Below are 72,089 nucleotides of genomic sequence, written 5' to 3'. Positions count from 1 at the left end.
GCGCCTGGGTGGCTCAGTTGGTTGGGCGACCGCCTTCGGCTCAGGTCATGATCCTGGAGTCCCGGGATCGAGTCCCACATCGGGCTCCCTGCTCAGCAGGGAGCCTGCTTCTCCCTCTGACCCTCTTCCCTCTCGTGCTCTCTATCTCTCAGTCTCTCTCAAATAAATAAATAAAATCTTTAAAAAAAAACACCTTAAAAACCTTGTTGGTCCCTGCCAGCTCTCTCCAACTCCTATGAAACTAGAGTTCTTAGCTTTTCAAGCAGTTGATACAATAACAAACAGCGATACTTTGGTTTCTGCAACTCTTATCTGTTCCGTGATGGCTTGCATCAGAGCAAGACCCAGGGCTTCTGGCAGAAGCCTTTTCTAGCCATTTCACTGGATGGGGAGTCCTTCTCTCCTGCCTCAAGGAGAACCGGGGATGTCCTTCCAAACTATCCCTACCCCCCCCCCCCCACACACACACACATACACCAAAGGGCTTTCCTTCAGCTTCTCCTGCTCCCTCAGGAAGACAGCCACCGCAGGCTCCCGAGTTTATACACGCTGCCTGAAGGCAAGGGTGAGCGGAAGAGCCCTACCCGCCACCCCCGCCCCCACAGGCTGCTGGAGAACCAAGACTGTGATGGAGAGGAGGCGGCTCTGTGGTCACTGCTCATAGCAGCCTTCCCCCCGGAGCAGCATCACACCTTTGGCTTTCTTAACGAAGTCTCCCGGAAGCTGGAGGCTTTGGACCTGCAAAGCACGGCACTGTATGTTCATTAAATTCCAAGACCCCAGTCACCACCCCTGGGCTAAGGAAGGCTTTCTTAAGGGTGGGACCTTCCCAGAAGGAGTTACAAGATCTTGTAGTGCCCGAGCCCGACGGACTCCTTCGCATCTGTGCCGTTCCAGCCTCCGGGGAGCCTGCAGCTGGGGTTCCGACAGGAGTTTTGTGGGGACCCACTGCCATTTGCTTTGGCTGCCTTTTTGGAGGGCTTTGCTGTGGAAGTTCTCACTCTGCATGCATGGTTGGTAAATACTCTTTTCCAGCTTCATTCCCGGGCTCAAAACCAGTGCAGAAAAGTTGACTCATGGGTGTGATTCAGCACATCTTGTTTGTGTGGGAACCCAGGCTGCTCTGTAAGCCCAGCTATATATTGCTACTACCCAGCCCCTTTCACTAGCAACTGTAAAGTAGATTGTCACCTTCCCTGGGTATTAACCGTGGACTCAGAAGCTGAAGTAACTTTGTGGGACACAGAACATCCACACCCAAAGAACTCACAAAGAGCCAAATCCAAAATTGTCGTTTTTCTATTACGTGGCCTTCAAACACAGAGGCCCACTCAGCTGTGAAGAGAGAATTGGTGATTTCTCCGAGAAGAACCACGTACACCTGCGATGGAAGGAGCTCGGAGGCTGCATCCGAGCTCGACTGTGGAGTGTGGTGATGGATTGGCAATGCCTGCCACAGACCTGGGGGAGGCTGTGGAGGCCCACGCTCTCCCTGAATTAAACACTGTAGGTCCTGGGCGCCTGGGCCGCTCAGTTGGTTAAGCGTCTGCCTTCGGAGCTCAGGTCATGATCCAAGGGTCCTGAGATCGAGCCCCACGTGAGGCTCTCTGCTCAGGCGGAAGCCTGCTTCTGCCTCTGCTTCCCCGCTTGTGCTCTCTCTTTGTCAAATAAGTAAAATCTTTAAAACAAAAACAAAAACGCACACTGTATGTCCACTTCGGAGCAAAGCAGTGTAATCAGCCTGTTATTCACAAGGGCTTCTAGGAGCTCAGATCCAGGGATGGAGCCAGCAAGTCGTAGGAGTCACTTCTGATCCACCCAGGGCACCGCAGCCGTCTAGATGCCAGGTTCCTGGAGCCATGGACACTAGTGCCCCATTCCTTTTATCTGGGGTATGCTATGTGCTTGAGTTGAGCATTTGGTATAAAACATGAAGAGGTAGCTGCATCCTTAAATGGGGCCCATTCTGCAGAGAGCGGGGGCTGAGAGTATCTGATTTCCCCTCTCTGGAACCAGGGACTCTAGAAGTATTAATTAAAAGTTTTGTAGTGGCTGCAAGCAAAGGGAAGCTGGCTGGAATTAGCTTAGGTGAAGTGGGAGACCATCCTCGAGAGACGTGGAGATATCAGGATTCCTCCAGAGAGGAAAAGGAAGCAACTAGACCTCAGTGACAACTGTCCCAGCAGGACTGTCCCACCATCTCCTGAGTCCAGTTCACTATCCTTGGCTTTAGACTCTCCCACAGGCTCTTGTAGATTAAGTAACTTGTCTCCGTCAGCCCCCGATCAGTGCTGTTCTTCCCTTCATTCCATTCAGAAAGTCCATGCAGGGTTTTTTTGTTTTTGTTTTTGTTTTTTAAGTGGGCTCCACTCCCATCATGTAGCCCAACAGGGGCCTTGAACTCACAACCATGAGATGGGGACCTGAGCCAGATCAGGAGTCCCAGAAGCTTAACCGACTGAGCCTCCCAGGCGCTCCCAGGGAGGGACTCTCCCCAGTCTGGCTTGCACAGGTAGGCCCCTCAGGGCGACAATAGTCTGATTGGCTGAACTTGGATATATAGGTGCCACATCTGGATCACTTAGCTCGGGAAAGGACAGGCCTGGGGACCCAGAGCTGTTTCCAGAGGCCCACCACTACGTATCAGGGCTCCTCTTAGAAAATGAGCAGAGGGACCACAGGTTACCCCTTCATGCAACCAGCCCCCACGAGCCAGGACTAGGCATGGGAAGGGGGAAAGCAGCGCTCAGCTTATGGCGTACATTAGAGGGCTCAGAATCACCAAAGTCCAGAGGCTTTAGGTAATGGAAGTGTGTCCAAAATATGGAGTCTGAGGCAGGAACATCAAACAAAAGAGCACTAATAATGATAATAGGAGGAGTAGTCGTAGTAAGAAAAATAATACCATTCATTGAGCATCTATGTTGTTCCAAACATATAAAAGCACTTCATATGTATTATTTCTAACTTTACAACCCTGCAAGGTGGGGCTATCAGGCCCATTTTGCAGTAAGAAAATTAAGATTCACCAGACATTAAGAGACTCTCCTATAAGAGCTAATAAGCACCAGAAATGGTTCTAAAACGAAGGGCTTGGAAAAAGCATCAAGCAGGACTGAAGCAAGTCTTTCAGGAAGTAAAGTTCCTGTGATACCCTGGGGCAAACGTGCTTACAGACAGAAAGCCTTTTGGAGGGATTATGCAAAGCCTCTGGGTGGGGAGGCTTGTTCAAGAAACAAGTCAGCTTGGAGAGAGTCTGTAAAACCTGGGAATTTTGATGGGGGGGGGGCGGGGAGGAACAGTCCTGATTCACCTGTTGTTCCAACATACCTATTACTAGCACCTCCTTTCCTTCTCAAAAGCAGTGGTGTGCTGGTAAATGTTTAAAAGCAGGTCTCAATATAGACACATATGTGGATATGTAAGATTATACACGCACACATTTGATATAAAGGATGTGTAGTATGCAGTCTACAAATAGTACTAAAATATACACTATTCTTTGTTGAAAATTCCATCTGTCCACCTGATTCTCAGAGAATGCTTTTGTTGGTTTTTGCCAAAATCTTGTATCCTTAGCCTGCCTGTTAGCTGCAGTTCAACCCTGATTTGACAAACGGAGTCACATTCTTTTCCCCAGAAATTGCTAGTAGAAAGCTGCTAATTCTTTTCCCAATAAAGTTATTGTCATTCAGTCTAATAGGTGATCTACCATTAAACTGTTTCTCTTCCTTGTACAAATTACATTCGGAAATTCTAAACAGAAACTTCCCTCAGCTTCAGGGCCACCGATTTGCAACAGCGCCAACTCTCCTCACAGAGTTGCAGGATTAAGACATCGTTTGACTCTGCATTATCTTAATAGCAGCTGTATTTGACACCTGGCTCCAAAAAGTACAGAAACGTTAAGCAACAGACTCGTGGCTCCCTGCCAGTATGAGTCAGTGTGGACACCCCACTAAGAAAGTGCCCCAATTCCAGCAGGATATCACAGAGTTGCCCTACCTTCTAGAAGAATACTTCCAACCCTCCCTCCATAAGTGTAACGTGGGTGCCGGTCACATTATGATATTAAGGACCAGCCAAGCAGAGGGAGAAAGGAAAGGGCAATGGGAGAGTCTCTGCCTCCCGACACGTGACCTGGGGTCTGGGTTATGTGGACTCTACCAACTTTTAAACTGTTCCTCACTGGGGCAAACAGCCAGGGACACTGAAGGACAATGTAGGAGACGATGCCCTTGTAAGCTAAGTGGACTCCTGTAATTTCCTGAGTGTTGCAGTTTCTCTACTTTTTTCAAACAGGGGGCAGACATTCTTACAACTTCCCTGTACCTGCAAACAATCTGACTCTGTACTTAACAAAACCAAGTTTATTTCAAATGTTTAGGGCGTCACGGTGCGGAGAAAAAGTGACTCCCAGCTTGGACACTTATGTTGAGTAAGATAGTCAATTTCTCTATAAATATCAACTCTTTTTAGCTATAAAATAGAAATAGCAAGGGCACTAATACTTAATGTACAGTCTTGTGCTTTAATTAATGTGAGATGCTTTAATTAATTAATTGAGAATTAAATGAGATAATATACTTGAGGGATTCCTTGTAAACTACCAATGTAAGATATTATCATTATACTGTTTAATTTTTTTTTTTTTAAGAGAGAGAGAGAGAGTGCGAGCACAAGCAGGGGGAGAGGCAGAGAGAGAGAGAAAGGGAGAAGCAGACCCTCCGCTGAGCAGGGAGCCCGATGCGGGACTCGATCCCAGGACCCTGGGATCATGACCTGAGCTGAAGGCAGCCGCTTAACCGACTGAGCCACCCAGGCGCCCCTGTTTAAATTTTTACTAAGATTTAAAATCAGTGGCATCAGTAAGGACAGCCAGCAAAGCTGCAGCTAAAGGTCGTATGGAAACACGGGAGCAGCAAGAACTGGGTCTTTGTTATGGTTCGAAATTTCCTGTTCGTGATTAGGGATATGAATACTTGAGGAGGTTAAAAAGAAAAAAAACTCTCCAAAATTCAAGACAAAAAGCTTCCTTTTCTCCAAGTTATTTTCTTCCAATTATTTTAGAAAAATGAATAAGAATGTAATGAATGGTGACTAACATAATAAAATAAAATAAAAGAATCAATATAAACTATTCCCATAATGTTACCCACCTTTACATTCCCAGTTCTCACTTCAACAATGTTTTATTGAGCCCATCCCATGTGTCAGACACTGTACTAGGTTCCAGGGATTCCTGCCCTTGAGAAGTTCCTACTAAGTCACTTTCTAAAAACTATGATACGTAGGTATACGTAGGTTTTTATGTAAAGCGCGACTCACTACCAGCATGTAATTTCTGAGTGCACAGATGTAAAGACATTCTCCTGCCAGTTCTAAAATGAGGGGGAAATGCTCCATCAACAAGGTGACACTCGGGATGCGAGGGAAGGAGAAATGGCCCCGGAGCAGAGCCTGCACTCTGCTCCAAGTATATCCAAGCAACAGGAGAGGCAAGCTTCTGAGAATGAGCAGTCAGAAAACAGAGCAGCTCAGAGGGCATTTTGTGAAGCAAAAGACTGTCTTCAGTGAGTGTGGGGGGTTGTTGGTTTGCTTGCTTGCTTTTGCCTTTATTCTCTGCCCAAAACTGAATGCTGTCAGTCTTTGCTTAACTGGGGCTAGTCACAGAAAACATAAAACCAGCAATTTGCTTTAACTATGTAATGTTAATGAACTATAAACTGACAAAAGCAAAAGGACTCCTTAACATTCCAGAGATTATAGCTTAATTTGAAACAAATAAAAAACATTTACATGTAAATGCATTTCATAGGCTTGTAATTATTATCTAAATAAATAGACTTATTCCCTAATGAACAGGCTACATTGTACATATACTTCTACTCCTAAATCAATTGATCACTACTAAAATAAAGGTTGCTGGGTCACTTACTTTTGGGAGGACTTTTTCCAAGTGTTGTGTCATAATCACTGATGGGAGGGAAATTTAGCCATACACTTCTTGAGGCTGGAAAACATTCAGAATCTTTGGCCCAGTAATTCCCTCTCTAGGAATCCAATTTAAAGAAAGAATGAGATACAGAAAAGATAAGATTCACATGAGAGCTAGCATAGCAAAACATTGGTTATAAAATTATGTTTTGTCAATAGAATTGAATATTACGAAACCATTAAACAGCATGTTTTCAAAATCTCGTTCTGGGAATATATAATGTTTACAAAAATAAATAGGAGGTAAAACTGTTCATAATAAAATGTGTCATATGTAAGATACATGGTATGATATATATTTAATAATACCTATATATTACATACACATACATATACCACATAGAAAAACATCTGGAAGGAAATACACTAAAAAATACTAACAGTAGTTTTCTCTAGGTGGTGGGATTTTGAGTGGCTTTTATTTTCTTAATCGTGTTTTTCTGTTTATTGAGGTTCCCAAATAAGCCAAGAAGAAAGACTATATTGGCTAGGCTGACACATAGTTCCTATGACAATTATACATACAATTCTAAAATAACAAACTGACATTATTTTTAATATCTTCACATAAATATTTAGTGGCAAAAAAAAAAAAAGACCATGATGGAAAATTTGGCAAGTATGGAAAAGTAAAAATATCGGGGAGAGAATCATCCAGAATTCCAGCAGTCAGAGGGAAATGCGATTCAGATCCCGTGACCGACTGAGTCAGTGGCTTTGAGCTATGCCACGGAGCCCTACATTTGCCGTGGAATTGCCTCAGAAGCTGTCACGGTGGAGAGAGAGCAGGGACTGACCAAGTCCTCCCATCCAGGTGGGGGACCGGAAACAGAACCCCCTTCTCCATGTCAATCAATCCATGTTGATTTTAGACGCTCACCTAATATTCCACTTAAAGAAAGGCTCCATGGCAAAACAAGTACAAATCTAACACCTGAAGGCTGCCCTATTCAACTTCTTCCCTAAAGCTAAACACTTCGGTTGTTTCCGGTTTTTCCCTAACCTAATGGAGAGTTGAGGATAATGATCATTTTTTAAAGCTCTCGATGTTGCCAAATTGCAACAAATCGTTGACACAAAGGTCAACCTGTTCACACTCCCATCAGCTTGCTCGTCTCACCAGAGCCTTGCCTGCACTGAGCAGAATTTTTAAAAAATACTCTTGGTTAATTTGATAGATTTAAATCACAATCCCTCATTGTGCTTGCCCATTTTAAAGGCTGTTTCCTCCCCTGTGGGTACTTCTTCCGAGAATCCTTCCGTCAGCAAACTCCCCTGTGAGGAAGATGTGGACACCCCTTCACTGAAGTGTCTGGAGCTGTCCCCACAGCTTATGCTTGCATTTTCTTCTAGCGAGGCCCCAGGCCAGCCGCAAGACTTGACTTCAGAGAGGGCCAAACTCGTGGAAGAAGGCCCCTATGAGAAATGGCAGGTGCCAGGTCTGCCGTCCCTCTTCCTCCTGAAGCACTCTCCAGAACCACAGATTCTCCGAACTGGATGGTGCCCTGAAGAGTAGTCTTCCTCCAGGCCTCTGGTTACACAGATGAAGGCTCGGACCCTGCAGTGGGAAACCGGCGTACCAGTTAATGATACAGCCAGGACCAAGACCTGCATGTCCTGGGGGTCTTAGCCCCGTGTTCTCCCCACCACCAGCCTCCAGCTGCCTCCATAACCATCACACGTCAGCCTAAGTGAGCCCTGACCCTTCGTCCTTCTATCTGATCACACTCTAGGAAAGGGTGTGTCACCATCATCCAGATGTAAGAATAACCCCTGACCCACGGGGTGAGTAGAAGCTGAAATCTAGCTCAAGCAGAGGGGTAGAAAATAAAAACAGAAAGAAAACAATTTGGGAGATGCTCCCCTGAACCTGGCCAAGTTCTTAGAACTCAACCTTAAAAATCAACCTATGAATGACCACTAGGCGGAGCTCTGTTTTCAAAATTAAGTCTTGATCCTTCTGTTATGAACTGGCTTTCAGCTCAAATGACCTTAGCTTGAAAGTAATCAAAAGACTTAGTGCAAGGATTTGCGCACCAAATCCACTGGCTCCCATCCAGATTTTATGCCAATGTATTGTCTATACTCTGTAGTGCCCCATGAGCTAAACCTTTCCATTTTGGTCCATAGATCATTGTCTTAAAAGTAAATATAATGTGAGGCGCCTGGGTGCCTCAGTCGTTAAGCGTCTGCCTTCAGCTCAGGTCATGTTCCCAGGGTCCTGGGATCGAGCCCCGCATCGGGCTCCCTGCTCAGCAGGAAGCCTGCTTCTCCCTCTCCCCCTCCCTCTGCTTGGGTTCCCTCTCTCGCTGTGTCTCTCTCTGTCAAATAAATAAATAAAATCTTTAAAAAAAAAAAAGTAAATATATGTATATGCCTCTGTGTGTGGTTGTGTGTGTAAAATAAAACCGAAGCAGAGAAGTTACAAAACATGTATTTATCTAGGCAACAGAAAATTTTAAATATATATTTAAAATGTATTCTAACATAAAATATGTATTTTATATTATGTAAATAAAATGTAAAATATACTCAATATATATTTGTGTAATTATATTCATTATAATTTAAATGTATTTTAATATATAAAAGATACACTTATTGCATTTTATATATTATGTATTTAAAATTCTTTCTGCTGTTAAGTGACAAATAAATGCTTTGTAACCCCAATTATATATAAAAGATCTGTTAAATATATCCTATATTACTTTTATATGTAATATACTAAATATCTATTTTACATAAAAAATATTTTTAAATATACATTTAAATTATGATGCTGAGTGATAAATATACGCCTTGTAACTCCTCTGACTCTCTTTTCCCCATAATAATCACCAAAACCCTTCAAAACACTGAATAGCTTTTTTATTGACCCATTCAAGGTACTCAATTCTATGTTTCTCTAACCCACATCTGTTCACATATAGTTGAAAATAGAAAAGAAAGAGAGGGATTAAATTTAAAGAGAAATAGTCATTTGCTGTTGTTCCTCGCTAAATCAGGACAGAAAGCACAGAGGAAAACAAGAGTCTATTGTAGCTAAGAGGAAGAAAGGCTTTAAATAGTCCCAACCAAATACAAAAATATAACAGTCCGCTTCTAGTTTCCTTTAGTGCTAGTTTTAACATACAGATTGGCGGGGGGGAAGCATGTATTTAGTAGTCATTATTTACGCTGCTTTGAGGAAAATCATCTGTGTTGAACATGAAAAATAATAAATTGGGAGGTTTTAATGAGATCAATCAGCAACTTTTCTCAGTGAACATCTGCCAGGAACTAGGAACACGAACTTATTTGTCCATCTGGCCTCTGGCTAGTCCTCTGAGAACAAGACTGCACACAGGTAGATGTGACCACAGCCAATCAGCTTGCCCCATCTCTTAACAAATATTACCTCTATACAGAGGCCATCTCATTCAAGGATGAGTAAATAAGGGGGGGGGGCGGGCGACCTTAGGAGGCGGAGCTAACTGTAAAACCTACAGAAAACATGAAAGGGAATTCAGCCTCCCAGGGAAAAACAAACATAAAAACTCCCACCATCACCAAAACCAGGCTTGTTAGACAACCTCATGCAAGATACAGACAGAATCCATTAACAACACGGCAGAGGGAACTGGGCAGAAAAAACACCTACGAACAAGCCTCTCGTCAAGGCATATATATATCCAAGGTTTCACTTCAGGAACCTGAGACCACTCGAAAAGTTTGGAAGACACTTCGTACATCCCTTTGTACATTCCGGATCCGAGCTCTGAAACAACCAGAAAAGCACACAGGTGTTATTCTTGGTGATACCTCGTTCCTCTCGGTCATTCCACTTCCCCTCCATTCCTCTTTTAATCTAGATTCATTCAGACATGGGAACTGAGAAAAACCCAAACTGTAAACTGTGCAGAAAGGAGAAGGAACAGGGGCGGGGGTAGCTCATCACATTGGAGGGAACACTGTCCCCACAAGTAAAGTTCCGTAAGTAATAGAAGAGTGGGAAAGAAACCCGTTTAGCGGGATAGAGTAACCTAAGGTCTTCAGGCACTTCTTGGACTCAGAATACAGTATCAGAGAACCAATCAGACAGGAGAAACTGGTGGGTTGGTAACACAGAGCTTCTATAGGTAAACATCTGCCAGGAACTAGGAACACGAACTTATTTGTCCATCTGGCCTCTGGCTAGTCCTCTGAGAACAAGACTGCACACAGGTAGATGTGACCACAGCCAATCTGCTTGCCCCATCTCTTAACAAATATTACCTCTATACAGATGCCATCTCATTCAAGGATGAGTAAATAAGGGGGGGGGGGGCGGGCGACCTTAGGAGGCGGAGCTAACTCTAAAACCTACAGAAACCACGAAAGGGAATTCATCTTGATGATTCAGTAGAGTAAGATCTCTAAAAATAATTAACAGCCTAGAGTAGGATCCAGAAGATTCAAAAAATTGGCATCCTCTGTAGGATATAAAAAGATACTGCCTCTATTTAGCAAAAACAAAACAAAAAACCATAAAGAAAGAATAAGTGAAGATGAAAATTGAGGGATACGGGATAAACTAATGCTTTCCACAGATAACGAAGAAACTGTCATGAGCCAAGCAAGGTGTTAGAAGAGGAGAACCCAGAGCTGGGTGAAACACACGAGGCCACTTTTGAGGCCGCTTATACTTTGGTGAGATTTGCAGACAATAAAGTAATAAATAAATAACTTAAAATGTGGTAACTGCTATCAAGAAGATGAACGGGGTGCTGATTTAGGGAATAACAGGAGGGGCACCTACTTAGCTAAAGGCATCAGGGAAGGCTTCTGTAATGGGGTGGGATTTACTCTGAGCCAGCTCTGAAAAGAGCAAGGAAAGAGCATGACTGGCAGAGAAAACAGCTTGTCTTAAGGTTAAAAAAAGAGTTCTGCATGCTTGAGGAACTGAAAAAAGAGCAGTGTGCCTGGTAACAGTAGAAGATGAATTTGGAAACATAAGCAGTGGTCAGCCACATAGGACCTTTATGGGCAGGAAGAGCACTTTGGACTTTAAGTATGAAAGACAGTTACTGAGTGTGAATATTTATGTATATGTATGTGTGTGTATTTGTATATATTTATATGTATTTATTTGCGTATATACATACATGCACACATATATAAACATACTTAAATATATATATTAATTACTACTATATAGAGAATGGACTAGAAGAGACCATAGAGGAAGCAAAAAGATAAAGGGTCTCAATTCAGGGAAGAGATGACAGTACAATGGAGACAAACTGGCAATTTAAAGAAGTGGAGGATAAGCTCCCAGGATGCAGAGGAAAAGGGAGCAGAGATCAAAAACGCAAGAAAGATAACTGAGAATACAGAACTATTTTCTGGATAACTGATATTTCTAAAGGAGAAACCACAGCCATTGAGTGAAAACGATGGAGATAAAAGGACAATTTTCTGAAACAAAAAATACCTAAGTCTAAAAAAGTAAAAATTCATCCTTTGCCAAGGAAAATTAAAGTCCAGCCGCTGGATATTTCCTTGAGAAATGCCTAAATTTACAAAATAAATAATCAGATTTGTTCAAAGTTATCTGAAGAGAAAAATGTGCAATCAGCATGGCTTTGGACTTTGGCTCCGTAACAGGAATTCCCAGAAGGCGCCACGGAACGACATCTAGGGGTTTGAAACATAACAAGTATGACTCAAGAATTCTACCACAAGCCAATACTGTTATTCATGTAAGAAAACAACAAAAAGGTATTTTCACATGTGCAAGGGCTAACAAAACAGGACTCACAGAAAAATTACTCAGGTCCTGTCTAAAGAGGGGTGACTCAAGAATGGAGAAGTTATGATACAGAAGGAACGAGTAGGAATGTTTTTAATTCAATCATAGAAATAAGCCTAAAAGGTTGTGTTAAATATACTTTTAAAATAGAGAGCAAATGAGTATGTACATGGTACTTGAAAGAAAAGTTGTACGATGAAAAATATACTACTAATAAAAATTGTATCTAAAATCCCACATATCGCCAAGAATCAGGAAATGTGAGTGAAAATTCTGACAGTAAGTAAAAATATTCAGACTTGTTTTGGTGCATAATGGCTATAATTGCTATGAAAAAAATGAATAATAGGGTCACGCTTTAGACAACAGCAGGGGGACCTGCTCAGATGAAAGAGCCAGAGAAGATCTGTTTAAAGAACTACCATTTCCTCACTCTTTTGGAGATGGAGCAGGGGTGCTCTGAAAGGAAAGAACCTTTATATGTTGGCCCCACAGTATTGAATTCGGTCCAGAACTGACCCAGTTGGAATGATAGAACACAATCAGAACTCATAACCAACAGAGAAGTGGAAATTAAAAGCACTTTATTCCTGAATCAGCTAAATAGAGCAGGCAGCTTATCCATCTTACAATTAAAAGAGGGTAATGTTTAGTGAATATGTACAATACTATAAGCATGTCATTCACGTTAAATGGATATTTATTCTGCAACTTGTCATCGGAAAGTTGAACTGAGTATTTGTTTATGAAGAAGGGGAAAGAGCTTTTCTGTAATAGTGAAGAGCTTGTTTTTGTAGTTTCAAGGGCAACTGGCTTGTAACCATTACACCGTGAATATTTATTAGAGGAAACTCCATTGATTTAAATTATTTGATTCTAGAACATTGCTTGTTCTCTTAAAATTATAAACAATGGTGATTCGAGATCCGCTTAGATCAGAGGTGGTCAAACTTTTCCTGCAAAGGGCCAGGTAGTAAATATTTTTGTCCAAGCAGCCGTATAAAAGACATGAACGAATGGGCATGTCTGTGTTCCAATAAAGCTTTATTTTTAAAAATGGGTAGCAGGGGGCGCCTGGGTGGCTCAGTCGTTGGGGGTCTGCCTTCGGCTCGGGTCATGGTCCCAGGGCCCTGGGATCGAGCCCCGCATTGGGGGCTCCCTGCTCCGCGGGAAGCCTGCTTCTCCCTCTGCCACTCCCCCTGCTTGTGTTCCCTCTCTCGCTGTGTCTCTCTCTGTCCAATAAATAAAATCTTTAAAAAATAAAAAGGATGCAAACCATGTTTTAAAAAAAAAAATGGGTAGCAGGCTGGATTTGGTCAGGGGCCATAGTTTGCCAACCAATGATTAAGATGATTCTTCCAAACCAATCCACTCAGTTCATGGAACTTATTTCTCTAATGATCATCCTCCCTGCCATGCCTCAGCCACTTCCGTGATCACACCCTGAGCCACAAGCACAGCATTACTAATAACTGACACCTTTCCATAACTTCAATCCATGTGCCCCACTCAAGGACCACCACTCCTATCTTCCCTACTTAGAAAAGAACTGTGACTCATATAATGCTTTGACCCCATCAGGTCCTTCAACCCACTGGTCCTGCCCTCTCCATACTGTCCTTCAGACTCTGCTGTCTTTCTGCCCTCCCTCCACAGACCTTAATCCCATGGGAAACCATCTCAATCCCTCCTTTGCATAAATTTTCAGCTCTCTCAACCCTCTTTTGCCTTGTCATTCACTTGGCAAGACTGCACCCCTATTTAAACCCAAATCTCCACACACTGTGCCGCTGAACGGGCCTGGAGGAAATCCCAAAGCCACACTGACTGGCCCTTTTAAGTCATGACCATAAATCTCAAGTGAGCCCTTTCTGTGCCATTTCCCTAATCCGGTCACTCTCCCACTCTGACTTTACACCTTCTCTCTCCATGAGCCACCAGCACCTCCTCTACCACCATCACAAGCCCATGACAAGGCTTATCATTTCATTGTAAAATTAGAAGCTATCAGAATAAAAGTTCTACAAACACATGTGAGCCAGCCCGGCCTTCCCTCTTCCCCATACACATGGCAATATACACAATATACACATCCCTATACACATCCCTACTTTCTTCACTTGTGAGCTACCGCTTCCCTTGTTTTAGACCCCACAACCTCCTAACTACTTAAGGACACCACTCCCGACAATTCCCCCTTCTCTCTCCAAGGTCTCTACTGAATCACTCCTGTGAGTATTCAAACAGCTACTGTGCCTCCCGTCATCTATCTGCCTAGCAGTCATTCTGGGTGGAGTTGGGGGTTAGGCTGGGGGCCATGGCAGAAGACCCTGCTCCGAGTAGGAAAAGCAGGTCAGGTAGAACGAGGCTGTCCTCAACCAACAGGCAAAACCGGGGCAAAGGGAGATCGAAACTACAGTCTAGCCCCAAGACTGCTGCACTCCCATTTGTCTAACTTTCCAGGCAGGTTCTGAAAGAAAAAGAAGTCCAGTTGGTGCCAGCTAAATTTACTTGAAAAGGCGAAGAACTTAGTCTAGTTTCCAACAGCCTGGGGCCTGTGACCTGAGCCCAGCTCAGTCTGTGAAGAGAATTCAGATGCTTGTCAGAGAGGCCTATGCTCACTCACTTCTAAGCTCTTGAATTGTATTGCCCTTTTCCTTCTTGTTCTGTTGAACAATCTTTATAAAAAAATTCTTGATTGTCTTGATTGAAACCAGAGGAAAATGATAGTTTCCTTTTCCAACAGTTGCACCAGGAGAGCTCAGAGGATACAAATGTCCTGTGAGGGGGCGCCTGGGTGGCTCAGTCGTTGAGCATCTGCCTTCGGCTCAGGTCATGATCCCAGGGTCCTGGGATCGAGCCCCGCATCGGGCTCCCTGCTTGGCAGGAAGCCTGCTTCTCCCTCTCCCGCTCCCCCTGCTTGTGTTCCCTCTCTCGCTGTGTCTCTCTCTGTCAAATAAATAAATAAAAAAAATCTTTAAAAAAACAAAAACAAAAACAAAAACAAAAAAACAAATGTCCTGTGAGGACAGGTATGATGGCTGCAGGATTTGGGAGAACATGAAGCACACCCAGGTGGGACAGGGGAGGGGGCAGGGAAGGACAGCAGCTTGGGCTGAGTTCCTTCCCACTGGCCTGGTTCTCTCATGCTGGAAGGCGGAAAAGGCCTTTCCATCCTCCAACAGAATTCTAGAAGTCCATTTACATGTTGGGAGGGATGTGATGGGAAGAATCCTCTGGTAAGTCAGGTGGGTGGAGCTGATCCCTGAGAAAATGGCAAAGTGGGCAAATTAACCATTGTCACATGCAGCCATGCCCTGTACAGAAACTTTGGCCATCCAAGCCCCACTGATTCAAGGCTTCGTGCCAACTTGGGCATCTTATCACAGTATCTCACCTACACCGGCCCTAGCAATGCCCATGTTTCAGATTTTCCTAGACCTTCACCCTCCCTCCACCTTCGGATTCCCTATTTTCTATGCATATACGGCTTACTTTCCGGATTTGCAACCATATTCTGATGTATTCACCACAGGGTCAAATAAAGGCCTTACTACTTTTTTATGTAAGAGATTTGGATTTTTTTGTAGATATACCCAGGAGAAAACTGAAAGCTGAGAATCTCTGAGTCATTTCCTCAGTATTGGATGTTCGTTCACTAGTGCATTTTAGTCAACCCACGCAGAGGCTCTGTCACTGTCACATATAAATGTCACAAAAATAACAAATGCACTTTGAACTTCAAGGAGGCCCTTCCAGACCAGTAACCACGGCAACACCAGCGGCACCTTGAAGAAGTGTGGTGGATTTCTCCAGGCCCCGGCGTGGCCTGGCCTCTTCACCTCTTTCCCCCTTCTGCTTTCTACTCCTTTTTATTTTCCTTTCCCCTCACCTTTTCTTGATTCTTTCCTGACCCTCATATTCCGCAATTCTTTTTGCAAAACAGGTGCATGCCAGAATGTCAGCCCCATGAGGACAAACATCTGTTCCCTGCTGTGCCTGCTGTACCTAGAACGGTGCCAGGCACACAGTCGGCGTACTGTTTGGTGAATGAATGAACGAATGAATGAAGTAGCTAACATCCCTGAGAACGTTGTCACGGTCATCACGTTTTTAAAGCGCACCAGGGTTACCGGCCAAAGGCTGTTGCTTTCTTGATGCCTCGCGGGGGTATCAACAATGGGCAATTATTTTTCTAGAATCTCACCCTTCCTCCAACAACACATCTTCCCTGAGATGAAATGCAAATTTCCTTCGCGAATCTATGTTTTCGAGTACCGTCTACTTCTCAGTCACTATTGAGCCAAGACTAGAGCTTTGACTTGGGGATGCTTCAGAGCTCGGAGACCTGGGAGCCCAGGCGGCTTCCTGCATGGGTTTCCACACAGAGTCTGCACCTATCCCTGGGAACACCGTTGTTTTTGATGGCTGCTTCCTCTAGCTCCACTCCTACTCAACGTGTGCAAAGCGCTCAGTGGAGACCCACGTTCTGCCCTCTTCGGTGGGTATCTTCAGGTGTGGCTGTCGTAAAATGTCGGTATTGCAAAGGGCGGCTGCGGTAAAGCGTGGCTGTCGTAATGGCGGGATGCGTCCCCTTCCTCTTGGTCGCAGTGGAAATCCAGTCTCCAAACGTTCCCTGGGTGCGGGAGCGCCTGTAACCTCGCGATGAACGAGCTGAAGGGACGCTTGGTCTAGGGACGGTTACCTGACCAAACGCTCCAGCAAGCACTTCCCGTGCGTTTACTCGTTCGGTACCCTTCTGAAGAACCTTCGGAGGCACGTACCGTGGTTGGCCCCTTTCGCAGATGTGGGGACGGAGGCTTAGATCAATTAAATGACTCGCCCACAGCACACATTATGGAGAGGAAGAGGCGGACATGAACTCGGAGTCTGCCCGGCACTAAAATGTGTTCTTTTCCACAGACAAGTCCAGGTGAGGGTGACGAGTTCAGCACAGGTGCTTGGGCTTTGCACCCCAGCAAGTGTTCACCATGGGCGCCCTTCGGGGAACAGATGTCTCCCTGTGGACACCTTGCACACTGAAACTGCTGGTAAAAAAAAAAAAAAATGTTTTTTGCTGCTGCGCTTTTTGTTTTAAATATGTAGGAAACCATCTGTATTTAGCATAAATGAGTGTTTGTGAGCGGTCTTTGGGAATGCAAATATAATGCATTTTGTTTCAGAGTTAAAACCGACTTACAAGGGGAATTTTGGTCTCTAGTCTGTTTATTAAATTGGGCACTTTCTGAGCTTTAAAAAGAGAAGGAAATGAGTGAGCATTATTGAATGTTCATCAGATGCTACCCGCTTTACGGAATGATTCCATCTAATCCAGCAGCCCAAAGGGGGAGGCCCCTCCCTCTCTCCTTTTAGAGGTGAGCAAATGGATGCTTAACCACAACGAAGGGCAGAATCCGGATCCCGACCAAGTTCTGATGACAAAGCTGAACTGTTTTCGTGGCTCCTGTTGGCTGGTGTCCTCCCCATGCAGAGCGCCCCCGGATGGGCTGAAAGTGGGCCATCACTATCCAAAACGCCCCCGCAGTGAGGAGATACCGTGTGGTCAGAGTGCCCAGCACAGCACAACCCTAAATGTCAGCTGTACGTTTTTAGTGAGGCTGCCCCCAGAATCAAAAGGAATGCTGCTTTATAAACCACCGAGGAAGGGGCACGTGGGTGGCTTAGTCGGTTAAATGTCTGACCCTTGATTTCAGCTCAGGTCATGATCTCAAGGTTGTGAGATCGAGCCGTGCCTTGGGCTCTGTGCAGAGCATGGAGCCTGCTTAGGATTCTCTCTCTCTCTTCCTCTGCCCCTGCCTCCTGCTCATTCTTTATTTCTCTCTCTATCTCAAAAAACAAAACCAAACCACCATTGAAAACACTCAACATGAAGGGGACCACTTCAGGCCAGTGACAAAGACCCTTTCCTTGACAAAAAAGTCAAGTCTTCCCCCACCCTCCTGCCAGGCTCCTCTGAGCCCTCTTCTCAACTAGTCCTCAACCTTGGCCTATGAAGACTTGAACAAAACACTAACATAGTTTCTAACAGCTCAAGGCCGCATCCCTAGGATGACCCTAACTCCCCCTCAAAGTGCTTGTCTGAAAAAGCTCAAAGCTGCCAAAAGAATTTACTGTTTGCTCCAGCCAACACTTGAAGATGGGGCTCTGGTTTCCCCTTCTCCGTGGGAGGATAGGAGCCTAACTTTGATAAGTGCCAGCTAACAAACCCAGATGGGTTTCACATGGACCAGCCCCCACTTCTCACTTGTGATTTTTCACTTCCCTGACTCTACTGAGGCCTACTCACCTGGCTCCCTGTTGCCTCATTCTCCCTTTAAAATACTCAGTTACTTCTGTACAAATAGAAGTTGAGTTCAGTTCACGCTGGCCTCCCCTATTACAGTGCTATACCACTGATTAAAATCAGTCCATACCACTGATTAAAATCTGTCCTTACCACTGAAACTAGTGTTCAACTCTTTATCTTTGACACCAGTCAATTGGGGCAGACTGAGCTGCCCCCCAGTGACTGTCACTGTCAGTACTTCACTGCCCCCCACCCTAGCTGCTGCCTCCACTGTCCCAACCCCAACCCTAGTCTCGGCAATCAGTCTCCCTTGCCTCCACTTCCCCCACCCTCCTGTCTCCTGCCCCCTACTTCCTCTGCCCCTCCTCTTGGGTTCACGCGTCTCATTTCCAGGACAAAAAATAAGAATTGCGTGAGTTGGGCTGTGGCATGAAATAGAATAGTGTTCGGACCAGATGGGTGTTTGGGTTACTGAAATAGCTCACCCGAGCCCTCTTCTTTCAGATCATACAGAGCAGTTTATTAAGAAGATTGGGAGAGGGCACCTGGGTGGCTCAGATGGTTAAGAAGATTGGGAGAAAGCACACGCCTTAGAGCCCAAGCAGGGCCACCATGCCTTGGTGCTGTTGGAGCAGCCTCTGCGGGGGTCAGCACCCACCCCTGGGGAAGAAGAGGACCCTGGAGAAGAAGGAAGCCACACTCCTGGGCTCTTGGCCACCTTGTGGGGGGAGGAATTCTTTGGGGCTGGCTACTTCACTCAGTCTTAGCTGCCTGGTCTTCAAAACCACTTCATGCATCTACAAATGGGGTGTCAATTGGGAGTTTCCATGGGAGTTGGGTAATTTCCAGATAGCTTTAGGCTTTCCTCCTGAACTGTGCCCAAGACCCAGTATGTCTAATGCTTTCAGGTTTTCAGAAGAAGAGTCAAGTATCTTGGGTTTTGTTAGGTCATTACTTCAGTTTGTGGCCAAGTGTTGAGAGTATAGTCCAGCATGTGAGCCAGGCTCTTTATGAATTTGGGCTAGTACTTTGAGTCGCTAGACTAAAGAAGGATGTTCATCTGTACTGTGAGCTTTTTGGAGTTAGGACATCTAAAGTATCTTTAAACTTTAATAGTCAAACACTTTATATATATATTTTCCTGGCACTATGCTGGGCAAACAGTGGTGGGGTAAGAAGCTGAATTATGGAACGATCACATGTGAGTCATTCCAAAAGAAATAGAAATTTAACTCCAAAAGCAGTGAAGACAAAGTCATCACCCATCTCAGCAAAACTTTATTAAATTCCAGTAATCCCAGAAACTACTCTGCCAAATTTGTTCATCTTTTCCTCCCCCTTCCCACTTCCCAAACTTGTGAGCTATTCTTTCCCACCAAGAGAATCTCTCTTTCCCTGCATTAAGCTTTTCCATTTCTGCAACCCTACACATTACCACTAAAAGGGAGGAGGAAGAGGGGAAGGTCTTCCTGTACTTGTCTCTGTCATGTATGAATCTAAATGCACGTGTAATGACATCTTCCCAGGAGATGCTATTTTACTTAGAGAGCAATATAAATCCTTGACCTTTCAACACAGAGTTTCTTTAATTTCTCAAGGCCTTTTAGATCAGTGCTTTTCAAACTAACATGCACTGGAAATCTCCTGTAGATCCTATTAAGATGCAGATTCTAATTCAGTAGTTCTGGGGTGGGGCCCAGGATTCTGCGTTTCCGATTAGCTCCCAGACGATGGCGAAAGCTGCTGATCCTTAGACCTCACTTTTGAGTGGCAAGATTTAGATAACCTCGTTTTTTCTGTAATGCCCCTAGAAATGCTACAGTGGAGTTATTAACATTATTTTCATTGTTGTATCTCTTATTCACAATCTGGCAACCTAAGGAATCCTGGTTGCCCTATGAATTCACCTCCCCATAGATTTGAAGCCAGAGCTGGAGTTCTTTGGCCAGTGGGTTGTCTGTTAGAGATGGGTGCCATGAAAGGCTCTGCCTAAGACAGACAGACATGTTGACTGGGAGAGACACTAGTTAGGACATTTCTCTGTGGGTCTTTAATGAATCAAGGATCCAAGGACTGTTTAAAAGAATGTTCTGAATAGATTGGTCAGAAGATCCAAGGAGCTTCTGTTTAGAACACTTCTCCAACATTGCTGGAGGAAGAGGACAGAGCAGTGTGAATGTCGCTTTTCAGCAGGAGAGGTAAGGCAAGAGTCTCAAAGGAGTGAGGAGCCTCCACCTGAATCTGCCCTGCTCTCGTTCGCATATCCTTTCCTACATGTATGAACTAAAAAGGGAAGTTGGAAGATGCATCTTATGGAAGGGACCATGGGATCTAGGGGCTGAGGGCTGGGGACTAGGAGTCTGATGTTCAGTGAAGCACAGGACCCAAGAGTTGGTGATCAAACTGCTGGCTGGAGAACATTAGAAGGGGGGGGAAACATCAGCCAGCTGCATTCTTAAACATTACTAGAAATCAAAACAAGTTATCGCAGAAGGACCTCAGAGGCCATCTGGTCCTAAGCCTCCATTTGTATATAAATAAACTAACATCCAGGAAGTTGGGTGACTTGCTCAAGGTCATAATATTATTGAGGGTTTTAGCTGGCTTTTGTATTCATAGTCCTGCGCTCTTTGCAGTTAAGCATGTTGTTTCTCAAGTCCATTCACTCTTGTATGTGAATTTACATAGTTAAATTTTTTTTCCCCAGGAATTAATTTAAACTCTGTTTCTGAAACTATACAGGCAGTGGCCAGGAAAAAAATCAGCAGAAAAGGCCATCACCATGTCCCCCAGAGCCTAGCTGTGGCTCCTGTGGGCCGATGCACAGTTTGAGGAGTGCTTAGATTGTTGATACAACATGTCTCTCCAACAGAGAACTGACTACATACCCATGAGCAAATTTAATTCCCACAGCAGCCCACTAAATTGATAATAGCATTCCCATTTTAGAGACGGGGAAACTGAGACTCAGATTGGGTAAATTGCAGCAAGTTACATACCTACTGATTCAGACCTGGACCTGCCTTCTCCCAAATCCTGTGCTGCTTCCACCCTCTGCCTGGTCCCTCACCCTGCTGTTCCCTCCTTGAATGTGCCAGGAGCATTGCCCAGAAGCTCTGGGAACAGGACTTGGTCCTCTTAAATCCTGGGAGAAGGAGAAGAATCCAGGGGACATGGGACATAAAGCTTGGCTAGCGAAAGCAGCAAGGTGCAGGGAGGACAAAGCGAGACAACTGATAGGAGAGTGCTTGCTTGGCGCCCAACGTTCACTGTGCAGATTGTCCTCTGCTGTTGTTTCTATGAAGGGATCATTCAAGGTACTTTCCAGCAACTGTTTTAGACTCTTGTTTTGATGAGCTGGAATGACAGTGGTTATGTGGGTGGCGGGAGCCCCCTTTCTCACTTTTCTTTCCTTCTTTCTCTTTCCTGAGGCCAGGGGCAATAAGTCACCCATGAGACAGCCAAAGAGCGTGGCAGGCGTGGACAATACCCAGCTTGTGCTACCATTTCTGTGTAGTAACCACTCACATCTCCTGCCCTTTAACGACACGGGTTGAGTGCTTTGGGAGAAAGGCAGGTATCTACCATACCATGACCTCTTGCTCAACATTGACCAGCAAATTAAGGGTTGGTTTGTGTCTGTAGTAAGGTAGTCCATTTGAAAACAGGTTTCTATAGGGGAAGATATTTTTCTCAATTTTGTAGTAGGTCAAAAACCAAATTAGATGACCTAGATCATTTTTCCACAGAGGCAGAGAAAATCCCCCTGGGTCCTTCAGTGACAGCTAAGCTGGGTAGTCTGTAATTCTTGGAGAGAAGGATGCTGTGACATGGAAGAAATGGAAAGCCCAAAGCCTACCCCTCCTGGAACTGAGGGATCGGTTGCAGGAGGAGGGGAAAGAGATAGATTAAGGAAGACATACTCTGGGGCTTTGGTTTACCTCCTCTCTCAGGACCTGCTTGGGCAGGAAGAGGGGAGCTTTGGAAACACCCCGATCACTGAAGGGAGCCTGGAACCCCAGGATCGGTAGTCCACTTCTCTGGGCAGAGAAGGGGACTTTCAGGTCCTCAGAGAACACTAGCCTCCAGCTCAACACCACATCCAAAATGGCACAAGGTAATGGCAAGTGGGTGACAGATAAACCTAAGGCGGGGCCTCTGGATGTCCTGGGCCTGCATCTGGCATACTGGAGTCCCAAGAGTTCCCCGGTGCTGCAGGAAGGGAACACAGCCATGCTGAGAACGCCGTCAGCGGGCAGGGAGCTTGGATTACTTCAGCAAAGCCTTGATGATTCCAGACATCAAGATCAGAAAAAATGGCCAGGTCCCCAGACTCCCATGGGGGCAGGAGCACATCACCCCAAGGGGCCAGAAGAGACCAGCAGCCCCTCAGAGGGACCAATGCAGAAAGTAATCCAATACAGCCACTTGTTGCAACAGACTGGAGTGGAAATAGTGGACACAAAAAGAACCCAGGAGTCTCCTCTCCCGTAAGACTGTATGAGCCAAACCCCTCTTCCATGACCAGGTGAACAAAGTTCACCAGTCCATGCCTATTGTCCTGGCATAGTTCTTAACAGTGCTCACTTTCTCTCAAGTGTCCTGAATTTGTATGACACAAATGGTTATACAGTAAACACAGAATAAGGTGCATATTGTGATTCCATTTATTGACGAGGAAAGAAAGTCACCTACATGAAGAAGGTTTCTTTGTGTCTGTGCACCTGCAGAGAACATGTCTAAAATGATATTGCTCACAGTAGTTACCTGGGGATTGGGAGGAGACGTGGAAACATGGAAAGCTTTTTATATGCATGGCTCCTTGTACCAGGCATGCATTTTTACAAATGAAAAAAAAAAAAAGAGTGTCCCTTTTGGAAGATAAATAATAATGGTCAGTCTGTTCAGAATATAGGTATCATCTTGATGAGGAGCCAGGGAGAATTGTGGAAACCGAAAGCCTGAGCATTTTCTGCTAAAGGGACTGAGCATTTTTTTTTTAAAAACTGGGACAGTTTATATTATTGCAAACAGACTTAAGTTCACCAAATCATTCTAAAGATAGTTTAGTTTGTTTTTCCTTTTACTCAGTGGGTGTGGGCTCGTAAGGAAAATCAGATCTGCCAAGTAAAAACATTTGCTATGCCCATCTGAGTAAAGGATAAGTGGTTTTATGACCATAATACAGTTGAATTCTGACTACTCATTTGAAAGATTGCTTACTCATTTTTTCTAATATACAGAAACTATACTCTTCTTCGGCAAGAGCATGACCTGCTTTATTTCTCATTGTAGGGGTTCTGCTCTTGGTCCACACTGGGGCCTGTAACCAGTGGCAGATCTCAAGGGAGGAGAGGGCAGCATGTCACAGTGCTACAGATGGATTACAGACACAGTCACGGAGCCCCCTGCCCTCGGGAGGTCAGGTAGGCCTGGGCAGCTGCCAGCCCCCTACCCAGTCACTTCCGGTCTGGAGAAGCCTCTCCATTGACCCCAGTGGCTGCATAAATGTTAGCATGTTTGCTGTGTGTGCCATGACAGGAAACACTGAGAAGTGCTCCTGAACCCTTTATCACAGCAAATGAGATCTTGGGAAGCATCACGGTGTCAATAGAAGCGTCATTGCCCCCCAAATCTAAGAACATTGTGGTAACAGTTGTCCTACGTACTAGCTCTCAAGGACATTTTCGTGACTTCATGGCAGCAGGTGGACCTCAGAACCTTCCTCCTGCCCTGTCACCTAGTGGCAACGAAGCTAAACATAAAGGGAGAGCCGGGGTCTACAGAAGTTGGCCATTGGAGAATCCCCCTCCAAGAACAAACTCTTCCCTGGCTTCGCGCATTGCTCATTGCAGGAGGAAGATGCACCTGTGATGAGTCGCTCAAACTTAAGACTGTGGAGGGGGAAAGAGAAACTGACATTTACAGAGTTATGGAAACCCAACAATTTATTGTTCATATATATATATACATGTGTGTGTGTATATATATATATATATGCTCCATATATGCTACGCACTAGTCTCTCAGTTTACTCTTTCAGCCACTCTTAATATGCCATATTTCACCATATTTCACTGATTCTAAGACACATGTTTCTCCCCCACCATTTGGCATCTCTGGAGCTGAGAACACCTTAAAATCAACAGCCTCGTACTATCACTGTTTGCCACTTAGCCGTCATGATACAGTTACCGTTGCCTAAAAATGGTAGAACATTAAAGGGTCAGCAGCAAAACTTATGGTGACTTAGAGGAAAGCCCTAGAAATAATAATACAATACACTTGCACCTGTAGGAATCTGATTGCTGTGAAGAGGAGGTGATCAGGGAAATGATGAATCAGACAGTTGTGTTCAGCAACATTTCTGAAGGAGGAAACAAAAACTAGCCAAGGCTGCATAACCAACTGTAAAGCCAGTTTATGCATCAGACCAAGGGTTTTGGTTCTTCAACGGATTATTTTAAGAAATTGCTGCATCACTGATGTTTAATGTCATGTAGGTCACTTAATTTTCTAATGAGACGCACTTTTGTTTGATTTGCTATGTACTACCGGGTAAAAGTTCATGTTTTGTGGAGTTACATGTTAACTCCTAAGTTTTGTCTGGTAGAGAGCCAAATGATCTTTGTCCAATGAAAAAGATATATGTTTTATTGCCCTGTAGGACATTAGCCAGTTTTGTTTCTAACCTAGCCATCTTATTTCAGCATATTTTTGTTTTTCCAGTTTCATTATTTTTAAAAATTTGAGTATAGTTGACACACTCCAATATATTTTTTCAATGCTCATTAAGCCCTTGTTCCTATAATTCTCCTCCAAATCAGTTGTTTATTGTTTGACAGTTGTTTATCCTATATTTGCATGAGAATCTTGTTTTTTAACTTTTTGAAGAGTGTACGTATCAACAGCTAAGTGCAAGAGTGATTCAAAAGAGTTAGGCTCTGAATGTGAAGAAATTTTTGGAATGCCTTCACCGATCTATTTTACCTTTACTTTCCTTTTTAGGCTCTGTAAAGGGTGATTAATATGAAAAATATAAATAAGTCCAAGAGAGGACTTTCAGTAAATTTAAAATAAAAATTCTAAGTAATAAGAAATCATGGTTTATAATTTAGTTGTTGGTGATACGCAAGAGAGTCAAAGAAATTAAATCCAACTGCAGAAAAAGAAGTTATCTACAATCTCAGTGGGACTTGAGGAGGAAAAAATAACCAAATGTCTCAAGCCCAGAGGTGTGGATTACTAGACCAGACAAATTGGAGGGCATGGACTTACTGGAGTGGTGGCTATAAATTAGACTAATTTGTAGTCTTCTGTGGGACATCAATGTCATAGGCACGGATCGGTGTTGTGGCCCCAATGGGGTGGCATGTAACCTTGGAGCATCAATATAGGAAGCAGAATGGACTTGGTTTGGGGTGACACAATGGTCTCTTCACAGGATAAGTGTTTTTTAACACCAAGAAAATTTGGATTAACACTTAAATCAAACTCCTTATTAACACTATTGTATTCCAAGATACTCTGTTTACGTGGAATTTAACGCACTTACTGTTTGAAAGATAATTTGCCCGATTGAAGGATCTAACTAATGAACCTTGTGATTCCAATTTAAAATGTGTTTTTGAAGCCAAATCAGACAGACCTATAAATACAGAGAACAAACTGATGGTTTGCCTGAGGGAAGGTGGGGGGTGGGGAGATGGGCAAAATGGGTGAAGGGGAATGGGAGATACAGGCTTCCAGTGTGGAACCGGTAAGTCTCCAGGAGAAAAGCCACCGCATAGAGAATACAGTCAATGGTATGTAATAGTGTTGTACGTGACAGATGCTAGGTACCCTTGCGGTGAGCACACAGCATAATGCATAGAGTTGTTGAATCACTATGTTGTACACTTGACACTAATAACATAGTGTGTCAACTATACTCAAAAAGTTTTAAAAAAAAACATGTGTTTTTCAGTTTTTTACACTTATGATTTTAAAAATAATGCGATGACTTTTTTAGTTTGCAAACAATATTGGGTCATTTCAGCGACTTAACAAACTGCCTTATTTATATGTTTATTTTATCTGATTTTTAAAAAGTTATCTAAAGTATTTGGTAAAGTTTTTCAGTCAGATATGTTCAAAAAGATGCCTGAATATAATAAATTTATAAAGAGGGGTGGCGTGCCTGGGTGGTTCAGTCAGTTAAGCGTCTGCCTTCGGCTCTGGTCGTGATCCCAGGGTCCTGGGATCCAGCCTTGAGTACTGTTGGGCTTCCTGCTCTGCAGGGAGTCGGCTTCTCCCTCTCCCTCTGCAGCTCCCCCTGCTTGTGCTCTCTCACACCATCTCTCTCTCTCTCTCCCTCAAATAAATAAATAAAATCTTAAAAATAAATAAATAAATTTATAAAGGAAATCACAATGTTTGAGGAGATCCCATGACAAACTTAGTTAGACCCCTTAATCATTTTAAGTGCCTTTTCTCATTTTTTTATGTTCAGGTTTTTTTTTAAGTTTTTCAATTGCTGATTGACAGCCGTTCCCAAATAGTAAATACTATTGAGAATGTGGTTTTTTTTTTTTTTAAGATTTTATTTATTTTTCAACAGAGAGAGAGAGAGACAGCAAGAGAGGGAACACAAGCTGGGGGAGTGGGAGAGGGAGAAGCAGGCTTCCCGCTGAGCAGGGAGCCCGATGCGGGGCTCGATCCCAGGACCCCGGGATCATGACCTGAGCCCAAGGCAGACGCTTAACGACTGAGCTACCCAGGCAGCCCAAGAATGTGTTTTAATTACAAATAAAAAACAGGTTTGAAAGTTGAACTTAAAATTTAGGGAAGAACCAGCTTAGTTTTGAAATTTTGTAAATTTAGTAAGTTGAATATTATTCTTTAAAACCAAATAGTCTCTAAAAAATCTTTTCTATAAAAAAAGGATCCCCACCCCACCCCCCAAAGAAATTCACCGTGATGCCCACATTCACTTTTGAGTAGAACAAGCCTGGTGTGGGGGCAAGAAAGACGGGCTAGCTCAGCACTGCATTACCTTTCTGAACCTCCGTTGGTGCAGTGAGTGGGTCCTTGACATAAGACAGCGGTTATATTTAGGATCTGTTCTACTCCCTCCCTTCACATTTTTATTTTCCTTTCAGTCTTAACATCTCAAACACTGGGTGTCAGTATTGCTCAAAAGCACAGACCTATTCTCGGAGACAGGATGTCAATAGTGTAAGCCCATCCCCTGACATATCACTCAGGAAAGCTTTTAAATATGTTTGCGAACTTTGACCGCAGAAGCCAAGCACACTGTTGCTCCGGATCTCTGAAGCTGGCATGCAGGTTTCCCCAGTTTTTCCACCTGAGCCTGCACGTCTGCAGTTCTGTTAGAAACAGGGGGAAACAGCTACTTTCCAACCCCATCTGCCCCTTCTCGGAGACTCCCTCCCCTGCCAGGGACCCCTTGTCATTAAAGGAATGAGGAGCTTGGAATTGTGTGTCTTCTTTCCCTAAGAGTCACGACTTCATGCAGGTGTGAAAGCAGGAGAAGCAAAGGGATTTAAACATCGAAGAGGAAAAATGAACAATGAAAAGAAACGAGTTGGCCTCAGGCTCACTGTTCCTGGAATCATTCCCACGCAACCTGACATTCACCTCCAGGATCAGAAATGCTTCTGCCTTGTTTCTACCCACCCGCATTCTTCCGCTTCTCTATCCCCAGACCCAGGTAGAGATTTCCGTCTGTTTGGGTGGTTGCTTGTTTTAACTACAACGGCCTCGTGCTTAGGACCCAGATTATTCTTCTACCTGGGTTTTCAAATTGAACTCTGTCCTACCCCCTTAGCTTGCCCTTCTGTTCTTCCCGCTCTCCACCCCGTGGAAGGGCAGGAATTCACTCAGTTTCCAGGGCAGCCGGGGGTGGGGGGGGGGGGGGGCAGGCAGAAATGACAGCATTGTCCCTTGTGAATTTGGAAACCTCTCTGCTCTCTCTCTGCCCTCCCTTCCTTCCTCTCTCCCCCCCCACCCATTTTTTCCCTGTTCTTTCCTCTTTCCCTCTTCCTTTTCCATAAGGTAAAATCAATTTATTCCATTAAAGTGTTTCTCTCTAATTCCCACTTAATTTTCTAACATCTTGACTTTCAGGGGACACTCTTGCTATTTTATATGGCATTTCTCATGATTTAATGTCTATGAGCCAGTTTCTTGATAAGCCAAAGAAAAAGGGGCTTCCAGGTATCAATGACCTAGCTTTGCCCCGCCGCCCCCCTCCCCCCAAAAAGTGGCCTGGTGCTCTGCGCTCCTTGCAGGAAATGAAGAGCTGAGCCTGGAATGCATGTAGCTATCCAGCAGATCAGAGGTGGCCCCATGCCGTTGAGGATTACACTGTAGTCTGAAAAGGTCTTCTGGCAAGAGAAGGCCCCTGTCCTTGGCCTGACCTGGTGCCCTGCTGAAGAAGCTGGAGGAGGAGACCAGACTGCCTGTAGGCTGCTCGGAACCAGCGAGGGATCAGACTCTCCGGGGAATCTGTGAGCTGAGACAGATTCACCCTCAGCCGGGCCGTTAGCACTAGGCGGCTTCCCGGGCTGCCTTTCCAAGCCTTCTGCCTCAGTGTCTCTGGCCCTCGTTGTTCCATCATCTCAGCAGGATCACCATTTCAATCATTGATATTGGTGACTTTGGTATTAGTGAGCCTTTAAAAAGCTTTTTGGCTAGCCCACTCCCATTTGGGGATCTGACACCTCTGCCTTGGACCCATCGGTTGGCAGGTATTGAATAATGCACACACTATTTGGTATTCTGCCTTTTCCCCTTGACATTGTTGTGAACATTTCCTCCCCACTATTTCATAGACTTCAACATTGTTTTAATGGTTGTATTAGAGCACATCATGAGATACCTTATGATGTATTTGTTCCTTGCTGTTGGACATTTAGGTTATTTCCAGATTTTCACAACTAATGCCTTGCTAAGTACTAGTGTCACAAAATCTTTGCAACCATTCTTTTAAATATTTTTAAAATACATATGTGATAAATGAATACATGCTCTTGCTAAAAACTTAAAACATTTACAGATATGACCAAAGTCCCCCTTAATGACCAATCTGGTCATTATCACTCTTTTTTTTTTTTTTAAAGATTTTATTTATTTATTTGACACACACACACACACACAGAGCAAGCACAAGCAAGGGGAGCATCAGAGGAAGAGGGAAAAAGCAGACTCTCTGCTGAGCGGAGAGCCCGACAGGGGCTCAGTCCCAAGACTCTGGGATCATGACCTGTGCCAAAGGCAGACACTTAACCGACTGAGCCACCCAGGCACCGCTCATCACTATCACTCTTATAGGGATAACTACTGTAACTCGTTAGTGCATATCCTTCACGTTTCTCAATGTGTTGACATCTATGTCCATGTATCTAAATGAAGCATATGGTGCTAGATGGTTTTTTATTTGTGAGGCAGGGAATGGTGCACAGATGCTATCATGCTATCTACAGTCATTCAACAGACTCTCTCTCAGAGACATAGCACAGGACGATGGGCATCCCTCTCGGGAACTGCTGTGTAGGGTCCCATAATAAGGACTAACCACAGTTCGTGGAGCTATTTCCTTATTGCTGGGTATTTGGACTCTAGTTTTTTGCTAGAACCAGCAATGCTACATTAGATCTTTTCCTCATGCACACAGGCACGTGTTTCTCTGGAGAGATTGAGAGACGTAGAATTGTTGGATCATAGTGGAGGCACATGTTTTGTTTTCACAGATACCATCAAATTGCCCATCAGGGTGGCTGCGCAGTAACCCTCCCAATAGAGATCCAGTGAGGGCCTATGTGTCTCACAACCCCAACCACGCTTTATCTGATCACACTTTGGATTGTTGCCACCCTGATTAAACATGGTATCTTACTGTGTTCTATTTGCACTTTCCCTATTTCTAGTAAGATTAGGTATGCTGTCAAGTTTATTGGCCATTTTAGTCACATTCCTGAAGGTGTAGTTGCTGGGTCAAAGCATAGGCAGTGTGTGTGTGTGTGTGTGTGTGTGTGTGTGTGTGTGTGTGTGTGTCTATATTTCCGGAGCTATGTATTTATGTATGTATCTATCTCTTTAAAGGTTATGGGTTTTTTTTTCCAAAATGCCCTTCTGTGATAACCAAATGTATACTCTTATTACAGAATATATAAACTCTATTTTTTTTTCATACTCTCTACAGCCCTGAGTTCTAAATCTGTTGTTTTTGTTCAGTTTGACAATTTGGTAGGTAAATATAGCATCTTATTTAGTTTAAATTGCTTTCATTAAGAGTAAGGTTTTCTAATAAGTCAATCAGAGAAAGACATGTATCATATGACCTCACTGATATGAGGAATTCTTCATCTCAGGAAACAAACTGAGTGTTGCTGCAGTGGTGGGGGGTGGGAGGGATGGGGTGGCTGGGTGATAGACACTGGGGAGGGTATGTGCTATGGTGAGCGCTGTGAATTGTGCAAGACTGTTGAATCACAGACCTGTACTTCTGAAACAAATAACGCAACATATTTTAAGAAAAAAGAAAGAGAAGAAGATAGCAGGAGGGGAAGAATGAAGGGGAGTAAGTCAGAGGGGGAGACGAACCATGAGAGACGATGGACTCTGAGAAACAAACTGAGGGTTCTAGAGGGGAGGGGGGTGGGGGGATGGGTTAGCCTGGTGATGGGTATTGAGGAGGGCACGTTCTGCATGGAGCACTGGGTGTTATGCACAAACAATGAATCATGGAACACTACATCAAAAACTAATGATGTAATATATGGTGATTAACATAACAATAAAAATTTAAAAAAAAGAGTAAGGTTTTCTACTTTCTTATAACTTGGGCATTTTATATTTCTTTTTTGTGTGAGTGGCTTATTTATTTCTCCCGTTTTTGTGTGGGACTGTTCATCTTTCTTTCTGGGTGGATTTATAAGAACTCTTCACAAGCCCTAAAGATATTAACCTATGTCTGAGGGTTCAATAGGGTTGGAGAGTTCAATAAAAATAATCTTAATATATTAATATATAATACATTAATATATTAATATGATATAAAACTATACATAATAATATAAATTCCTCACAGTATAGTAAGATTTTGCCATGGAAGGGGCCTCTGGGAAAATCCACTTGGGGGAGTAGAGCCCCTCAAACAAATACATATAACTTTTTAAGAAGACTGTCCTCCTTCAGTCTCCACGTTGTCTCCTAATGTATAAGGCTGGCTGAGATAGTGTCATGATAAAGTGGCGAATTTTGAATGCTTGAGTGTGATTAGGCTCCAGATGTTCACAGCTAAAGGATCGGTAGGTGACGTAGGCCAGGTCGTCCCAGGTCCCGAAAGCCTGGCCACCCTTTACAGCAGCCAGGACTGCTTGAGGCCCCAGGAGAGGCCCCAGGGCTGTGTCTGCAGCCACACAGGCTGGAACACGTGGCCGCCACATCGAGCTGGAGGGGTAGCTACAGCCCTTCACTTCCTCTTTTGGCAATTAATCCTCCCTTTCTCCCCACTAGAGAAAGTTCGCCTTGATCTTGTTTCTTGAAGGGCTCTATTTTCTAGCGAAAAGCTCACTCGATGAGAAGTTGAAGAACCTATCCTTGGTCGTAGCTCTAGAACCAGAAAGCGAGTTGGTCATGAAATGCACACAAACAGTGGACAGTCCATAAACTAAACCTAAGGCGCACTAGCGACCTTGTTTTGCAGCACAGACTCTAGCCTAGAATCATCCACCGCGGGTTCAAACCCCAACTCCAGCCAGAAAGATCCACAGCTCTGACACAGGACCCAAGGTTGAAGTGTCAACTCTCTCATCTGTAAAATGGCAGTCATGTTAGTACCTACTTTAAGGCAGTTGTGAGGATTAACTGGGATCTTGGCCCAACAAATATTTTATGTGTAATGTTTCCAGTCATTATTTTTCCATCTATTCTCAGAAGAGAGTCAGATCTCTGTGTGTGAATTACACTTTCCCAGGTAGTAAGACGGGGCCAATTAGGGCATATAAATTTCTTCTGAAACACCATAGTGATAAAGGAGTCTGGTATGGTTAAAAGGACCTTGTTTGTCCTGGGTATGACACTAGGTTTTTTAAAAAATCTCCCTCCGATTGAGGAGTCTGGCAAGCCTGGATTAGCCAACAACGGTTACTATGGCTGCAAAGAGGAAGCAGAAAGACCTCACAGCAGTGTTTACTGAAGAAAAAGGAGTCCATGGCTCTGGGAGTTAACTAAATGTGCTTATGTCCTTGAGGCCAGAAGACAGGAATGACTGCAAAACATGAAGAGAAACACAGCCATGCCCTTTCCAAGGACATCCCAGAGTGTCCTCGGTGAGCTGACAGAAGCCCTCCCTGACTCCATCAGGATTTCCCCACACGGAAATGGTGGCAGAGGTCTCCTTTCTTTAACACCTTGGCTGATTTTCTGTCTTAAGTTTCACCATGTCCTATAGTCGTGTTTCTGCTCTTGGAATTTGAAGGATGCTTCTTCACATGAAGTGAAGACGGGTGATTCACACTGGCCCAGATTTCTGGATTAATTGCAAGAATTGGACAGAAAGGGGGAAGGTTTCATAAAGTCACTGAGGCCTCCCTGACCTGTTTAGGGCTATTTTCGATGATGGTTGGTTATGGCCTGTAAACTGGAGATATTGATAGCTATTTAATAGGAAGCATGATCTTGAGTTGGGCAGATTTGGCTTTGAATTCTCTCTCTATACATTAGAGATCATGTGACACCTGTTAGTTATTTAATATCTCTGAGTCTCAAATTTCTCATCTGCAGACTGAATATCACACTTACACCAAAGGGTGTTGTGAGGACTAGAGGTGACATAGATAACAGTGAGCACAGTGTGTGGAACACAGTTGTATGACGTGGTGGGCTAAATAATGACCGCCCCCCCAAAATGTCCACATCCTAGTCTCTTGAGCCTGTGAAAGTTGCCTTGCTTGGCAAAAGGGACTTTGCAGGGGTAATTACATCAAGAATCTTAAAATGGGGCGATTATCTTGAATTATCCAGGTGGGCCTGCAGTTTTTTCCTCGCATTCTATCCATGGATGCCAAAGTTGTACCACCATCCTTTTTCACCGTTTCCCAAGAAGACGTACATCTTAAGAGACAGTCAGGGGTAGTCCATGCCCACAGGGATGTAGACTACTAACCTCCACCACTTGTAGTTTTGTGCCACGTTAAGACTCTCCAAGTATATGATCTGAGCAGGAAGAGTGAACAGCATTAATGAATAGGGGAAGGACAAGAAGGTACTCAAGTAGGCAGTGGTGGAGACCGCCAGGACTCTCCTAATATCCATTCTTCCCGTATTCTGTGCAGATTTCTACCTGGGGAAATGACTACCCAAATAGGGAATACTACGTATCTCAGACTGCCTTGCAGATAGGTGTGTGGTCACCGACTAAGTTCTGTCTAATGAAATGAAATGGAAATAGAATTGGCATACGCAGCTTCAAGGAAATGTCCTTAAAGGGAAGCTCCATGCTGTGCTGCTTTTCATCTCATTCCTGCTGGCTGGATTACAGATGTCATGGTCACCTCCATCCATCACACAGAAGCCAAAAGTTGAAGATGGCAAGATAACAGAAGGACGGCTTCCTTGAAAATTGTGGAGTCAATAGACTGTGGTCCAGAATTGTCTGTGTCTATACGAAAAATAAATATCTCTCTTGTTTGAGTAGCTGGATATATTTATTTGGTGATGGAGGGAATCAGTCATTGTAATCAAACCAAACCTTTACTCTTACAGGACTTATCACAGAACTTATTATATGGGACTGTTAGTCGTACCACTCCCTGGTGAAATAGAACTTCTGGCAGAAGCCAACAATATTTTTATCAAAATCAGGGAGGGAAAGAGAGGGCAGACAAGAGATTGAATTATGCCATAAATAAAATCATGATTTTCCTTAAGCGTAGGTAAACTGAAGTCGATGATGGTGAGTCCTGAGACCTGACGAGTAGTTTGGAAGATCCAGTGGAGGAGGAAATGAATGAAAACTTGGAGGAAAAATTCGAAGACTGAGGAATACGGAGGAAAAAGTTAGCCTTGAGGATGATCCAGGAGAGCAAATATGTGTGCAGATCTACAGTCTCTTATCTGAAACCATTGAAGCCAGAAGAAGTTTAGGAATTTAGATTGTTTCAGCTTTTAGAAATAATACTGAATGTTCTATATATTTTTATGTAGGTATATTTCTAGGTATATATGTATTTATATTTTTATGTTTATTATATGTTTTCACATACATTTTACATTATATATATTTATATCATTATGGTATGTACCCTGTAACATCCCCAGGAGGATATGGGAAGCACTCAGAAATCAAACATTTTCAGCAGCAAAATACGTGGAATATTCACACTAGTATTTTTTAATGACTTAAAAACAGTCTCCTAGCATTTCAGGTCATGTTTTTCCAATAAGTGTGTTTGCTGGAAATTTGTTTTTTCTCACACACACACACACACACACACACACACACACACACACACACACACACACACACACCCCAAAACACCAAAGGTACTTTAGATAAGGGACTGTGAGCCTCTGTTAGGATTTCCAGTCCAAGGGTGTCCTAGGAGAAGAGATAGAGAAGAGATAACGATTAGAGGGAAATTGTCCTTGGCTTAAAGAAAGGCTGAGTCTGTAGTCCGAAAGAGTTGATTGAATACATCCTATCTCATGTATTAAATACGTACATGCGTTCTGAGCCCAGCAGTGTCCCTGCGTGGGGCAGGCCGTGGGATTCTGAGGCCCAGGCAGTGAGCGCCTGCAAAGCAGAGCACAGAGGGGGACAGCTGCAGAGGGAGCTCTCCAAAGATCTGCAGAGGGGTCACCCTGGAGACTTTGCTGGAACACTGATGAGAACTTGCCTGCGAAGAAACTGGGCCAGGCTGGAGAAAGGACCGCCCGAAGGGAACAGGATTGTACTGGCCACAGTCCCGCCCATTCGGTTGCAGTCAAGAGCAGAGTAGTCAAGACAGAGACTTGTGACCCCAAGCCTAAAGTATTTACTCTCCAGCTTTTCACCGTAGAAAAAAATGTGCTGCCTTCTGATGTAGGGGATAAAAATAGAATACTTCCGAATTGAAATACCTGGGCTCAAAGCCCTTCTTCAACACTGTGTGACCTTGAGTAATTCACTTAGCATAACCCTCAGTGTTCTGTCTGTAAAAATGGGCATCATCTGGGCACCTTCCTCGTGTGTTCGCACAGAGACTGTGAAAGTCGAAGGAAGCAAGAGACTGAAAAAAAGCTCGGAACCATAACTGGCATTAAAGAAAGTGAAATACATCAATGAATAGTTTTGTAAAGGTTCAGTTTTCATTGAGAGGCAGACAATTCTCAGTTGCTTTGGGTTTTCCCTCATAAGGTCAGCGATGTGACTTCCTAATCCCAGCTATTAGTTCTCTCTCACCCCTCCCCTATCGTGACTAGAGGAAGTGGACCAAAATGAGATTTTTGGGGGGCTATTTTTGCAAGCTCTGGGTATAGGAAAGTTTTAAAATCCAAATTCACATAGCCCCTGACGCGCCGGCCTTAAACTGGATCAAAAACTTCCCCAAGGTGGAGAGGATTTCTTTACCTCTTGGCCGCTTCCAGTGCCAAGCAGAGGGTCTTAGATTCAGGCACACTTGATAAACGTTTGGGATGGGGGAACGGATGGAGGGAGGGAGGGAGGGAGGGAGGGATGTCATACATCATTTCACTGAGGAAATACCGGGAACAGTTTTTCTGTGAAGTGACTACACGAAAGGAAAAGCACCAAGTTTGTCTGCCTTGCCTTGCCTTTACATTGTCAACAAAGCTTAAGTTCACGGTTCATACCTCTTTGTGGTATTTCTGAGGAGGTCGTCTTGATTTTATTTGTTATTTATCTGTGGTTTCAGAGGCTGAGGACATAGAATTCACGACACATTGTCATTACTGGTCTGTGCAAGGTCTTTCCTTTGATTATTTATTTATTTATTTATTTATTTATTTATTCACGTTTACCTGCTCACTTCTCCATAGATAACCATTGGAATATGTTTAATGATGAATTTTTATTTGTGCCGTTTTAAAAAAATGTGGCTTTATGCACATATTTTTTTTTAAAGATTTTATTTATTTATTTGAGAGAGCGAGAATGAGAGAGAGCGAGCGAGCACATGAGAGGGGGAGGGTCAGAGGGAGAAGCAGACTCTCCGCTGAGCAGGGAGCCCGATGTGGGACTCGATCCCGGGACTCCAGGATCATGACCTGAGCTGAAGGCAGTCGCTTAACCAACTGAGCCACCCAGGCGCCCTATGCACATATTTTTAATTTACCTGAAGCCAAGTGTGTCATGTATCTCTTGCTACTTCTTACTCTTTTCACTCAGCACCGCCTTCTTCAGACCCAGACACGCTGTCACGTGTACATCCGTTCCGCTGTTTCTAAGCCCTCCACTGGGTACTTCCACACATTCGACTTGCTGCTCCCTGTGTGTTGTTTCCCTAAGGTATCGCTGAAAGTAACTTGCCAGTTTAACCAATCCTGTTTCCATAGTTTGCAAAAAGGCGAGGCACTCGATCTCCTTGACCATGACTGGACTAGGAACGAGCCCCTCGGGGAAGGGAGGTCAAGAAGGGGTCAGCCTGGGTATAGGAGCCAAGCACTGTTACCCGGGTGTCCTTGGCCCTCGGCCTAGCCTCTCTTGTTTTCTCACCTGCAGCAGAGTCAATAATCCCTGCCCCACCTATCTCACAGGGCTGATATGAGGCTTAGGGAAACAATAGGTGGAAGAAAAAAAAAAGTCTTTGAATAGGGTTCCTACCCACATATAAGGAGTCAGCCCTCACAGTCCCTTCTTTAGCTGGCACCCAAGCCCAACAGGTGACTGGAAAAGCAAATGCACCCACCCCCGTGCCGCAAAGAAGCATCTCTCCACTCTCAGGGTTATGCAATCAACGAAGCGTTCCGCCCTGGGTGCCCCTCTTGTGTCCCTTTAGTCACACACACACCCCCCTCCTCAGTGTGTGACCTTCCTGGGGCTCCTCAGGACTGTGTGCGTCCCCTCGGGCAGTCAGTCCCAACCCCTGCTTCCTCTTGATCTTCTCCAGTCACCATCTCCCTTCCTCATATGCCTCCCACATTATTTCCATTCCTGTGTTTACTCTACAACCTGGTGTCTGGGAACACAGGCCCCTCCAGGTTTCCATCCCTAGGGACAGGCCGCAAGAGAGAATCCTGGCTGCTTTTGTGACTATTATCTTAAGCACTTTTGCTCAGTCCACTTCCACATCCCCTCCCCAGAAACAACAACAAAAGCCTGGGTTCTATGTCTCCACCAAAACAGTGCCCAAGAATGTACCCAGTGTAGGCATGGGCACAGTCTGCTAACTCCTTTGTGCGAAGACCAGGAGCAGCTTCCGGGGCGGGGGGCGGGGGGGGGGTGGTCCGCTCTGCTCCAGGCAGAAGGATTTCAGCCAAAACCCACTCAGCAGCTTTTCCTGACCAGCCCCCTCTCTCACTCTTGCTCCCTTCTCGAGAAGCCCTCCCCAGAGGACAGGAGCTCTTCTGGCCTGGATGCTTCCTCTGTGCCCCCCACTCATGTTTGTAGCATGGCCATTCGTATGCAGGATGATTGATGGGTCAGCAGATCCATTTTTTCCTATGAGACTGTGAGCTTCTTGAAGGCGAATGCGGGTCACGTCACTCTGCCCAACACCTGTGAGATAGTAAATTTCTGTTGTCAGAGCCACCTGGTTTGTGGAACTTTGTGAGGGCAATTAATACGGGTGGCGATCATGTCTTTATTTCCTTTTTTTTTTGGCCACTGCATCTATAGAGCTCACTACATATTTACTGATAGTAAAATTTGTACTCTGGAGAACGAAGAGGAGCTGTGGTTCCTGTACTTGAAGCTCTCGTGATGTGATTGAAAACACAGAGAAGGAGGAAGACCATTCAAAGTACGTGCTTGATGCCAGGTCAGAGACATGGGCCGTCAGACTGCTGTGGGTGCCAAGCCCGTAACTCAGAGAGGGTGGGTAGTGCGGGGCAGCCATCCCAGAAATCTCCCATAGCCGGAGCCTTGAAGTACGAGTTAGTCAAGTGGAGAAAGAGAATTGGAACAAACAGAACAAAACCTAACAGCAAGAGACAACACGGACTATTCGTGGACCTGTGAGATAAACTGGAGCCTGATCACGAAGGGTTTTGTATGACCTGCTGAGTCTGAGACCCCAAGAGTGAATTTAAATAGGGGAGTGACTTGCATGGTCAGGCATGAGTTCTAGAAATTTCTCTCTGGCAAAGTGAGGCTAGATTACAGGGCGGTATGAGTCATCACCAGGAGGTTCACTGCTCTTTGTGGACCTTAGAATTTGTAAGAGATCTTTCTTTATCAGCTCTCAGCCTCAAGGGGAGGCCGCACCCCCAGGGCTGGGTGTGGCCGAGGAAAGCTGGGAAGGTAGATGCATGACCCCGCAGACCAACTCCTGTTTTGTCCTTTTAATGGGCAGTAATATGTCCTCACCAGATGTGTTGGACTACTATTTTTAATTCCAGACAATCCCCACCCTCCTAGAATCTGCCTCTAATTCTTGGAAGTTGGGATAAAACCACATGTTTTTCATCATTCCGCAAAACCGCTAGCTCGAAGCACGTAGTTCTGTGACATTGGGGAAGAAGCTGTGGACATCTGTGTTGTGTTTCTGTTCCCATTTGTATTTCTTTGGTATATTAAAGCAAAATTGCCCCAGGCTATAGAGACCATGAGGGAGAATCAGAGGGCAGACTGGATCCTGAAAGGATACGGTGCCCCAGACAAACCATTCCCCGGTGAGGACAGGAGGCAGAGGAGAGGCTCCAGAGCCCAGGCCATTCCCTTCACTGCATGACACACATATGGGGTCCAATCAAAGTAAAATCTATTTTGGTCCTGTCGTCCTGGTCTCATCATTTTTGTCACCTCCCAGAGGACATGTGGTGGCCCTGAACGCTGGGCTTGCGATGGGGAGGATAGCGGGCTAACATACCTCATCGTGCAGGGCAGGGGAGAAGAGCCCAGCGGCAGGGCCCGCTAGAGGCCGGGGCACGTCTGCACCCGTCGCCAGGCCTTCTGCATCCCCCAGCCCTGTTCCAGCCTGGCGCCGGGCCCCGTGGAAGCCAACCGGCCAGACACGGCCTCAGCACCGCAGGTGTTGGTGCTTACAGTACTCATCTGCCCCAGCAGACCCCAAATGCCACAGGATTCATGTGCTGACCCTCAGATTACGATAGGGGCTGGCGTTGACATTTGCATCAGCATATGTTAAGGCAGCCCATGCACGCCTCTGTGGGTCCTCCTTGTGCTGGCCCTTCAGAGGCCCCGCAGGATAGCGGCAGAGCAGGGCGGCCACCAGTTGGGGGGCGGGGGGTAGATCTTAACTGCATGGAATTCCCCTTCTGTTACCGATGTGTTTTGATGGGCTTTCCTTTCGCTTCCTCTTGGAGACTTCTGAGCGTTGTTATTACTGATGCAATGGACACCTGTGTCACTCTAACATGGCTTGCATTGCAGCAATGGGAGGCTTTGTCCCACGCCCAGAGGGGCACCTCACACAGGTGAAAGCAAGCGGAGCCCAGGCAGTGCCACACCCCGCCACCCGTCAGGCCCTGGGAGTCTGCTTTGCCGCAGAAGCTGTTGGAAGTCTCACCCTTGCCCACCTCACAGGACGTTCGGGAGAATTCAGCAAGCCAAGTATTCTAACTCCTGGGAGACTGAAAAGGAAGGGAGAGGGAGAGACGGGGCCCCTACAGGTCCATTTTATTACTGTTGTCAGGGACAAATATATAAACAATGTATGACAGGAGAGTGTTGCCACAAAAGACTCTCAACTTCAATGTAATAAACTTGCAAAGCGGTTTTTAAAAAAAAAAACCAACTGAATTGCTATCAATATTCCAGTTGAGATATTTCACATTAAAAAACAATCAAGATTTCCATATCCTCTTGAATAAGAAGACATGGCAACACTCAGCCCATTTATCTGAGCGTCAGCAACCAGCTCCAGCTTAGAAGCAGCTCTTCCCTTCCAATGGAGCCACGTTCTCCAGTCTGCCAGAATCCCACCCGGTCTCTTTGAACGATTCCTATCGCTTGCCTGGCCCCTACAGGCTTTGGAGTTGGTGGGATCGTGCTTACTCAGTGGACCCCAAAGATCCAATCTGGGGAGCGCTGGGCCAAACAAAGCCCATTCTGATGACATCCAGTCCTCCGCATGGGGTGATGGTCCTGTCTGCTTGCCCTTCCTGCAGAAGGCCGCTCTTAGCTTCCCAGCCCTTATGAGCAACTGCTCAGAGGATCCTACAGCCGCACAGTAAGAAGAACCAGCCACTTACAGTCCAAACAGTACTGTGGGGTTTCAGTGCAACTCGCTCCAAGTCCACATGGAGCCAGGAATCATTTCTGCCCTCTTCGTGCCACCTTCCGTCAGTGCCGCCAAAAAGGGGGCAATGACAGGGCCCCGGCACAGCACACAGTGTTCCATCTGGTTCATGGCGAGGGCCTGTGTAAGTGGGAACAGTCTGCCCCAAAGGCACACTTAAGTTTAATCTCTCTCAGGGAACGCCTGCTTGCAATTTTTAAGGGGTCGGTTTTCCAGATTCTTTCCTATAAAGTTATTAAAAAAAAAAAAGACAAAAAACAGAAGACTTTAGATTTAGCCCCTATTGCCATCGTGTCATGTATTCTGGTGTTTGAGTAGATGGCAAGGTGGAGCGTGATGACAAATACTAATACTTCAGACCCCGATAATCAAAGATGGTGGGAGAGGGGATGGCTCCCATAACACTAGAACATCTGGCCTACTCTGGGCACGAAAGGGGCCATGAACGAAGATGTATTTAACTTCCGTTTACATAGATGCACAGTGTGTCGCTCTTGCACGACCTTGAAATATTAGCAAAACCACGAAAAGTTACCAGCTTTGGGAAATCCCATGTCTTCTCTAGTCCCGACTAAGAAGGGCAGGTAGGCTGGGCCACAGGGTCCTGCCCCTCCCCCCTCCACCCCCGGAGGTCTATTGGCCTCAAGCATGGGCTGTAGGGAGAAGCACCTCTCCCTTATTTTACAACCTGGCCCAAGGGTAGGCATATAACACAGCGAAAGCTAATATCCTCCCTCCCATTGCCCCCACCCACCTTACCTCCCCACTCTACACAGCTAAACACAACATTGAACCACTTAACTGAAGTGTTCGTCATGGAATGGGATAGGAACTCTCTAATGCACAGAAAATTTTGAATGTCCTGAATTAGAAAATACACCACTCAAATCTTCAGCGTACGATTAGCAAACTGCCTTCCAGACACTAGGGTCATACTGAACTCCTACCACCTAGAAGCTTTAAAGCATTTCTCAGTTCCTCAAGTTTCTAGGCTCAGAAAAACCTCAGGATTTTTTCTCTTACCTGCCAGAGGCCCGCTTTCTGAATTCTGAAGATGAGCCAGTTCACAATAACTCACAACAGGAAAGTCCATCCATGTCAAAGAAGCCCACGTGTGCCCAGATGGACTGTAACACCAATTTTAATTTTCAGACTAAAACAAGATAATCATCTCCAGGGACAGAGCCCAGCCATTTGTCCTAGACACTCATGTGCATGATGTGGGACCCTCGCGGTTCCGTTAGAAATGTAATTCTGCCCCGGGTGGGGCTCTCCAAGCTTTCATGTGAACAGAGGGCTGAAATGGCTATGGGCTTCTTAGCCCTGAAGAGCTTCCATCTGCTAATTCAGCTAAGCAAAGCAAAGCCCTATGCCCTCCTCCTTCTGGAAGGCAGACTCTCCAGGGAGAGATAAATGGACTCATTAGAATAGAAGGAAATGGGCAGGATTTATGGGGTGGAGATGGGAGTTCCAGTTCCTTCTCTGCAACTTAATTCTCTACAGCTCACTTTCCTCACCTTTCTGCTCTCCCTAGCCCACGTGAGGCTCAAATGACCAAACACTGGCGAACAACTCCACTGGAAATTCTCATATGAAGTTGGTTAGTAACTAGCACTGAGAATGCACAGAAGTCTCTTGTGAGGTGACTTGTACTGATTCCATACGTACCAGCTGGGCATACGCATCCTCCTGAGACGTTCATTCTGTGTGTCTGCAGCATGGCTCTCAAGTCCGATCCGTGTTTCCAGGGCTAAAAGTCAGATTGAGAAATGATGCATAAACAAAATGTGGTGTGTACACATGCAGTGGAATATTATTCAGTCATAAAAAGGAAATAAGTTCTGACCCATGGGACAACATAGAGGAACCTAGAAAACCTGATGCCAAGTGAAAGAAGCCAGTCACAAAAGGACAAAAAGTGTATGATTCCGCACGCTTGAAGGACCTGGAAGAGGCAAATTCTTAGAGACCAAAAGTAGATCAGAGATGACCAGGGGCTAATAGGTGGAGGAAGTCAGACCAGGGGCTAATAGGTGGAGGAGTCACCTTTTCATGGGTACAGAAATGATGACAAAGGAGCCTTAGAAATAGTGGTGATGGTTATACGACCTTGTGAATGTATTTAATGCCACTGTATTGTAAACTCAACAGTGGTTAAAATGGTACATTTGTATGTGTATTTTACCATGATAAAAAAAAATACAAAAATAAAAATAAATAAGAGGTTGGATGCCTTGGGCCATCGCGTTCCACTTAGGGCCCTTTGGCTAAAAGAAAGACAAGACCATGCTTCCAAAGCTTTTCTATCACTGATCATTTGCAAACTTCCTCTTTTAGTTGGACATCCCCTCCCTGATCATTCCTGCTGACCTTACTCTCAGCTTCTAGTCTCACAGACTGCGGAATGAGTTTGTTCGAAGCCCTCATTTTTGGTTTTAATCAAAATTTTTAAATGATCTTGAGAGCAAAATTGTTATTTAAAGTAAACGGGGGTGGGGTGGGGGGGGCTGGGTGGCACAGTCAGTCAAGCGACCAACTCTTGGTTTCCGCTCAGGTCATAATCTCAGCGTTGTAAGATCGAGCCCTGTGTCAGGCTCCATGCTCAGCATGGAGTCTGCTTGAGATTCTCTCTTCCTCTCCCTCTACCCCTCCCCCATGCTCTCTCTCTCAAATAAATAAATAAATGAATCTTTCTAAAAAAATTAAATAAAGTAAGCTAAACTACAACCGCAGCTTCAGGGAAACTTCCCTACACATGGTATCCATTCCATTCCTAGCCCGTCTGTGATCAGCCTACTTTTATTCTCCTTTTCTCATATTTCGGCAAGTAAGAATAAAATGGCTTTGCTTAAATATAACAACCTAGCCTCTCTTCTGATCTTGTTTACTTCCTTGTATTAGATGGTTTTCTAAAACTTGCCTGGAGGTCCCTCAAGCTGGCTCCGTAACTAGGATGCTTAGAGAATGTCTGTGTTCCTTATAACCACTCGTATCAGATTTGCTTTTTAAGTTTCAGGAGGCAGAAAATCCCTTAAAGATTTTCTTTGTAAATAAAGACCTTTTAAATAGAGCTGATTATCCATTTCACATGAGATGGGGAAGCTTTACCCACGATTAGTGTGCATGGCTTGAAACTGACTCAAGGTCACCGGTTAACCCATGCTGAGAAGAGCCTAGTAGGATAAAAATGAAGCGAATGTGGAATGGGCTGTTAACAGCTGGTGATAGTTCCGTTTCGGCGTCAGACATTATTCCGGATGTTTCTGTGAGGGTGTTTTTGGATGTGATTGACATTTAAATGAGTGGACTTTGAGTAGATTGCCCTCTGTAACGTGAGTGGGCCTCCTCCAAAAAGTTGAAGGCCTCACTAGAACAAAAGCTGAACCCTCCCCTCCCTCGCCCAGAGGGAATTCTGCAGCCCACTGGGACTAGAACTACAGCAGTGGCTCCTTCCTGGGTCTCCAGGCTGCTGGCTCAGCCTGCAGATGTGGACTCGCCAGCCTCCATAATCCTGCGAGGTAATCCCTTCGGATACATTTCTTTCTATATATACACACACATACTTTTGGTTCTGCTTCTCTAGAGAATCCTGACTAATACACAGATCTAGGGAACAAGTCCTGAGTCCTCTGCTAAAATGTGCTCAATAATTTCAGCAAGTCAGTTAACCTGAGCGTGGATTTCTTCATCCAGAAAACAGAGATTTTTATATTACCTTGAAGGGGCTGGAGAGAATGTATACAAAGCACATGACATATTGTGAGTGCTAAACAAAGAGTAGCTTTTAAGAGGGAGCATTACAAACATGAAACTCAAGAAACCACTTCTCCTCCCCTTAAGGAGCTGATACCCTTGCCAGAGAGAGAAATAACAATGGAGGTGCTGTGTACCAATACCAAGCAGGTAATGCTACACATTCATGCTCTCGGGTCCGAAGAAAACCGAACACACCGCCCTAAAAAAACGCCGCCTTGGCATGAGGACTGTTTTGAGCTAAAGGCAATTAGCTCTCTCCCCTCTCCCTGTCTAAAAGCAGGATGTAAATTTCCATTTATAAAGGTGTGTCCCTCTTCCTACCAAGAAGAGAACTCCCCCAGAGAACTCTTAGCACCTGCGATGACTCTTATCTGCATAACAAATCTTACTAAACAGCCCTATTTACTTTTCCTTCCCTTAACTTCCCATCAATTACCAACAGATGCCCCCAACCCCTTTCCCTTTGTCTAGCCTAAAATGGTATATATGCCCCAAATACTAACACTCCCTCCTTGGGTCACATTTCTTTGTGAACCCCAATGCATCTTTACATAATTAAATCTGTTTCTTTTTTTCTTGTTCATCTGTCTTTTGCCAACTTAATTCACTGGTCCTCCAGCTACTGAGTATAGGAGGGTAGAGAAAAAGGTTTACCTTCCCTACGGTATCATTAAAAATATAGGAGACCTTGCGATTAAGGCTTGGCCCACTCTGAACCAATATTCCCCATCTCCAATCTCAAACCTATTCTTCTCCTCTTGAATTGATGGTATATTGACCTAGAGAAAATGAAGACAAAGATATTTGGGAGGGTAACACTGGCAGCTAATCGGGTAGAATAGCTGGGAAAGTAAGAGTAAAATGATCCGTAATTATGGGTGGATTATAGCCAGTTTATTTTTGTTAGATGTTGAAATTAGATCTGTTGCGTTATATATTCTCTGAGCTTCAGTTTTGCTCAACTATAAAATTCAGTTAGTGGTATGCAGTAGGAACACAGAAAAGCTGGAATCATTGAATAATGGATAGAAGAATGGTTGACAGTCATGTCATCAAAAATTCTTTACCAAACCCTAGGCTAGGTGGTTCCAAGGCAAAGACCAGTGGAGTCAACAGAGAATTATATTTTATGTTTTTAAGTTTGTTTATTTATTTATTTAAGTAATCTCTGCACCCAACATGGGGCTCAAACCCATGACCCCAAGATCAAGAGTCCCATGCTCTTCGGACTGAGCCAGTCACGTGCCCTGAGAATATGTTTTAATGGGATGGCAGGGTAAATGGAGAAAGGAGATGGATTCTGGAAAAACTGAAAGAATGTCAGAAATAATGGGGCGCCTGGGTGGCTCAGTCGTTAAGCGTCTGCCTTCGGCTCAGGTCATGATCCCGGGGTCCTTGGATAGAGCCCTCATCGGGCTCCCTGCTCCGCAGGAAGTCTGCTTCTGCCTCTCCCACTCCCCCTGCTTGCGTTCCCTCTCTCTCGCTGTGTCTCTCTCTGTCAAATAAATAAAATCTTAAAAAAAAAAAAAGGAAGGAAGAATGTCAGAAATATTGGGAGCCTTCTGACTCTGAGGGTCTGTTCAAGTATTTAAACTTCAAAATACTTTCCCAACCTCATTTTTAGTGAAGGAAGTTATATTAAAGAGAGTAAGAGAGAAAACCAATGCCTCTGTGAACCAGAATAAATCTAGTTACTACAACACTGAGGGAGACCAGTTGGTCGAGGCAAAGGCACGTGGATACTCCTGGTGTCAGTGATCTAGAGCTGCTACGACTTGCTTTCCTGACCCTAAGATGATTCTGGGTGAGCCCATAAAATGAGATATTTTGTCAGACCTGAGTTCAACCATGTAGACCTCAGAGAATGTGTAACATACTGTTTGTGGGTCCAGCCGGTACCCAAGGAGGGGTCAGCCACGTGCATGCCTCTGTACACACAGCGCAGGGATTCTCTCTAAACTCCAGTTTACTGATGAACACAGAAGGGGCCATGGAAGCCTGAAGAATGTACGTCCCTCTTCTGCTCTTTTCCTGCACAGGTGCCAGTGTGTTAAAAGTGAAAGCAAAGAAGCAGCCTGTGTTTTGATTTGGTGCTGAACAAAACACTACTTGCACTCTGATTTCTGTCCGAAGAGTACAGACAAAGGGGTTCTACAAACTTAAAGAGGGGGAGGGGGATTCTCTATTACTCCCTCAATTCCTGACTGGAGCTCAGCTATCCCATTCTCGCTACTGAGGGGTCTTCTTCACTGAGTCATACAGGGAACCTTCAGGCTGTCTCCAGAGGTAAGAGGAAGTTGGTGTAATTCATGTGATAAAAATTTAATACATATCAATTCTTTATGTTTATTGCTCTTAGTTTCTCAGGAAAAAAAATGATAAGGTCCCCACCCTCAAAGATCTTACAACTGGGAGTCAAACATAAAAATGAACTAAGGCTAGGGACGTCTAGGTGGCTCAGTTGGTTGTGTCTTCCTTCAGCTCAGCTCATGATCCCGGGGTCCTGGGATCGAGTCCCGCTTCCGGCCCCCTGCTTAGCAGGGAGCCTGCTTCTCCCTCTGCCTGCTGCTCCCCCTGTTGTGCTCTCTCTCTCTCTCTCTGCTGACAAATAAATAAATAAACATCTTAAAAATAAGTCTCTACACAGAGTACACTGACATTGTTGATTTTAAGGCAAGACTGAGCACACTAACCTTTATTGAGGATCTACTATATTCCAGGTACTGGCATAGGAACTTTCATTTACCCCTCTGATTAAGCTGCCCTAGCTCACCGGCTAGGCGAGAGATGCTAATCTGCATTTTACTAAAGAAAGCTCCAGGTAAGAATGGTTAAGGAACTAAATAAGTGTCCTTTGACCCAGAGTTTTGATACAAAACCCAGGAATCATTCTACTACATCGAACCTAATGATAAGTATCACGAGTTTTAATGAAAGAATGATCACTGTATTTTGATGAGTCCAAAAAAACACAATCTCCTTGGCTTCCCTGAACAGCACCGCTCCCAGCTGAACAAGCACAAGGCCTTATAAGTACAACTCGCCTGCATTCCATTGGCATAAATTCCCATCAGACAGCCCTCTCCCTTCCCTGTTCCCATCGTCTGGCTTTTAAAGAGGTAACTGCCCTCCTAAGGAAACTTTTTTTTTTTTTTTTTTTTTTTTGCCACTAACAGAGAGCAAAGGCCCTTTCTGAAAACTTTGCTGTCCAGTAACACCTCTGTGGAATCATTCAACACGTGAGAATTTTGTGTGACTGTATAATCATGTTGGTTTTGTTTTCAGAGTGGCCACAAAGCTAAGTTCAAGGCCAAGAGTGAAAAAAAGTTAAACTGAGGATATGACTTTTCCTTGTAGTGACGTGGAACTATCAGCTTTTTCCGCTGTTTTGAGGTGTGTGTACCCTTGCACATTCCATGTACATATCAGAAACCTGGGAGTCTCACACTGACAAGTTAATGAAGACAATGACTTGGCTATTCTAAACGCCATGCAGATAGTGTCCAAAAGAGCTCATCCCGCAATCATGCTTTGGCTCTCAGTTGATCATTTCATTAACGTGAAGATTAGACAGGAAATACTGTTTTTAGAGAGTCTGGAATTTTAATAAGTCTAAAGACTCCTGATGGTCTTATTTTACTTGCAGGGTTCCCAAAAGGAATTTCACAGTGTACTTAACGACCAGAAGTAAGCATTTTCTTACTTGGCAAAACAAAAGTTGAACAACACAGACATATAGTCACACACTGGTATACGCGTGTGACCAAGATGTGACATTGGGAGCCAAGAGAGAAGCACCCCCCCAGCCTGGGCGGTGGCACCTACAAATATGAAAAGGACAAACAAATAAAATAACTGACTCGGTGTAAAAATAAGTTGGAGTGGGGGAGGTTTTCTGTGCCTTTTGAAATTCTGTAAAGAGAACGTTGGCCTCCGACCAGAGGGGACAAACGGCAGCCTTTATGGGGCTTTTGCGGGCTGCAGGACATCAGCCTGGTCTTTAGTACCATTCAAAAAGCTGAAACTGATTCATCCACACCTATTAACATATAAACAGGAACACAAGCATTAAAAAAAAAAAAAAAAAAAAATGGTTCCTGGAGGTGGCAGCGTACTCTTTTCACTCACCCCCTAGCTCAGTACCATTTAGTTAGTTTTATGAGCCCCTCTAATAAATGAGCTGAGGTGGTTTACCATAAAAGGGTTTAACGGTGAAGAGCCATTATGCAGGGTCATAGAAATATAAGAACACCTGCTACAGCAGAGGTCCCTAACAATACATGCTGGCTTTATTCGAGCCCGAGAGCTTCGGGGAACTTGTTAAAACTGAGGGACACGAAACTTCAGATGTGGGCCTATGTGCCTGCAGGAGTAGGTGAGGGCTCTCGTTCTCTCAACTTCATTACCAGGTGTTTTGTTACAATGCAAGCAAGTCTCGGGCCGAATTCAGCTGTAAAATAAACATTTGGAAGCCAGCAGGCGCAAAAAAGTTGTACAACCAGTTCTGTAAACTCAATGAAGTACAGTTCTCCGTCCTACTGGCTCTCTGACAAATTCCTTGCATAACAGACTCGCTGAAGGCAGATGTGACAACATTCTAACAGCAAGATTTAGCCCAGTGTCTAGTCAATCAGGTGGGAGAAACTTCCGACAAGCTCTGGATACATGTCTGTTTCAAACCCTAAGACAGAGACAGCATTCGGAAGGAGTTTCATTAATACCCTGCTTAAGTAAGGTCAGGAGTGTCTGATAGAGTATTTTCAACCAACTTACATACTTTGAACAGCTTCAATGCGGCCAATGAACATTACTTCTAAGATCCATTATGCTAAATAACAAAGCAGTTGGTTCTTACAGGGATCGAAGAGCGGGGACGTGCTTATAGTTGCCTCTAGAGAAAGAGCATCCTGATAACCTTTCAAATTCCAACAATCCTTCCCCGAAGTGTGTATTCATCCTCGAGTAGAGTCCTTCAACATTACCTGCACCTTAAAAACCCAGAGACTGATTCCACACTGCCTATGCTGAGGTTTTTGGAAGTTCATTGCGGACACTATAGCATTTGTAAATTAGGGCATTTTATTGTTTCTAGTCAGAGCCCAGACAGGGACAGGGGCTACAGGTTTGGGATCTAAACTTAAGAGAGTCTTATCTTTCTTCTTGCCATGGTCTGGAGTCTTGGGCAGAATCTGCCCAGAGACAAATAGGCCTGTCTCCTCACTCCTGCTCCTCGGACCAACCCAATTTAGAAGGTGATGGTAACCAGGCTTAGAGCTTGGTTCCTTCACAGGCTCATCAGTGCAATTAGGCCACAGAAGTGATTTTTTTGCCTCAAGCAATTTATTTGAATTTCAACATTTTCTTTCCGCAACTCTCAACATGGCCTGATGTTTTTGATTTGCCAGGAAAGTACCAGAATATCAGCCCCGTTAACACCAGCCAAAACACCCTCATAAATACCACACTGGGGGGGGCCTTAGGCAAAGATGCTCTTCTTGACCACAGTTTAGCCAGGCCCTTCTGAGCCCACTTTCTGACTGGGCCTCAGCATTGGGCCCTGCCTTTGGCCCCCCCAGACCATTTATAGCAAAAACTCTGCTAAGAAGCTTTAGTGAGATTTCCCCCACCCTTGATATCTGACCACCGTGGCCAGCCTTCAGCAAAATCCTAAGTCAAGTTAGCAAGCATTCCCCCCACCCTTGGTGTCTCCTCTTAGCAATTTTTTATCTACCAACCCTTCAAACCCCCATTCAATTCCTTGGCTATAAATCTCCAGCTGTGTGTTCAGAGTTGGGCCCCATCTCTCTCCCCTATTGTAACAGTCTTGACACCTATGACAATAGTCCTGAGTAAATCATCCTTACCATTTTAACAAGCGTCAGAATAATTTCTCCTTTAACAGTGATGGTACTATGACTCAGGATCGGATTCCCCATTGGACCCCTGGGCCTCTCACGCAGGACCCCAAGTGCACATGTTTGAATCTTTTGTCTTCACTCCTGACTCACTGATTGAGGACCCACTGGTGAGTCCAACTCAGCCAGTACTCCTGATGGCAGTCCACTGAATCATGGTAAGGACAGACTTTTGATTCTTAAGATTCTGAATGTACTCTCCAAGGCTGGGCTAGTCTCAGGCTTCTTGGTTTGAAAGGTACCTTCTGGCTAGGTACCATTCTTCCCTGGCTCCTTGTTTCCAACGCAGATACACTCCCTTAACTGCTGGGCTGGAAGCCCTTCCCAGTTCTTTCTTTCTAGTGGGGATTCACTCCCTGATGCTTGGCCTAGAAATTTTTTCCTGGCTCTTTGTGCCTCTTCGTTCTGTTTGATCCTGCTTTTTCTATAGGAACTTCTCAGTCGGCTGAATCCTTCTTCTTTTTTTTTTTTTTTAAAGATTTTATTTATTTATTCATGAGAGACAGAGAGAGAAAGAGAGAGAGAGAGAGAGAGAGAGGCAGAGGGAGAAGCAGGCTCCCAAGGAGCAGGGAGCCTGATGCGGGACTCGATCCCAGGACCCCGGGACCATGACCCGAGCTGAAGGCAGACACTTAACCATCTGAGCCACCCAGGCGCCCGGCTGAATCCTTCTTAAATCCCTCCCGACTATATGCTCCTTCACTACCATGCTACTTCTCTCCCCTTTACTTCTTATTGACATGATTTCACTCAGGAGAATTTGGAACCTTGGTGGCTTCTCTAGACTGACTCATCTAAGACCTCTCCTTTCCCGTCACTTCCATTCCTCCTTCCTTCTTTTACCACTTTCGATCTTCCCTTCAGCGCCCTTGAATCCTTTCCTATGTCCCTCTCTAAGCCCCCAACCTCCTCCATCCTTCTTTCCACTCTGTCAGACCTTCCCCTTCCCACTCCAGCCCCTCAGCACCCAGTCACTTGCACTTTAGAACCCCTGTCGCCCATCGGGGCTCTCAAGGAACTTAAGGACCCCCCCTGCAAAAGCAACTACATATTAGGGCAAAAGAAAATCTTCCAAGTTTCCTCCACAAATATTGGTGGAAAGCCTTAGCCCTCATATTAAACAGGTAACTTTAACTTTTTCCATCTGCCAGAAACATAATTCAGATTAAAAAAAATCTATAAAGTAGATCAAAGATGAAGAGCCAACTATTTATATAAACCAGTGAGTTTAGAATTACTGCATTTACCTGACTCGTGTCTAAGGTTTTAGAATGAAAACTGCAAGCTCTCCATTTGTATTTTTTCATATATATATATATATATATATATATATATATATATATATATATGCCTCTGTATGTATACGTGGTATTTTTCTACCTCTGGATGGCATTACCAAATTATTTATAAAATCCTGTGAAGGAGCTTTCTTCAAATTAGCTTAAAGCTTTTTTTTAAAGTGCTTATATCATTTAAATATTCCTAAAACTCTCAGAAATATAGAAACTAATCCAAATGTTTTTCAGGTTCATGCGATTTGAATAAATCTTTGATAAACAAGACTAGTTTGATATTACTGGTTTAGTAAAAACAAGTATGCCTTCTGGACTGTCAGCATTAAGTATGATATATTTTCATTCTACTTGGGTGTACTAATCAAATTAGGTAGTGTTATAGCTACAAATGGTTAATATTATAAAAATTATAAATTCAATGTAAGAACAAATGTACAAGTAAAGATGCAGTAAAAATGAATTGCTTAGTATCCATTACTTCATATATATCAGCAACAGCTGTAAAACAAAACAGAAACCAACATATGTGACTGATTTTGTTTATACTTCAATTTTGCTAAATTCATCTATTACTCCTAGTAGGTTTTTTTTGTGTGGATTCCATTGGGCTATGCTGAGAATGTTGTCTATAAATACAGTTTTACTTCCTTTACAATCTAGATGATTTTTTTTAACTGCACTGTCTTGATACAGTACAACATACATTACAGTGATGAGTAGAAGTGATGAGAACAGATATGCCTACTGTTCTGGGTCTTTGGAAGAGAAATTTAGTCTTTTATCCATTGTCTGTGGTATCAGTTTTAGCTCTTCTGTAGATTCCTTTTATTAGATTGAGGACATGTTTATTCCTAGTTTGCTAGGAGTTTCAGGAGCTTTTTGTTTCTTGTTTTACTAAGAATGGATGTTGCATTTCTACATACTAACAGCAAACCATTGAAATTGAAATTACAAGAAAAACACCTTTATAATAGGATCAGAAATATTAAATACTTAAGAATAAATCTGACAAAACTCCAAAAGATCTGTCCACTGAAAACAATAAAATGTTGCTGAGAGAAGGGCATCTGGGTGGTTCAGTTGGTTGAGTGTCCAACTCTTGGTTTCAGTTCAGGTCACGATCTCAGGGTCCTGAGATTGAGCCCCACTTTGGGTTCTGTGCTCAGTGGGGAGTCTGCTTGAGATTCTCTCTCACCCTCTCCCTTTGCCCCTCCCCCCTTCATTTTCTCTCTCTCTCTCAAATAAATAAATAAATCTTTAAGATATTGATGAGAGAAATTAAAGAAACTCTTAACAGAGATATACCATGTTCATGGAAAGAACAGCCAACATTATTGAGAGTTCTCTCCAAAATTGGCCTCTAGATCCAGTGAAATTCCAATCAAAATCTCAGCAGGTTTGTATGTGTATGGAAATTAATGAGCTGATTCTAAAATTTGTATGGAAATGTGAAAGACCTAGAATAGTCAAAACAAGTTTTAAAACAAACAGCTGAACTTAAAAAGAAGAGGACTAATAGGAGTAGATCACAAACTTACTATAAAGCTACAGTCATCAAGATAGTACAATTTTGGCATGAAGATAGACAAATAGATTGAAGGAGCAGAAGAGCAAGTTGAGACGGGACAGGGGACCCACACATATATAGAGAATCAATATTTTACAAAGATGCAAAAGCAAGTAGATGGAGAATGAGTCTTTTCCATTTTTCTACTGTTTTCTAAATGATGCCAGCATGATTGATAATCCATATGCAAAAAGAAGCTCAAGCCATACCTTGCACAATATATAAAAGCTAACTCAAAGTGGATCTAAATGTAAAACCTAAAACTGTAAAACTTCTAGAAGGAAATCTTTGTGATCTTGGGTTAGATCTCTTAGATAAACTACCATAAATGTGATTCATTAAAAACATAAGTTGATAAATTTAAATTCATCAAAATTTAAAACATCTGCTCTTTTAAAGATGCTATGAAACCAAGCAAGTCACAGGCTAGAAGAAAATATTTTCAAAGCACTTATCTGAGAAAGGGCTTATATCCAGAACATATAAAGAATTCTCAAAATTCAATAATAAGAATACAAATGCAATTTTTAAATGGGCCAAATATTTTAACAGATTCTTCACCAAAGAAGATAAATACATAATTATATGAAAATATGCTCAACAAGATTTGTCATTAGAGTAATGTAAATTAAAACCACAATGAGATACCATTGCACCTTATTAGAATGGTCAGAATCTAAAAGACTGAACGCAACAAGTTTTGCGAGAATGTGGAGGAATCGGAACCCTCATATACCGCTAGTGGGAGTGTAAAATCATACTATTTTGGGAAACAGTTCAGCAGTCTCTTAAATATTTAAATATGTACCTATTACATGATCCAGCCATTCCACTCCTAGATATTTACCTCAGAGAAATGGAAGCATATGTCCATACAAAGACTAGTCCATGAATGTTCATGGCAGCTTTATTTGCAATAGCCCAAAATAAGAAACAACCCAAAGGTCCTTCAACAAATCAACAGATAAACACACTGTGGTATATACATGCCTTAAAGTCTTACTCAGCAATATAGAGGAAACTATTGATCTATGACAGCACAGATGAGTCTCAAAATTATGCTGAGTAAAAGAAACTGGAGAAAGAAGTGCAGAATGTGTGATTTCACTTATGTAAAATTATGGAGAGTGAAAACCCATCTATGATGGCAGAAAGCAGATCGGGGTTCCTTGGTGTGGCCTGGAGACATGGGAGAGGACTTACAACAGGGTACAAGGAAATGAAACTTCTGGTAGAGATGGATGTTCACCATCTCAGTTGTGGTGATGGCTTTGTGGGTGTATATGTATGACAAAACCTCTTGAATTGTACACTTTAAAGATTTAATTTATTCAGTTATCAGAGAGAGAGCATGAGCAGGGGGAGCGGCAGACAGAGGGAGAGGGAGAAGCAGGCTCCCCGCGGAGCAGGGAGCCCAACATGGGGCTCAATTCCAGGACCCCGAGATCATGACCTGAGCCAAAAGCAGACGCTTAACCAGCTGAGCCACCCAGGCGTCCCACAAATTGTACACTTTAAACATGTGCATCAAATATTGTACATGTTATTGTGTATCAATTACACTTCAATAAATCAAAAAAAAAAAAAATCCACCACTTTGTGCTCAACACACCACTTCTCCAGTTTAAAAAGCCCCTTCTGGGGTTACTACCTCCTGGTCATTGGGTGAGAGACCCAATATTGATGTCATGTTACAGCTCACAGTGGGATCATTGGCCCTTCTAAGCTACACGCCTGTTGAGAAAGGCCAGGCATCTTCACGATGCTCAGATGAGTGAGGAAAATGGATTAGAAGGAATTGGAGAGACAACATGGATAAGTGGAAGGTAGATGGGACAGATGTGGGTTCAAGTTGTAGTGCTGCTACTCACAGCAGTGTGACTTAGAGCTAGCGTCTTAATTTGTCACAGTATATCAGTTTGGGGTACTTGGTCACAAGCATCAGAAACTGATTCAGGCTAAAATGTGGAATGGATAAGAACCAGCATCTCCAAAGCATCTTGATAGCAGAAACCAGGTCTCAATAGTTACACCCAGAATTTTCCTCCCTCTGGTCACGAATCAAATTCCAGAGACAGAGCATCCAAGTGGGCCAGTCCAAGCCACATGCCTGCCCCTTGACCAGGGGAGGGACAAGCATCCTATTGGCAAGTACAACAAAAGGGATTTGGGATGCTATCAGCAAATGAAGGCAGGATGGATGCTTGGTGCAAAAAACAACAAAGGGCACTTTATCAGTTATATGTTGCTGCCTATAGGTTTAGTGGCTAAGAAAACAATGACTTCTTATCTCTCATAAGTCTGTGGGTTAGCTGGCTGCTTCCTCATCTAGTTGCACCTGGCTTGCTCAGGCAGCTGCCTTCAGTGAAAGGCAACTTGTTGGAAGGGCCAAGATGGCCACACTCCCATGCAGAAAGTGGGTACTGGCCGTAAGCTGGTGCATCTTGTTCCTTCCTCACATGGCCTTGCATCCTCCATCAGGGCCAGACATGCTGCATTTATAGACATTACAGGACAGTGGTCCAAATGAATGAAGGCAGAGCCTGCCAGACCTCTTGAGCCTGGGCTCTGGAACTCACATGCATGTCTCTTCTGGTACATTCTCTAGGCCGAGTAGGTCGCAAGAGGCATCACAAATTCTGGGGAGTGAAGAAATAAACTAGGCTGCTGCATGGCAGGAATGGCTAGGTCACATGGTGAAGAGTCTGCATCCTAGAGAGGGATATGTAGCCACTAAACAATCAACCAGTGCCATTAAAAATATTTAATTTTCCTCATTATGAGTTAAATTTCTAAAATCTAGAGTTATTGTGATAATTAAATAAAATAACATATTTGACGGGCCTCACATCTAAAAAACACTTGGTGAAAGCATACCTATTATTAATGTCATTGAAGACTGAGATTATAGACAGGCCTCCCTCAAGGAAAATTTCTTGTTTTAAAATACTTGTTGTGCTAACTTCTTTTCCTTGGTGGAGGCTGCAGGACATCTGACGAAGAACTGAGTTTTGTTGTTGTATTTTCAGGGTAAAATCTTGCTTATCCCTTCATTTGTGTAAACTCCAAAATTCAAGTGGAGCAGGGGATTAAACACATTGAAATTTTACTTTGATTTGCCTTCATTTTTTTTTTTTAAAGATTTTATTTATTTGAGAGAGAACGTAGAGAGAGAGAGAACAAGAGGGAGAAGCAGACTCCCCGATGAGCAGGGAGCCCCATGCAGGGCTTGATCCCAGGACCCTGAGATCATGACCTGAGCCAAAGGCAGACGCTTAACCATCTGAGCCACCCAGGTGCCCCAATTTGCCTTCAATTTTTGGGTTTAGTTTATATGTGTATGTATTGGTCAGTGTCCAGTCAGAAGAAACTACTATAGGAATTTTAAATAGAGGAGAGCTAACAAAATGTGAAGGGCTGGAGGAGGAAAAAAGGAAGCTGAGATCATTCAGAGGTTAGTAACAGCAGGAAGCTACTACCATCCTAAGGCAGACTGAGTACAGGGGAAAAATGGCATGATCCAGAATCCACAACCGCTCTGTGGCTGAGACTGCTGGTATACCCGCGGCTCCACTACTCTCCTTGGACCGTCTTTCAGGAAGCTGGAAGGGGGCTGAACTCCCACCCATGGTTGCCCGTCCCTGCGCCAGAGCCAGAGTTTGGGAATGCTGTGCAGCAGGAGCACCCTCTGCCCCCAATGCTATTGAAATTCCACCACCTGAGAGCGAACCCACATTCACCTGCTGCTGCCGCTGCCTCCGCCCAAGCCTTCAGCAGAAGTAGGGGAAAAATGGGCTTCTCCCTCCACCTACCTTGCCGTCTCCCACCAGTGCCTCCCAATGGGTAGAACCTAAGTGGAAGCCAGCTGGCTGGGGATGTGTAGTTCCCAGGCTTCCAGCCCCTCCAGAGAAGGAAGGACAGGCAGGGTGGGAACAGAGCTGAGAGCCAACAAATAGCAAGCAGCACCGTGTATGATTTATACACAGATGTTTCACGTAGCACTGCTGTGTGCCCCCCAGATGTTTTCTAGTCGGCTCTGTCTGAAGCAAAGAGAACATATGTTGAATGTCTCAAAACTTTTGTAGAACACTATCATGCCACATTTAAGCATCTGCTAATCAAACCCCTCTGCCTCACGGCCATTTACTCCTTTCCTCCTTGGGTTTTGGCCAGGGATATGTAAGTAAAGTAAAGTAAAACTTGGCATTTCACACTCCACTGTGCAAAATACCAGTGAAATCTTTCTATTCTCCTGACTCGTATCCATTTGAAAGTGTCTCATTAAAGTCGTGTGGAGCAGCTTCTGCAAAGGGATAGCAGATTCCTTATTTTCCCTTCAATGGGCCCAAACGGTGCTCCTGGTTTTCTCCTCAGAAGTGTCTATAATCTTTAATCAGTGACTGCACATGAAGGATAATAGAATACGCCACCCCAAAATAGGACTTTAGGAGTTTAGGCATGTCAGCCCCAAATATGCTGCTTTGGTGTATTGACTATTTTGAGCTGTGTAGGCAAATGTAGGGAAAGGCTTTCTCTGAACTCCCCTCATCTACCTAAAGACAGATCTTCCAAAAGGAACTCAGTTGTCGTAAATCTCCTCCCAGGAGCATCATCAACCAGGGAGAACTGACTCTTGTCACAGACAGGGGGCCTAGAAGTCAATCCCACAGCCGGACAAACTTTGTCACAAACTATCATACCTCCCATCTGTTCTTTCAAGGGCCCATTTGTCTTTCCTAAAAATCATTTCCTCTCTCCTGAGAGGCCTACATTTCCTTCCCCTTTCTCCATTAAGATGGCTTTTAAAACAGGTCACCTGAGTGGCTCAGTCAGTTGGGTATCTGCCTTCCACTCAGGTCATGATCCCAGGGTCCTGGGATTGAGTTCCGAGTAGGGCTCCCTCCTCCACAGGGAGTCTGCTTCTCCCTCTGCCCCTTCCCCCACTCGTTCTCTCTCTCGAATAAATAAATAAAATCTTTAAAAAAAAGATGGCTTTTAAACCTGAATTCTAAGTCACTTCTTTGAGTTACTCGTTTGTTCCTGGGCATCTCCCACATATACAAGAGGTAGACATGTTAATAAAAATCCGTTTTTCTCTTGTTAATCTGTCTTTGATTACAGAGGTCTCAGCTAAGAACTCAGAAGGATAGAGGGAAATTGTTCTTCTTCCCCTACGCATGTGAAGTCTACTAGATCCACAGTGAGGCTAGTAAACTAGCAGTAACTGCCCTTTATGAAACAAGGTCATTTCCCCTTGACACCTGAGCACTGAGTTCTTTAGACTGTTCTCGGATTTTCTCTTAGGGTTCTTGAGCCTGAGTTTTCCTTCATGGTCTCGAACCATGCTTCAGTCGGCAAGACAAGCTCTGGAGAGGGGCAGGGGTGGGACAAGTGTGATAGGGCAGAGCCGCTCTTGACAGATGAGGCTTGATCAGGGCACAGGGGAAACTCTATCCGGAACTGGCTTCTCAGGTAAAATCAGGTCACGCTCAACAGTGAAGGCAGTTGTAAAAATGGAAAGTGAAGCAAGGCCTGTTTTGGAAGTGACAGTCCCCTGGAACCTCAAAGCAGCTTCCATACCTGGCTGAGGCACCCGATGGGGCTCCCGCGAAGGCAATGACAGGGTACAGCTGCATGTGGGGGGCAGGGGGGGCTCGGGGTGCGGGGATGGCATATTCAAAAGAGGTTTAAAGATGGCAGCCAGCTGTATAGCTTTCCCTTTTCAATCCTGATGACGACGCGATGACATCATCTCCTCTCTAGGAAGAAGGAAGCTGGGGGCACCGCACGTCTGGAAAGCGACATAGCCAGACTCAATGGCCTATCCATTCCACCCACACATGAGTGAGAACAGATCCCTGTGAGTGGCTGCCCCAAGGGGGCCAAGGGACAAACCTCCACTGAGCATCTGTCCCGTGCCAGGCACCGCGCCGTGTTTGACACACGTGATCTACTTTAGTCTTCCTCAGTACCCTGAGTGGTAGGTCTCGGTGCGCCCATTTTACAGGGAAGGAACATAGAGCCTAACATTGTAACTGCGCACAGACAGAGGACTCGAACCCAAGTCTTACTTCCTCCAAAGCCATATTGTTTCCACGACAACAGCCTCTCCATTTTGAGAGAGTGCTGTGCGGAATTGCACAGGAGCTGGATGACTGGACTGGACAGAAGCGTGTAGCAACAGAGAGGAGAGGGGGAGAGCCCAGGCTGGAAAGGCCGTGCATTCGTCACTGATCCCCTACTCCTCATGTCTCCCCTTCCCTGCCTGTGGCTCTCCGAGGTGCAGACCAGCCGGAGCCACGTCCTTTTATTTTTTTCGGGAACCCACGGTGGGCCCCTTCTCTTCCATGTCGGCTGCCTACATCCCAATCCACCAGCCCTGGGGTGAGGCCTTTCATTCCACCCTGGGTCCTCTCTTTGCAAAAGGTTGTAAATACAGCTGGGCAGGGCCTGGGGCCTGCTCTTTAATTGCTATCCCTAAAGACCCATTACATCACCATGCACCCAGGGGATGGTCTCGAAATATCTTCTGACCAACTGAAAAAACACATTAACCTTAAAAAAAAAAAAAAAAATCCTCAGCATTTTAGGAAAAGCATAGCCACTAACGTCAGCTTCGTGGGCTCACTTTGGGATTTGCAAGCAACATTTTGGACGACCGCAAAGCCTGAAGAAGTCAGTGGCATGGAACAAAATGAAAGAAGTAATCCAAAATACGTTACCATTTTCTAAAATCTCTTTCTTTTAAATTTGGTGTCATGGGACAGTATTTCCTGCCTAGGCAGCCCGGCACATCCTCACCCCACATACCCTGCTCCCCTCTGAAGAAGAACAAGAAGGAGAAAAAGGAAATCTTGTGCCTGGGAAATCACCGGCAAAAAAAATTCCTTCTAACCCAACACTTTGCCCTCCTAACCTAGTTCCGCACATGAGCTCAGAGGCCGAAGGCTCGACACAGTTAAGCCAAACAGAGCTCAGAAATAGAGAGGAGAGGGCAGGAACACGAGATGATCTGAGGACAGAGAACAAGATCCTTTAGCCCAGTTTCCCACTCTTGGTGAATATTATTTAGAGAAAAATGTTTGAAACACCATTTTGATGAAAAACCATTCCCAGGGAAGCATCGAACCAGGGATTTCCTCTGGGCCAGGAGTTCGGTGCTGCTTCTGGTCTTTGCCACCCACCACATTTCCAGCAGGTGCGCAGACTACCACTTAGGGCGCTGGGGTTCTTCCATGTCACAGCGGCTACAAGGCAGAGACCATCCCGAGAATCGGAGAACAATATATCGCCAGCAACAATTTCTTAGGAGGTTTTAGAGACAGATTGCTTGGTTAACTCTCCGTGAAGTCCATAGTATTTTCAAAATGCTGCCTTCCTGCCTTCAATTTTACTTCCTCTTTCAGCTGTGGAACAGCAGATGCTGAGGCAGAAATGACCTCCCCACTGTTCGAGAGTCTTCAGCTCCAAATAGGAACGGATGGATGAATGGATGTGCTTGCTACTCGGTCTCTGGGCACAAGAGCCTGTGCTTGGAGGGGCTACATTGCTTCTCAGCACTGTCAGATTTCTGTCGACTCAAGAATCTGCCCAGAAATCTGGGGAAATGTCTCTGGTAGAGAGACACCAACTGTCCTTCCCCCAGCTTATGCATTGGCCACAACATACAGGAAGGATGTCACAGCTTAAAAATACAATTCACACGTCAGCATTTGGCCAACATTGAATTCTTAATCCGAAGTCTCATGGTGTCCCACGCTGAGATTTATCCAAAGTCATTGATAGTCGCATGGATGTTCAGACACCTCAGACCTGCTCCTCTGAGCTGGGACCTCCCTGGGAGGGCTGCCCCAGCAGAGCCAGCGGGGAGGCCCTTTGCTGAGAAAACCCTGACCATGGCTGGATTCAAGTCCTACGTCCAATCTCCCCCATGTGGCAGCCACGTCCATCTGCTTCGGGGTAAATTCCCCACCCAGGCTTTCTGACATGTCCTTGCATCTCCTCAAGTACCACTTAAGGAGGATTTTGGAACTTGCCTCCTAGACTCTCCAATGATAGATGCAACGGCTTGTCACTGACTCAGAGAAGCTTTTGTCAAAGTCTCTGCTCTTCTACAAAATTACCCCGGGTAAGTCTTCCCCTATGGAAACTGCCCACCTGATAGAGGTCCCACATGTGGTCTCTTCACACCCAGAGCCCACAGCAGCAAGGAGGAGATTTCAATGTCTCCACACCAAGAGGAAGTGGGTTTTAATACCTTAAAGTCAATGAACTTCTCCAAACTGCCCTTCAGTAAACTGTTCCAACTTCTGATATGCATATCTATTTTCATGTTTTAGATCACTTCCTGGTAATAGCCAGGACTCACAGAGATAACTGTCTCCTTTTATAATACCTCAATTGGCCTCAACGCCTCCCCAAAGCCTGCTCCCTGATGGCAAGGCTCTGTTACCCAGAGGTCAGTGTGAGGCCAATGGGAGAGCCATCTGGCACCTAGGATGTGGGAAGTCATCATTTTAATCCATTGACCATCTGGGTCTATTAAGAAACCTGTGTTTGTAGCCTGGTGCTTCATTAGATAAATTATTTTTCTGAATGTAGACTCCAAATCACCCCTCCATACCAACGGAATTAAATCCGACACCTAGCCCCAGATAGGCCTTCAAGTTATTGCTCTATGACTATTCACAGATGCAGACCCATAGCAACCCTTCTCCCTGCCTGGCTAATGTGAATCGTGTATTTATTTGCTGACCAAAGTTCTTTCTATCCTGGTTTGGCAGAGTCCTCGCCTGATCAGTGTTAGAAGTTGAACAAACAGCCTTATCTTTTGGCAGCAGTTTTTAAAAACATGCAAGGCCTTTGCTTTTTCCCTCCAGTGCCCCGCCATCCCCCCTCCATACTGTACTGTGCTAATGCCAACTCCCCACACTTCTCTAGATCATTGTCCTGGAATATGGTACGTGTTAAAAAACAAACCAAAACAATAACAACAAAAAAAACACCTGACAGTTTTGCTAAACCAGTGGGATGAGGGGAGTTCCGTAGATTATGGAGATCATTTCCCTGTGATGGTAATTGAAGGCCAAGGTCCGCTGTACTTCGTGCCCCTCATTTAGAACACCAAGACCAGTATCATTCTCACCATGCCAGCTTAACATCGGCTCCCTTGGAAGCAGGTGGGTGCGGCGGGACGATGATTTGCTGAACAAACTGGCAGGCAAGTATTTACACCTGCAGGCGCTGCTTCTCAGGCAGGCAGGGCTGAGGGCGCTGCACCCCCCGTGACTCTTCCCTCCTCTTGCTTGCAACAAGTCCCCATCTAAACCTAGTTTAGGGCGCCTGGGTGGCTCAGTTGGTTAAGCAACTGCCTTCGGCTCAGGTCATGATCCTGGAGTCCCGGGATCGAGTCCCACATCGGGCTCCCTGCTCGGCGGGGAGTCTGCTTCTCCCTCTGACCCTCTTCCCTCTCATGCTCTCTATCTCTCATTCTCTCTCTCTAATAAATAAATAAAATCTTTAAAAAAAAAATAAAAATAAACCTAGTTTAGCCGACCCTCTTCTTAAAGCCTTCCAAAGAAGGACTGATAAATGCCCTTGGTAGAGCTCCTTACTGTGTAATTTAAATCCAGTTCACTTACACCTTCAATCTGTGCCTTCCCGGCCCTTACTAATCCATTTCGTGTATCTCATTTCTCATCGTTACTGCTTGAATCGGTGAGTGAAGAAGTTGCATATGCCTATCTCACAGGTCTCTTTCTGAATCTTGTGATCAGGACAGAGCAAGCGCCAGCTTCCATTTCCTTCATGCCCCCCCTCCCTGCAGGGCTTCCCTCTTAGCAAAAGTTCAGTGAACGTTGACTCTCTCTCGCTGGTTGTGCAGAAGAAAGGGGATTCCCATCCTCTGGGGAAGAATCACATTTACAAGTCCCCCACTGCCCTGCCTTCTTTTCCAGGTTCCTCAATCGTCCTGGTGGCTCTCCTTTGAATGCTCTTAAGGATTTATTTCTCCTCTGACCCGGCACGTTCTGCAGCCCAGATATCAAGGGATCACCCAGTTACTTCTGAGTGAACAGCAGGCAAACAGGCAGGAGAGATTCTGAAAAAGCTGTGATAAAAGCACGCTCTTTCGGAACAAAGGCCGAGGCCAAGCCTGAGTCCAGGGGCGCCAACAGGACCGGTGTAGCCGCTGGCAAGGACAGGAGCACAACCAACGCCAAGGTCTTCCAGGGTGCACCCTGAGGAGGGACCCAATGGCCACACGGGGAGCTCCACAGCTGCATCTGGGGCACTTCCAGCTCTTTCCCAGCATGAGTGCCATCTTCCAATTTAGAGCATGAATTTGAAGGGTGAAGGGGGAAAAGAGGCACCGAGAGGGGTGTGGGCAGGGGGAGGAGGTGGGGGTGTGGGAATTGACCCCACAGGTCACGGAGGATGAGGAACAGACATGGGTAGAGATTCATCGTATGCATTAATACACAGGAGGTCCTCATATCTGTCAGTGGGGTACGTGTTTGAAGGCCACCACCCCATCCTACAGTGGCTTTGCTGGTGAGGCTTTTTCTTTCAAGATCCCTGTGATAGGCAGAGGCATTTGAAATCGTTTGAAGGACCTTGGCCGGAAAAGTTGGGAAAGCATGCATGTCCAGAACCCGCTGTTCTGTATTTTTATCTCCTCCAAGAGTTCCAGTGTCACAAAATCACAGGAGGCTGATTTGAAGGGGGAATTACAGGGGCGAGGCAGCTTGAAGGGTATGGGAGGCATCTGCTGTATATGTAAGGATGAGCACAGGGGTGGCACTGGCTCCTTGGGGCGAGCTCCTTGGTGCCTGCACTCTGATACCATGAGCAGCAGCCACGGGAATGGGAAGTCTGCTGGCTCTGGCCATCGTGACTGCACCAACCAGTGGTACCGGAGCCAAATATAGCTCACCAGGGACATGCCATGTTGGCTGGTGCCACCATTTTTCTTCACTCCACCTGGAAGTTAATTCTCCATTATCTTACTCATGCTCAAGGCTCTGCTCCAGACCACCTCCAGCAGGAGGCCTTTCCCACCACTGCCACCCTTATTTGAACTCCTGGCACTCATTGCTTCTACCCATTACACAGGTCTGCTTTTCCTCAATTTTTCCAAGGAGATCAACATTTGGAAGCGATGATCAGCAAGGGTTTCAGGGTTAAATAGAAAGTTTTAGCTCTAAATGAAAACTTGAGGAAAAGAAAATCTGAATATCCTGCAGAAGTATCTTCCACTGGTGCAGGTAGGAGCTGGTTTCATAACTTCTAGAATTGGACTTTCCAATATGTCTGGGGAAGTTGAAGTGAAGATGAAGGATTTGCAAAGACATTTCCCCCAGTGCCTAAAAAGAAATGATCGGGGGCGCCTGGGTGGCTCAGTTGGTTAAGCTACTGCCTTAGGCTCAGGTCGAGATCCCAGGGTCCTGGGATCTAGCCCCTCATCGGGCTCCCTGCTCAGCAGGGAGTCTGCTTCTCCCCCGCCCCCTGCTCAGGCGCTCTCTCTCACTCACTCTCTCTCTTTCAAATAAATGAATAAAATCTTAAAAAAAAAAGAAAAAGAAATGATTGACCAACAAAGCTATCTCAAGATTGTACTGTTCATTTTAATGAAGCAGGTCACTATCAGAAACAACTGCCCTATGAACATTCCATTCTCAAGGAGAAAGCACGAGCCTGGGATAGACTGACTGATGTAGATGCCATCCCAGTGGAGATGAACTGTACTAATATTTTTATTAGCACTGTTATCGTTTTTATTAGTGCTCTGGTTATAAATTCCATAAGCTTCGAAGATCTGCCCCAACCACGCTTTTCTTATAAGCCCAGTTATTTTTCATGCTTGATTTTGCAGAAGTAAGGGGTTTTCGGGGGAGAGGAGAATCTATATATGGCATTACAGTAGAAACCCCAATATTTGCAAACGTGTGGCTATTGACCCATGACACCATTTTCTAGATTCTTCTATCATTTAACTTTGCTGTTTGTACTAGTTTTCTATTGCTGCTGTAACGAATTACCACAAACGTAGTGTCTTAAAACAACACAAATATCTTCTCTCATGGTCTGAAGATGAGAAGTCCAAAACAGGTCTTACTGAACTAAAATCAAGGTTATGCAGAGCTCTGTTCCCTTTCGGCCTTTTCCATCTGCTTGAGCCTGTTTTCATTTCTTGGTTCATAGCCAACATTGGCCAGTCAAGTCATTCTCATATTGCATAACTGACTTTCTTTCCTCCCTCTTTCACTTAAAGGACTCATGTGATTACATTGAGCCCAACTAGATAATCCAGGATAACTTCCCATCTCAGAGCTTTGATTTAGTCATCTCTGTAAAGTCCCTTTTGTCACGTAAAGAAACATACTCATAGTTCCCAAGGACTAGGATGTGGACATTTTACAGGGGCCCGTATTATTCTGTTACCGCTCTGTTATTTACCCTTCTGTGTGTTCATACTTTATTGAGGAGACTGCTGTTTTGTCTTTTTATTCCCCACAGCAGTTGCCCAGTTCAGATAGTCAGAGAGTATTTTTATTTTTTTAAAGATTTTATTTATTTATTAGAGAGAGAGAGAGCGTGTGTGTGTGTGTGTGAGAGAGAACGAGAGAGAGGGAGAGAGAGAGAGAGAGCAGGGGCAGAGGGAGAGGGAGAAGCAGACTCCCTGCCGAGCACGGAGCCCGATGTGGGGCTTGGTCCCGGGACTGTGGGATCATGACCTGAGCCGAAGGCAGATGCTCAACTGACGGAGCCACCCAGGCATCCCAAGAGGGTATTTTTAAATTAACTTTCCATCCTGACTCTGGATTCCTGACTCTTGAATAACACCCAGGTGTACTTCCAGGTATGGGTTGTGTTGAGCCAACAATGGCATCTTACCATCTTGCTAGGTAGGACACAAAGATAATTAACGATTGCCCCAATTTTCAATAAATTTGCCTTGCAAAGTGTTCAAGATGACTGGTCAGCATCCTTTTTAAAAACATGAATAACACATAAAACTAAACTAAAAATAGAAATAAGTGCAATACAAGATCAAGTGCAGTTTTACAGAGCAAGGAGAGAGCTGCAATTAAAGGAGCAGACGACCAGGGAATCAGAGAGCCAAAGTGGGTCCATTCTCTTCACATTGTGAGTAAGGTCTTGGGGAAAACTGAAGCGGTAGGAAGGGGCCAAGATAAAGTGTGCAAAGATGTAATGGTATAAAAATGAGAACCCAAAAGATATCTAAGTATGTTTATGCCTAAATATATCCAAAGAGCAAAGGAGTGCACATTTTATTTAAAGTGATACAAGTAAAATGTTAAGATGTAGAGACTCTTGGAGGGAGGGGGAGGGCAGGAGGAGCTGATAGAAGCAACTTCCCTGGTCTTTTGCTTTGTCAGCCAAATGCTCAAATGAATCTGGGTTCCATCGACATTTCAAGTTTGTCTCCACCTGCCCCTGAACCCCTCTCCAATACCGTAGTCGCATGATATGGTCACAATTCCCTGTACGTCCCACCTCCCTATATTTAAAAGTGCTGCCTGTCCCCTCTTGTCTGCCATGTCTTTCCAGGCTTAGCGAAAAGGCAACCAGACTCATCTCAATAAGTCAAGATTCTTCCCTTCCTGGACCCCCAGAGCACTTTGTTTACAAAATGCAGAGCACTGACCAGGTGTGGCTTCAAATTCTGCAACACAAATCCCCACACAACCTCTAAAAGCAGATTCCACTGTGGCTGATGGTATTTTCCAAACATGAAAAGATCACAACATCTTCTATGCAGGCACTTCCAGACCCTTGCCACTAACCTGTCAAGATGTAGAGTCTAATTCTCTTTCCTTTGAATCTGGGCAAGGTTGTGGCTTGATTGCAACCAACGGGATGCAGTGGAAATGATGCCACATGACTTCCAGGTCACAAAGGCCATTCCCTGAGCTTTTGTCTTGCTGCTGAAGCACTTATACTTTGAGTCCTGAGCTTCCAGGTTAGATGTCCAACTACCCTGAGGCCACCATGCTGTGTGGAAACCACACCACATGGAGAGGCCCTGGATGGATGCTCAGTCAACAGTGCTCATCCTCGAATGCCCCCAAATCAGACACCGGATATGTGAGTGGAGCAGTCTTTAGATGATTTTGTCCCCCAATTTCATGTCACCCCCAACTGTCTAGGCCCCAGATGTTATGGAGCAGTCATTCCTGCTGTCTCAATTCCAAAGCCCCAGGATCCATGAGCATAATAAGAACATTGTTTTAAGCCACTAAACTTTGGGGGTAAGTTCTTCTGTAGCAACAGTAACTGGAGTACCCAGTATGAGCTGTATATGTATTTTCACTGAACTTACTGTTTGGGAGTATTCCTGAATCAGAGTCATTCCTTACAGCCATTATGCTATCTGGTCGACTAACACGCAGGAACATTAGAGGACAGTCAGAGGCTTCTCCAGAGTCTCAGACACAGTACAGGGTGAGAGAAAAACATGATGCGAATCAATTCTAAGACACTTATTTTACTTAAAGCAAGAAAAAATATTTGGGGAGAGTATATCACTTTTCTAAAAGAGAAAAGTGAGTAAAATGTGGGTGCCTACAGTCTGCTGAAAATAAGCACAAATCCCTCCCCATCATCCCCCTGGGGTGAACTGCCTCCCTGCTCTAGGGAAGACCATCACCCAGCTTATGCAGGAGTGGTCCTGTGGGGAGAAAGCAGCAAAGGAAGCATCTCAGACAGGTTAGGAATTTCTAGGCAGTCTCGAGAAAAGTCCTTTCTTTTGCTTTTTATATATGTCTTTTTTATGTCACATTGTGGGTGACACAAACACACACACACACACACACACACACACACACCCACACAGCTGACAGTGCACAGGACTTCCTGGGGATTGGACGAAGTAATTGTTGCTGGGAAGAAAAGGGAAGTGCACACTTCCGGTGAGTTTTGCCCTATGTGGCTGTTAGGAACTGGGCAAACTTCCCAGTCCAGGGAGTCTCTGTGACAGGCCCATAAAGGAGAGAAGAATAATCCCCAGCAAAGTTACTGAAGTGAAAGTGAGCTGTCCTCACAGGGGACCCTGTCCTTTTACCGGGAAAGGTTGAAAAGAAAAACAAAAGTCAGTAAGCTTTGTAATGTTGTCTTGACAGTTAAGTAGTTGTCGATCGATTTTGTTAAGACATTTAGGAATCCAAGAAATTATTATTTGGACTATTATTTTTTCTTTGCTTAAGACAACTGAATAATTCTGCACAGGTCAAGACAGGACTCTAAAGTTCTCAGATGTTATTCCCCAATTAAATTAATCAATCAAGCAGTAATTACTTAGCATGAAACTCCAGAACTGTTCGTTTGGATAAAGAAATTCCAAGAAAGAATTTTTTGAAATTTGTACTAAATGGATGTTTCCTGCCCTATTAGCTGTGGTTTATTATGCATTATAAATCTACTCAACATTCAAGGCTCCAGACTTACATTTTAAATATCAGGCTTCCTTCTTATCCTAAAAGTTGTAAACACAAACTGAGTATTGGTTTAAGGTACATACGTGTTTCTTAGTGTAATCACCTACCCAACACCCTCAATTATCTGATCACTAAATGGACAAATCTCCAGCATACCTGTGCTGACATTACAAATCATCTTATGGGGGCGCCTGGGTGGCATAGTCAATTAAGTGTCCGACTCTTAGTTGAATCTCAGGGTCGTGAAATCGAGCCTTGCATCGGGCTCCATGCCTAGTGCGGAGTCTGTTTAAGACTCTCTCTCCCTCTCCTTCTGCACCTGCCCACATGCTCTCTCTCTCTCAAATAGACAAATCTTACAAAAAAAAAAAAAACAACCCATAAATCATCTTGAATTAGTTAAGATGGTGCTGACTGCTATGACACACAAACCCCCAAAATTCAGTGGCAAAACTGTAGTATTAATTTATATAAAATATAAAATTTTACTTATGTAATTTATTTCCCCCTCATGTGGTGTCCAATTGACGTAAGACTCCACTCTGCACAGTCCCGTAGAGACCCCAGCTGGAAGAGCAAATGCATGGGAGTCCTCAGCGCATGGACCACAGTGCTACCCACAACACGGACATCCAACCGACCTACAGGATTTGGAGACAAAGAATCAAGTTTCTAGAGGCCAAATCTGGAAGTGGTTACATCCCTTTTGGCCACATTCTAATGGCCAGAACTCGTCACATGGCCCAAATAAGATGTAAGTGTTCCTGGGCAATGTTATCCCTGGCTGAACATCCGGTTCCCAGCAACACAGAAGGGAGCACAGTTCTTTGGTGAACAGCCAACACTTCTGCCAACCATCTCATTTCCACTATGGATGCTATCTGTCCCCATGCCTCTGGGGTAGTGCCATAGATGATCAGACCAAGCCCAATCCCACGAGATCCATGCTTTGCTGTCTTGGCCGGCACTGTATTTAGTTTGGAGCAGTGATATGAAGCTGGGAGATGTTCCTTCCCGTGACAACGTGGCACAAATGGGCGAGGTTGTGTTGGCCCAGCTCGCACTCATAGCACAGAGGTGCTATGGCCCTTCAGGTTTCCAGGTTTCATCCACCCAAGGGGTTCTCCCATATGTGTGAGGACTTTATGAAAAAGGAGAGTGTTCCTTCCACCCTCAATGACAGATGGACACATTGGCATGTTTGGTGCCTACAGGCCAACTTTGGGAAGCCAGCACCAAGCGTCAAGAAAGCTTTGCTATCTTGGGACTAGGACTAGGCCCCAGCCAGGATCCCACCTAGTAATAAATTCTAGCTGCCCTCATTCTTCTGCAAGCAGCCACTAATGACACAATGCCCAGGACAAACAGGCCCGTGTAAAAACCTGCTCATTTGCATAATAAATTGGCCTGCTCTGTGGACCCATCACCCTCCTTCTATATAGATCTAGATTATTTTTAAGTAATGGCCATGCAAAGCACCATTTATTGTGATCTTATTTTACTGGGCACTGTATAGTACAAGCTTTTTATCTATACCAGTAACAACTACTCTGGAAAGTGGCATTACTGGTTTTGTTTTAAAACGAGGTGGCTCAGCAAGGTTAAGTAGGTTGTTCAAAGTAAATGAGTGAGTGAGCTGAGATGCAAGTCTAAAACTGCGTGACTCTAAAATGAGCTCCCCTTCCACCATGCTATGTGATGAGTACCATGAACACACCATGAGGTGCTTAGCACCAGCTGCCAAGAGCAAATGCTTAGCACACATAAGGCAAACACCCACCCGTTCATCCTTCCCTTGTAAGACTCACCCACAGAAGGCCTCTCAGACTGCTCGGGGCCAGCCTGGGGTCTTCATCCTGATAGAGTAACCCCCACATACAGGAAGTTTGATGACAATGGATTCAATAGCCTATGATCGGCGGCCACACCCTCTCCTCTTCAACCACGCAAAGGGTGAGAGACACAGCAGCTGTTTCAGGTCACTGTGTTCCTGTCATCATCATAACAGGGCCCACGTCTCTTCCCTTCACATACCCGCTTCTTCACCATCAACAGTCGGGTGTCCCTCTGTCTCTAGAGATGTTACGAGAGCAACACTGATTCAAAGAGTGACCAAGACAGCCTTTTTGGCCAAGCCATGGAATATTCTAAAAAACAGCTACGAAAGCCAAGACTCCTATCACTTAGCACCTCCTCTGGTGGAACATTTGTGCGTGTTTGTTGGGAGACTTTTAAGCAAAGGCAGAGCCTTTAGGAGTTGGAGATCACAATGAAGAAAAGAACGCTGCACAGTCCCTGAGCACCGTAATTAAAATAATGACTTCATTTATTGGAGTACTTAAGATTGTCCGGCACTGTGCTGAAGGATCTACACGTCTTGTCTTAGTCCATCTTCACAGTGATCCCACAAAGACTGCAATTTTACTGTTTCCATTTTACAGAAGAAAAAAAAAAAAAAAAGCCCCAGAGTCAGATTAATCAAGTTCATCACGAAATGCAGCCAGAGACCTTGAGCCCAGGTTTATCGGACTGTCTCTGAAGCCCATGTTCTCTTCCCTGAGCCAGCCCACCTGGAGGTCCCAGAGCCGTCTGCAAAGAATACCAGCCCGAAGGAAATCCTGGCGCTGAGTGGGACGAGTCTCCAGTGCTGTGTGGCAGGGCCTTTGTTGTGCAATTACAAGAAAGGGAACACAGTGTTCTGAAATTGCACAAGGAATGTAAACAAGACAAATGGAATCTCAGAACTGGTGCTAATCCCTTGCTGGAAGTTGTTTCCAGAAAAAAAAGTCTTTTGTGTAGCATTTGACGAGGTAGATGGGCCCCCAAAATGCTGGGAAAAAGTGCTGAGAGCAATGGCTGGGTTTTGTGAAGGTGTACGCACTTAAAGGAAATTTATTTCTTCCGAAGCAAATGGTTTCCTTGTTTATACCAGATCACAAATACCTGCTGAGCTATTTAAGAATTCTAAGGAAGATGAGAATTAGCTTTTATAGGGAAAATCCCAAAGCCAGCCTTTGTTGGTGAAAGTAACTTCAGAAGGTGTGATGGAATGATCTTGGTACTTCACGGTGAACCCCAGTGCCACCCATTTAAGACTCGTAACCACTGACGGGGACAGCCGTGGGAGGGAGTTACGTGAAGGGCCCCTGCCACATGTCTCTTCATATACAATAAATAAATAGATCAAGGTCACGAACTCCCCAAGAATTGCTTCAATCGCGTCAAATGAAAATGCTCACATGTAAAAATACATATTTATTTCATCGTATTTTATTTGTACCTGAAGATTTAGGAACTTACAGTACAAATGAGCTCATAAGATGTAACCATTCATTAGCATTTACAACTTGTCAGGTCCTACACATAGTATCTTATTTAATGTTGACAATACCCTGTGAATTCGTGGACCAAAGAATTCTCATGTCCATGCTACAGGCAAGGAAACTAGAATCTGGAGAGGCTAAATGGTTGTCCCAATATCAAATGACAAAAATAAAACAATAATGAGTTTGATGTCCTTTATTCAAAGGAAAATGATCCACAGATTGGGGGAGTACAGTGCTTCTCAAGCAGTAAAACACTCTTCCCAAGGGA

The 72,089-nt window shown here is 44.6% G+C and overlaps 1 long non-coding RNA gene across 1 annotated transcript; it reads right to left on the bottom strand.

Moving 5' to 3' along the window:
• Positions 1 to 36,337: 36,337 nt before the first annotated feature.
• LOC113924891 lies at positions 36,338 to 71,638 on the bottom strand. Its single transcript, XR_003520841.2, has 4 exons — positions 70,304 to 71,638; positions 42,173 to 42,254; positions 40,458 to 40,728; positions 36,338 to 37,800 (listed from the first exon to the last, which is right to left on the bottom strand). It is a non-coding gene; the product is annotated as an uncharacterized LOC113924891 (long non-coding RNA).
• Between the last annotated feature and the right edge of the window lie 451 nt (positions 71,639 to 72,089).

This window comes from Zalophus californianus, chromosome 2 (assembly GCF_009762305.2).
Source record: "Zalophus californianus isolate mZalCal1 chromosome 2, mZalCal1.pri.v2, whole genome shotgun sequence".
Classification (NCBI taxonomy): domain Eukaryota; kingdom Metazoa; phylum Chordata; class Mammalia; order Carnivora; family Otariidae; genus Zalophus; species Zalophus californianus.
Note: the sequence above shows the minus strand (reverse complement) of the source record. Positions and strands in the feature narration are given on the sequence as shown.